Raw genomic sequence first — 60948 nt, forward strand, 5'->3', positions numbered from 1 at the left:
GAAAAACGTTTTTTTGAAAGAAAAAAAAAAGTGTACAACTATTTAATAGTCAAACAGTGAAATCTCAATGATCATTGCATATACGAATACTAGCATTTCGGTGCGCGTAGTGTGTTATGAAATCGTAAACAGTATCTGTAGAGAAAACTGCGCTAAAAACTTGGAAGTGGCGAGCATCTTACCGCCAAGATAATGATTGCTCATCAAGTTTTCTTGATGTAGTAATATGGACCAAAGCAGAATGCACTGAGGTTTGTCAGACGCCTGAGGAACCTATTGCTTCCACGGAACATTAAATCGCATTTGTCTTAGCCAAAAACGAAAACTGAATGACGTAAAGAAATCTTCAACATAAAATCGCAGTTATCGATTGCGGTGGGAGAAGGCATATAAATCCTTAATATGAATTTAATGAATCTTTTGGAAGTTTTCTTATAATTAAAACATCCACTTTGCTTTGGGAAAGCACATTAGTTACGACCAGATGATAGTTCTGCGTTGAGTTTTACAGCAAGAAGATTTTCTTCATATTTTGCTTTCTGCTTCTCTGTAAACCGTTTCTCGTTCATCATTGAAAGTCGTGAAGGAAGCGGGTGAAGAAAGGAACCTCCTTGCTTTCTGAACTCTGCGAAGTCGTACTTTCACATTACTTAAATTAGGGGGATATTAAATCCCGCATAGTTTTAAAACCGAATAAGAAACTCAAAGATCGGAATCAGAGAGTTTCTTGCCAAATATAGTAAACTATAAAGTATCGGCGACACTAGCGTTAGCCAATGCAAGTGATCTTAGTACGTAGTACAATACCGGGCAACTCGTTGCAAAGGGGGAGGAAGTTCAGATCGCTATTCTTAGGTATTTTCCATAATGCAAAAACACATTTCCTAGGAAATGTATGTTGTTATTACATTATGGAGGGAGGTCACTACCCAGACCGGTTTCAGCCTTTTTTGAGGCTTCATCAGTGAGTAGCTAGGCCTAATACCAAAGTGTATAGCGAAAAGAACTTATGTACTCTGCGAACGAGTTTTCCAAACAGGTGCAACCATTAAGTTACTTAAGTATAAAGAGCTAATAAGCTTCATTTCGGCAATGAAAACATTACTTAAATTAAGGGGAATCTAGGCTAATCTAGCTACTCACTGATGAAGCCTCAAAAAAGGCTGAAACCGGTCTGGGTAGTGACCTCCCTCCATAATGTAATAACAACATACATTTCCTAGGAAATGTGTTTTTACATTATGGAAAATACATAAGAATAGCGATCTGAACTTCCTCCCCCTTTGCAACGAGTTGCCCGGTATTGTACTACGTATTAAGATCACTTGCATTGGCTAACGCTAGTGTCGCCGATACTTTATAGTTTACTATATTTGGCAAGAAACTCTCTGATTCCGATCTTTGAGTTTCTTATTCGGTTTTAAAACTATGCGGGATTTAATATCCCCCTAATTTAAGTAATGTTTTCATTGCCGAAATGAAGCTTATTAGCTCTTTATACTTAAGTACTTTCACATGTTCTAAATTTGACTTCTTGGTTGCTGTTTAAGCAATCACTTCAGGTTGAAATTTATATTGACAACTAGAAACAATTTAATAGTTTTGCGTAGTAAGCAGGTGTAAAACACCAATGAGCGTAAATAATATTATAATGCATGCGTAGAAACTTGAATTGATTTTTCCAATCGATTCTGGCTGTGAACATGGAAATATTTAGAACCACACAGCGATTCTATTCCCATTTTATGACACTGTTTGATAGTTCTGGACCCACCAAAACTCAAAGTGAACCATCTTGGACATCCTGATACAGGAAGAAAAAATAAAAATACGCAATAAGACTTAAAACAGCATCATTTAAAATGAACTACTATAAGGAAATTAATAGATTTACAATTATATATTCGAGACAGACTGCTTATGGAATTCTCTACTTTATTTCGAGTGCATATAAAGGGTGACCCAAAATTCACGCAAGATTTAAATTTAGCGCCATTTGTGCGGTAAAGTGTTGCCAACGAGAGAAAAAAAAAGACAGTGTGACAGCTGACAGTTCAGGGTTATTAAAAATGGAGCGCTACACGAAAGAACAACGCATTTTCATTGTTGAGCAATATTTTAAAAATAATGAAGGTTTGGCAGCTACAGTTCGCAATTTTCGTAAAAAATATGGTCGGAATAGTGATTTAACTTCATTAACTGTGAAAAAATTAATTAAAAATTAAAGGAAACTGGATCAATTAGTGATCTTATACACTCTGGCCGTCCTTCAACAAGTCGTTCAACAGAAAACATCGAAGCAGTTCGTGAGTGTGTTTCTGAGAGTCCAGGAACATCAATTCGGCACCGTGGTCTTGAATTGGGCATTTCGAGAAGCTCTCTACAGCGTATTCTCACGAAAGATTTGCTTCTTTATGCTTACAAAGTTCAATTGACTCAAGAACTGAAGCCTATTGACCACACACACACAGCCAAGAGAGCTCGTTGAATGGATTATGGAACAACAACAAGTGGATGCTTATTTTTCGAACAAAATCATCTTCAGTGATGAGGCTCATTTTCATCTTGATGGCTTCGTGAATCGACAAAATTGTCGCATTTGGGGTTCGGAAAATCCACGAGTGATTGTTGAGAAACAAATGCATCCACAATGTGTCACTGTTTGGTGCGGATTTTAGGCTGGAGGCATTATCGGTCCATTCTTCGAAAATGCGGCTGGTAAGGCAATAACAGTTAATGGTGCTCGCTATCGCGACATGATAATCCAGTTTTTTGTACATAAATTGCAAGATATGGATGTGGACGACATGTGGTTTCAACAAGACGGTGCCACATGCAATACAGCCCGAGAAACAATTCAATTACTGCATGAGTCATATCCTGGTCGTGTAATTTCCCGTTTTGGTGATCAGAATTGGCCGCCCAGATCATGTGACTTAACGCCGTTGGACTTTTTTCTTTGGGGATTTTTGAAGTCTAAAGTTTTTATCCCAACAAGCCCACGACCACCCATGCCTTGAAGGAGGAAATTGAGCGCTGCATCAACGAAATTCAGCCACATTTATGCAAAACGGTCATGGAAAATTTCGACAAAAGAGTGCGTATGTGCCAGCAAAGCCGTGGAGGCCATTTACCCAATATGCTATTCCATGCATAACCCTATACTGTATACTTTATGAATCAATAAGAAATTATAATTTTTAATTAAAAACCTGTGTTTTCTATCAAAATTACTTCTTGCGTGAATTTTGGGACACCCTGTAGTTACGCTAAGAAAGTTCAGGTAATAGCAACAACGTTTACATCGATTTTGTGGTTCTTTTAACGAGAATATAGAGTTACAGACTCGGAAAAAAAGGAAGAAAAGACGGACAATTTAATCTATACTTTCTCTCAATCATTACTTCCCGTACAGGATTACACAACCAGAAAGTAATGTAGAAGAAAGCAAGCTTAAATTGTTTAACAAGAACCCACTGTGAACGTGAAATGGATCAAGAAATATTCGCGACCTTGATTCCATTTTATGGTTCGATTTTTGTAAACTTTTGCAAGTATTTTCCTTTTGAATAGTCACTTCTGGAGAAGTAACGATTAATGATCAAACTAATTGTTTTTATAAACATTGAGCATGATAGTGAGTAGATACTATTAGTTATCTATTAGCATCGATGCTTATTAAGCAGTGTTGATTTCTAGATATTTTTAAGAAAGTTTTATTTTTGAGAAACACTTAAATTCTTAATTCTCAACTCACACGTTACTAATAAAAAAATGAAATAAACAACTTGTATACAATAAATCCTCGAATAAAGAAAGTGTTGAGACAAGTAAAAGGACTGGTAAAAATTCAGCAAGCAGTATCAAGAACAAAATTCTCAGGTCGGAGTTCTCTCTGAGAAAACTATTCAAATGATCCCAGAAATGTCCAGAAAACCATCTGAAAATTCAGCTAGTTACTGCAGTCATCAGTTACATACGAGTATTTACCGTTTAAATATAAAATATGAATTTCTGAGACTATGGCTGAATTAATTGAGACTATGTGCACTGATATTTAAAAATAAAAATGTTAGTCCACGCTCATTCGCTGACTGCTGGTATTGCACAACGAAAACTTCAATGCTGATAATATTAAGAAGTCGGCTTTTTAACTTAAAGTATTCGTGAAAGGCTTCATTGAAAGCCTTTCATAATATGATTACGTTTACATGAGAAAATGATTGATGCTAATATAGACAAGTGTGATATAAACAAACATAGCCTGTCTATACAGTATTCTTTACGAGCGATATTTAGACTTCGCATTAATGGGAACGGGGTGCAAAGTCCAACTCTACCTCCCCGTGGTGCACCCTGGGGTGTTGGAAATCCTAACCACTATCAGACCTGGACCCAACATCACTAAAAGAGCTTTGGCAACCATTTCAGAACCCTGGTCAGGAGAAGTCTATATGCGACCACAGCAAAGATATCACTACAACAACAGAAACGGCCCCGAGTCCTGCGCGGCCCACACTCACCTTTCTACAGCGGCGGTAAGGCACCGAGTGTGGCCAGGGATGCTAAGAATTTCGCAGATGAAAACAGGCCGCCTCTTAAATCTATGAAAATGGCAATCGGTACCCTCAATACTCGAACTTTGGCAAGAGACTACAGAATAAATTTATTAATCAAAGAACTAATCAATATCAACTTGGATATCCTGCTAGTGAATGAAACAAAAAGATTGAAAGAACTGAAAAGATTGAAAAGATGGTACAATGGGTCACAGATACTCTCGGAGCGTCCTCAATCAATTGCAAACAAGGCGGAGTGGGCTTCATTGTTAAATCTAAGCTCACCAAGTCGATCCTTTCTTGTGACATCATATCTGAAAGAATAGGTGTACTCGTAATTGGAATAGAGAACAATATAACAATAAAATTAATATCCTGCTATGCTCCAACATCTGTAGCTGATAATCAAGAAATAGAAAATTTTTACATGAATCTTGAACAGGTATTAAATTACAAGTCAACATACACATTCGTTGGTGGTGACTTTAATGCCAAAATAGGATGTGGAAAAGAAAATGAAAAGTGTATAAACCACATGGCCTGGAAGAAAGAAATAAAAGAGGAGAGAGAGATTAGCTGAATTTGCTGCATGTGAACTACTATTTATCATGAACACTTTTTTCAACAAACGCCTAGGAAGAAGATGGACTTGGAAATCACCGAATGGAGAGAGAAAAAATGAAATTGACTACATTTTTAACAGACTGTAAAAGACTGGTACAAAATGTTGGTACAATAGGCGAAACATACTTCAACATAGATTCTGACCACAGACTCCTCAGAGCCATTATAAGAATAGACCACAAAAAAGAACAACATATCACGGCAACATCAAACCATAAAAGACAACCCAAACAAATAGACTACCACAAGTTCAGGAAGTACATAGAAGAGGCCGAATGGACTATTAAAAACTGTTACATAAATGATGACTACATTGACTTTATTAATAAATTCAACGAGTGCAAGAACAAATCAGAAATTCCTTTGAAACAAAAGAAAAGAGAACGACTCTCACCTTAAACTATAGAACTACTAAAAAAGAGGAAAGAACTGAAGAAATCTGAAGAAAATTTTCTAGAATACAAAATTATCTGTAAATTACTAAGGAAAAGAATTCCAGAAGACTACAAAGCTTTCAGGATACAAAAATTGAGAGAAGCAGTGCAGGCAAAAAGACTTAAATTTTAAACAGTCAATTCCATATGCTTTACAGGATCAAAATGGAGAAAAACATACTAATAGAAAAAGGATAGAAGAAATTGTACAGAATTTTTATAATGATCTCTATGCAACTAAGTGCCAAGTTTCAGAACCTATCATTCCAAAACTCTCTCAGATATATAAGATCATGAACAGAGTAATACTGAACAGAATCCAAAACACTCTAGAAGACAACTCCAGCAGAAAACAGGCAGGATTCAGAAGAGGCTTCTCCACAATAGATCATATCCAGATCATTTCACAACTAACAGAAAAATGCAGAGAATACCGAATCCCTCTATGTTTCCTCTTTTATTGATTTTAAAAAAGCATTTGATACCATAGAACACAATGCAGTCATCAGTGCCTTACTGGAAATAAATGTGGACCCTACTTATATCCACATGATAAAAGAAATTAACAAACTCAGACCACACAAATAACTATTTGATCAACCTATAAATATAGATATAAAGAGAGGGGTCCTCCAAGGCGATGTGATCTCCCCAAATCTATTTACCAGCACTTTAGAATACATTCTGAAAAAAATAGACCTAAACGGAGGAATAAGCATAGATGGTGAAAAGCTACAAATTCTTATGTTTACCGATATGATCTAGTACTGATATCTCACAACCCAAAAGACCTAGAAGAAATGGGTAAAAAGTATACACAAACAGCAGTAAGATAGGCTTAGAAATGAATCTAGAAAAAAACAAAATGGATCAAAAACATCTACACAAGTGACAGTCACCTATGTAACATCCCTACAGAACAAGTTGACTTATACAAGTGCTTAGGACAAACAATAAAAATCAATAACGATTTATCTGAAGAACTAGCAAAAAGAAAGAAAGCTGTATGGCTATCATTCAACAGACTAAAGGAAACACTTACTGATCCAAATCTTGACATCTCTCCGAAGGCAAAACTATTTAATAGTGATATTCTACCATCACTTCCATATGGATCAGAAACATGGAACACGACAAGAAAAGAAGAGATTCTTAGAATAACTCAGCGTGCAATAGAACGCAGGAGGATTTGTAACATCAGCAGAATGGAACATGTTAGAAACACGGAACTAAGAAAGAGATCAGGCATAAAAGATGTGGTAATAACTGCAGTATATGAAAGCAAGATGAGATGGGCAGGTCACATAGCCAGACTCAGGGATAACAGTTGGACATATAGAATACTCAACTGGCAACCAAGAATGAAGAGAAAACTAGGAAGACCACCTACAAGATGGGAAGATCCACTAGTGAAATCTATAACATGGAAGAGAGAGGATCGAGAATCGTTGGAGGCATCTTTGTGACCTGCATTCATGGAGAAATCCTGAGTGAAACACGGGTCCATCAAGGTAATCAATGGGAACTCCTATAATCCGGTTGGTAAATGCAGTACTCTTTGATTGGAGAGACTATGGTTGAAATCTTCGTCTAAGACACGAGGAATCTTAATAAAGACCAACTGTAAACTAGTTTAACGGTGTTATAAGGAAGATGATGTAACTGAGAAACCATTCGGAGAACACGACTAAGACAACGCACGCGGCTCATGGCCTTAACTACCTTATCATGATATCCAGTAATCAACATTTGACATTTTATACCGAATAATAATAGATGACCATACGTACTAGTACAAGAGATGGTTCGATAGTGTGGAGGATGCACTCACAAACTGAACAACCACTTTTGCCATACAGTTAGTATGGCAAAAGACGAAATGCTAGCACTGATTTAAAAGATAATCATCCTATCAGATATTTTCAGATTATGTTGGCTAATTTCATACTTATAGCAAACAACTGTCGGTGATTTTAGGATCATCGTGAAACAAATTTTCCGGGACTGTCATATTGCTCAGATCCGAAGCCGATTTTAGGTCAATTTCTAACGCTATGACTTTCGAGAAAATCGGTGACAGAACTTACGGATCCAGCATACCATTGGACATCCCTAAGTTATTACAGCAGCATTCAGAAATTCAGTTATTAAGAATTCATTCATACGTAATCGCGTGGTAGTTCTCAAGCCGGTTTACATAATTTGCAAGTGAATCCTGCTTTCTCCCTCATCTCAGACGGAGCTTGTTTCCAAATACTCCATACTAGTCATTTAAAGTAAAAACAATCGCTCCCATAATTCAATAATTTTCTTTATCTAAAGATGAGCTGGTCAGTCTGATATAAGGGTAAGACTTTTCTCTCGAAAAGCGATTTTTCATCTTTTTCATGTAGATTAATCCTACATCCATACTATAAGTAAGTAATCTCCCTCTACAGCGTATTATAAGCCATTATCCACATATTATACACCTCCTCTATTATCATATCTAGCAAATTACACAGGGTATTATATACAGTAACAAAGTTGACGTTTCAATTGTCTATTTTATAATCAGAAAATGCTGCACAAAGAAAACCTAAATATACCTCATTTTTCTATATTATTTATTCTAATTATGATATTAATATGATTAGATTTCTCAATGAGAAAACTGACGTTTTATAATCTGTAATTGGACGTGGTGTAAGGAGGAAGTTCCTTTCAATTTCTAGACATTGAAACTCAGCCCTAAAACCGACAGTCGTTCAACACAAAATTATAATGGTTGCCTGTTCTTTGATAAGCAAAATATTTTCTCTAATAAAGAGCATGCATTTATGTAGATGTACAATTGTTGATATATTCCGTTGTCCTCAGAAACTGAAAGTGCAACGAGAAAAGGTTAATATTAATTCCTTCTCGATTTTAAACAACAAAAATTATATACATTTATAATTTTAAATTTCTAATTATAAAGTATATAACGATACAAAATGTCTTGTCACAAACCATCGCCATTAATTTACTGCGCATGCAAATGAACACGAACTAAGCCACCGTTTTGTATTCCTTATTTACATCAGAAATTAATGGTAAGGCAGTAAGTAGATGAAGTTTCTCCCAGTCATTAACTATACATATCATATTAAAGGAAACTTATTAACAGACAGCACACATCCCAAGAAAATAATTTATTTTAAAACAAATGGGGAAATATTACTTTTGTTAATACAGTGATGATTATGTGGTGATTATTCATAAGCGTAGAGAACGCGTGCACATGTTTAGCAGAATCTATCTAAAATTATATCAGATAAACATACGTTTCGAAAAACACACTTTTAATTCATACGCCAATTAAACAGCATCGTTACAATTAAAACATAAACTATTAAAATGTTAAAAGCTGGGTTAGCATGTCCATTTATATATTATATATTTAGTATCATGGGCGTCCGCAGAACATTTTCTAGGGGGGGGGGGGCAAAGCAAACTTTTCCGGGGTGGGGCAAAGCTTGGAGACAAATTTTTCACAAGTAGATCAGATCCCGGGGGAACACTGCCCCGTTTGCTCCCCCTCTGCGGACGCACATGTTTAGTATTGCCATCCAGCAATCAGAACTGCTTTGAAGTACCATCAAGAGGAAAATGTTCCATCCTTTCACAACGTTAATCTCAATCCCAGGAGTGTATGCAAGAAAATATCAATGAAATAAAATACAAAACAGTGTATGAAAATTTGAAGAGACTTCAAACTATTTCTCAACATTATCTCCCTTCGAATCGAATGGCCAGCATGCTACCAGTACACTTTCAAATCAATTTTTCTCACTTTTGCTTTGTTTGATCATTTTCAAAACGGATAACCTGAAGTCTGATGGAGCCAAGTCGATGTCTTTCACTTAAACAGCTATCGAATTATTTGTGGACCATCCTCCTTACAGCCAGAAAGTGGTGAATTGAGAGTGAGAAGTATTTTTTACGTGGAGGTTGGTGGATGAGAGGAATGCTTGACCTGAGTAGGTTGTGAATGCTAAGAATATGAAGGACTGTGCTCCGGTGTGATGTTGCAGGCAGGAGAGATTTTCCTTGAGTCTGTGGACTTGTAATACACTACAGGTCAAAATCTAAGGAACGAACACTGTTTCTGATTATTAAAATCACAAATTCAGACGAACCGGCTTGTAGCAATTTGTATACTTGGCAATTTCGAGTAGAAATCGAGGCCCAAAGTGTTCACGTGGCAGCACTACATGAAAAAGGACAAAAGGCTGGAATAAGCGAATTGTGTTTGAAGGAAGCCTTTCCGTGAAGGAGTGAAGTTGCAAACTTGGATATCTTGTAATGTCTCGGACATCTAGATGGTTTCAAGCGGAGAATAATTATTAGAAAGCTTGAAGGCCGCCGCAGAATTACTGATATTGCCAGAAAGTGTGAAATCTCACATAGCGTTGTATCCAGGCTCTGGGCAGCGTTTCACACCAATGGAATGTGTTCCAGACGTTTTCTAAGAGGTCGCCCTCGTTCTACCAGGCAGCATGAAGACAGCTTTTTGGTTATAATAGCAAAATGTAATCGACACACCACGGCTGGTCAGCATGCAAGTAGGCTCCATTCAAGTACAGGTACGCGGATACCTCGACAAACTGTGATTCTAGACGACACTTAATCTGACGTGAAAGTGATACTACTTACCATTGCAAAAATACTCTTGAAAGGGATTGATACGGAGGTACTGGGGCCATGGGGTGAGGAGGTATTATGCTTAACGGACTCGCCGAGCTACAACTGCGGAAAAGGGGACTACGATTGGTTAACGATATTATAACGAAATTCTTCAGGGTCATGTTCGTTTGTTCCGTGGCGCCGTAGGCGAAGAATTTATTTTTATGTATGATAGTACCACACCACATCGTACACGAGAAGTAGAGATACTTCTAGAGACGAGGATATTAATTAATCAAATCGTGTGGCCAGTACGCTCCCCAGATGTCAATCCCTTAGAACACATTTGGGACGAAATAGAAGAACGCACCGCTTGAAATTCCCCTCCAGAAAACAACCAAGGTCCTTGCTCTGAAAGGGAGAAGAAGTGGACCAGTTAGCCTCAAGAACTCCTGAATCACTTGGTACTAAGCATGGTACGACGTTGTGAGAGCTGTATCACAGTTCAGGGTGGACATATTCCATACTGAAATGTCCCTCTGCATACTTTTCTGTAAGAACTGTACATTAATTCCTCAACTATGTCCTAAGGAAATCTGTGACTTTTGCGAAAAACGTATTGAAATTTGTATGAAATTTATAACACAATTTTTGTGTAATATAATTTATTAGCATGTTGTCAATAAATGTATGCCCACATTTAGCTGTAGTCCTGAAACGTTTTTCATACAGTGGTAGAAATGTAGTTCCTTCCTAACTTTTGGACACTAGTGTATATGCATACTTATTTCACATTGAAATGTAATATAATGCGTAGTTTTTATGTAATGTAACTGTTAAAAGGTTTAAACCTCTCACTTACTCTCTCTGACTCCAGGAGAGTTGGTGTAATATTTTTTTCAATCTTGCTTGTACAAGCCATGCGATTTTTGATTTAAAAAAATCTTGAAGTGTAAAGCATGCTCTAGAAAAGGGATATTCGTGATTAGTTCTCGAAATGGCTTTGTTCGGTTTTAAAAGCCCAATATATATTCCTTAAGGTTTTTAATTTTTTTTAATTTTATTTGTGAAGAAGCACATTAAGCATTTTAAATATTCAAGAAGGGTTAAATGAGCTTTTGAAAAAACCCATTTACCCCTTCACTAGCCCAGATATCGAACAGGAACTTTCGATATCTTGGGCTAATGAAATTTGTACTTAGGCTAGTGAAACCTAGCCCAAGTACAAATTTGAAAGCGAATACATGGGCTTCTGGACACACTCCGCGTCTTAGGTATTGCAAGCTAAAGCAACGCCTTTGCGAAAAACTTATATTCTCATAAAGCTGGACAGAAATAAAGTCTATTTTGGCGCAAATTTTGTGTAATTTTAACTACAGTCGTTTTGGTATATTTGCTGTTCGTATCTCTTTCATCTTGCTCGCTCTCTCTCACAAAAGCAAAAATCTTGAAGTTCCGTCTTACGATGATGATCGGTCTTGAGTGGCTCCCGGAAGAGGATCGCTTTAATTTTGGATCCAGGATTAATCTGCTTCGAAAACTACTACAGTAAAAGTTGGTTTAAAAAAAAACCTTCGTGTTTATCTACTATTATTAACAAGATTTCTTTTATCATAACCTCGCACATGAAAAGTCAAGATTTATACCACAACAGCGCCATATGCGAGTAAATTATTAAAAGGAGAAAGAAATAATCTATTGGCGTTTCTTAAAGAGTTGGAGGAAAAACAGCATAGGGGAGATTGTTCCAAAGAACAGAAGTGGATAGAATTAACGAAGATGAGAAGTTTGTTCGGTATGTTTACAGATGGACAATAGGAGTCTTGTTCAGTGGCTGCTGTGGTTCTTATGTGATCAGAAGTGGAGAAATGGTAGTGGTCAGTTCAGGGAAGCAGTGCCCATGAGGGGTACCTATAGAAAGGGCATAATGCAGAAAATGACAGTAGCACATGTGAAAGAAGAGTTCTCTATTAAACAGATGGCCCTCTTCTGTGTATCAACAAGAATTCTAATGGAGGTTTTGGGCGCACCACCCGAAATGTGGGTATAATATTTCAAGGTTTATCGGATCTGAGACTTTTAAAGTGTTAGAAGTTGAACAAGAGAGAAGTAATGTTATGAGTTAAAAGAACAAGATTTTTAGAGAATGAAGAGGCTGTTGATGTAATATTTGTGCCGGGATAAAGCGGATGTAATATGATCTTTGAAGCAGGATTCTTTACTTTTCTGAAGTAGCATCTTTCAGGCTGTAATAAGATAAGTCTGCGTTTCAAAAACGTTATTTTGATTCAAATGGAATTTCAATATAAATTCACTCAATTGGCTTCACCCCATTTGTGAATTACGGGATAGGTATTTAAGCCATTGGTTATAGCAGATATTGAGGCTTCAATTACTTGAGTATTGCAGAATGTCCATAAAGAAGATATCAATAGTAAAATCAGAACCACAAAGAGATGTAACACCTGCAACACAATGTAGCAGCATGCTTAACTCTTTTATCAATTATAAAAAAACAACGAATGCTGCTTATAATCATAACATATAAACAACATGACGGAGCGTAACTCAAGTACGCCAGTCTGATCTCCATACTTTAAAACAGATAGTTTGAATGCTTTGAACGTGCAAATTAACTAACTTGAATATCGTGTCTGTAAAATAATATAACTTATTTTAGTCCAGAATTGAGAAATTCTTCGCAAATTCTTAGAGTACAGTACTACTATGTAGTGTATAAGGCCTATTAATTTGCAAATATGTAGAATGGTTGACAATTGGTAAATGAGTTCTTTCGTAATAATTTTTTTAAAAAATTCAACTTTACTTTTAGTGTAGACAATAATCGAAGTAACTGATTTTTGTTAATTATACGATTGAGTGGTCTCGGGCTTTTCAATTATCGATGATTTTTTTAATCAATCAATCCATTACTGATGTGTTATGAAGACATGAAAAAATTGCTATAAATTTTCATTTATAGCAATGTTTTATTAAATTAGCTTTTATCAGTATGTTTACGTGATAAACCATCTCCCCAATAACTTTCTGCAATAAAAATGGACTGTGAAATGGCGATGGATCTTAATTTCAAACGTATGACGAGATAAACACTCAAGCCAAAGGCATAGCCGCATGAAAAACTCGTAGCATATAAGTAGATCTGTAAATAAAAATAAGTAATTAGTTAAGATAAAATAAACGGCAGGGTTGTTAAAACTATTAACTTTCAGAAAACTGCGATTTATTCAAGATAAGGAAGTATCATCATCTATACTTCCATTAGTTAAAGCTTTAAGTTGTCACTAGAAATTAGGACAAAATTAATTACTTTAGATGGCTAGAAAAATATATCTGCAGGTTGATAGTTCTTTCGTTTCGCAGATATATTCAGTTGTTAATGCAAACTTCTCTACAGATATTTTCAATTTCAATTATTCAGTCAAACAAACGCTTCCTCTTCCGAAAGTGGAGGCGTTTCAATCCTCTCAACCACTGCAAGAGTCGTTGAAAATTAGAGCTTTAAAAAAGGGGAAAAAAGTAGGGTGGTGTCAATCTTTTATATATTTCTTGTTCTGTCAGAACTTCTTCACAAAGAAGTTTGTGAAGATCCATGGGTTTGAGACTCCCCTTAAAAGTATACGTTTTACAAATATCGCCACACCAAAATGACGGTGCACTGATTTATCACCTGTTTTCAAGCAGTTCAGTGACCAATGAAAACAATATTAATCGTTTTAAATGTACAGTTTAAATAAAAATGACAGCTGAAAATCTGCACCCACGTACAATATTAATCGTTTTAAATGTACAGTACGTTTCATTTCATTGGGAAAATTTCATTGTGAAAAAGGGTGGGTCATTTACACTGAAATAACCAGAGCCAAATGGTCTGCGAAAATAAAATAAATTCTGACACAGTACCATACGAAGTGAGAAAGCATCATTTGCAGGAAAGATTACAGCTAAGAGTGACAATCATAAGAGAAGTTTATTTATGTGAGCACACGCGCAATATCAATGCAACAAACTGGAAACGTGTACTTCCGTTTTTTATCCCGCAAGACAAACCAGCTTTAGAATACATGCAGTTGATAGCCAACACATTATGCTGATAGGATTAACCACCTACAACAGCAGCAGCATTAATTAATCGACAGACCATTGAGGTGAATACGTAATAAGGGAAGATATCTTAATCGGAGCACTGAATCCTTGAAAAAAGTGTGTACTACTGATGCAACATAGCAGGTTGAGATACATGCTGACAATTGTTGCTATCAAAACAAAAATGTACTCGCTGACAATGAAAACTTATGATAAACACCCCAAAGAACTAACACTTAACGGGCACATCTAGTTCCAAACCCTATTATCTTTAAAATGTCATTCAATTCAATTGTCGTCTTTTGTTCGTGTCAATGACATTCATACTTGAATACACGAAAACGTATACAAGTTCTGTTTTAGTAGCAAAAGAAACTCGTCTATACATCATTGAAACATGAAGTCCATCTCTTTCCTGATAAGTGGGGTGAGATAAGGAAATTATCTTATTAAACAGATTACTTCCTGGATTTAATTAAAGATTTGAGTATCTAAATTTCTCAATCTTTGTAGGCTCAGCAGTGGATGGATATACAGTAGCTGTTTATATATAAATGGCATGCAATTTTGCAAAAACGGAGTAATATTTACGCCTAGTACTGAGTGAGTATCCGCTATTTCGGAAGAAATGAATTTCAATTTACTACGTTAGTAACAATCTGTCTGGTGTTCAAAACTTTCGCCAAAATCTGAGTTAAATTAAAATCTATTTTTTTTTTCTAGTTAATGTTCACTGCGGGTATTGCTTATGCAATAAATACAGTGAACATTAATTTAAAAAAAAAGTAACTTAAATGTATTGCTTATTGCATAAGCAATTAACAGGATACTCTAGTAAGCTATGGAAAGGGCAGTGCACTCATTTAAAAAAAAAAATCGCTTACATTTGGAAAATAAAATGCACGTTATCTTCACGTCAGATCTATTGATCTATTATTAAAATTACCAAGTAGGTACGTAACTATCAGATTGGCAATAAAACTCAAAATTTAATTCGTTCACATATTCACAAAATATGTGAAAAAAACGGAATTGCAATGATGGTGAGAAAATAGATAGTGCACTCCGCCTTTGCGAAGGATAGCACATTAATTTCAAATAGACAGCATGCAGCGCTCTGTATAATAAGCATGGAAATCATCCAAAAGAATCGGAAACATCACCTCGTGGTCTTAATTACTCTTTCGGTGATTGGAATTATCCTAACTTAATCCTTATTTGTAAATATGTCGTATCCCTAACATTCGTATTTCGTCTGCATGCCTGCCAGAAAGAGCGAGTCTTTTTTTAATGGAGAGGTCACAGCTTTATTACCAAGCCAGCAAAAAAAAAAAGTCCTACTGGATATTTTATGAATGCTAATGCACTGTTTATGACAACGTAACGGTAACCACATATTCACCAATTTATAACATGGTTACGATTTTTCCGAAATATTACTGCACTGCTATCAATCGAATTGATGAATCTGGACATTAGTTTAATCATAGAGCATTGTTATCGCCATATTCATAACAGTAGTTGAATCCGGAATCATTTACATAATCTGCATCATTACGTATTAAATCGCTCTCCAGTAAAGTAGAGAATGTTAAAGTGAATAGAATGCTAATACCACTATAGCTCAACGTAGGCAGGTGTAAAAAGTTAAAAAAAAAAAAAATTTATAATGAATGTGAAATAACTTCAACTTGGTGTTGCCATGACAATAGATCTGACTGAGCTATCAGGTGATGACAAGTCATTAAAGGCGAAACAGACGAACTGTGTGCGAAGTCTGACTTACGATACAAATATATCGAAGACGAAATTGGCAACATTCTATTTTTAAAAAAAAATTGCCTACTGCAAAGTAATACACGTATTTGTTCTTAAATCGCTCGTTTTCTGTTCCCCTGCTTCTATTCGCTCATCTTAACATTTGTCTTAATTCATCATTTAATTATTTCTTTAATCTATTTCATTTCACAGTTTAAGCAGTGACAGTCATTCCAAGCTGTTCTAGCCTTATCGCTTTTCACTTTAAAAATAGATCGAATTTTCCTTCGGCGAGAATTAAACTAATTCCAGGCATTACAACTTGTAATACAATAATGACAGAAACGCCCAACGTGTCGCTTTCTAGGTTAATTTTCTCTATTTCGTCGAGTATAATTTTCATAGGCGTGTGTAAGTAGCATATCTGAGTTCACATTAGAAAAATAACCTCAACTTGCGATTTCCTGGCTCATTTCTCTTAGTAAGGTTGCTAACAAGCTAAGACACCCAAGTAACTTAATAGTAAACATGTACTTAACAGCGGTGATAATCATTATCCTGCAAAAGAATGACCGAGTTAACACTGCCAACTGAATATTCTAATTCGAAACATTATCACAAATTATGTTGAAAACAGCAACATTTAGATTTTCTGAAATTATTAGCTTCTATACAGACCGAAGTGTAAGGAGAGAGAGAGAAAAGCATGGGTGATATTGTAAAAGGAGTTAACATGAACAGGTGCACCACAAACTACTTTGACTATAAGAGTTCAATGGATAGCCTATTATTGGCTTAAATTTGGCATTAAATATATGAAAATAGAAAATCTTATAAATCTGTTTTATTGTAGGCAAATAAATTGAAACTTAGTTTCAAAATTTTCCAGAAACCTTTTGAGAATACAAGTTTCAAATTAGTTTTCACTCCTGAAAAGACAAGCCTTAAGGCAAGAAGGCTGGGTTCAATTTGACTAACGAAAAGGATATTTATAATTTCCACATTTCTGCTACTTGCACTGTTTGTTCTGTATTATCAGTTATGTGTTTACAAATGGAAAAACCGATCTTTTTGTTAATAACCGTAGTGCAGTTGGCTATCAATGCATAAGGAATTTGCATATTTCAATATTACATATTCATATTTTGTTTGTTCGTTAAGAAATTTGAGTGAACTCGAGCTTCCGATATTATTAAAATTCCATATTCACAATTTCCCCATAAATTCGTACTACCACAGAATTAACAAATTAGGCGACTAGCGACAATTTATAAATAGCTATTTGACATTTTAGTTAAATTTTAGAGAGCACCATAAAAAAATAAATAATAAAAATAGTGGGAAAAAAATCCATCTAAATTGCTGTACGTTTTTCTCAGTGATCGGCATGTTTTACATTTAACACGCGATTAATTTTCTCATTACAAATGGCATACTTTGTAAGCTGACTTCAAAAGCTAAGTGGAGTTGCTGTATTTGGAAGGCAATACAAAAGTTCCCTTTTTTACTTGAAAATAAACAGAATTTTCCTCACAAGCACCCGAGAGGAAATTACGTACATACTAGAGAATAATACATTATGCAAATTCTCTTTATGTACTGCAATATTCAACTTTTTCTGCAACCACCCTTTGCAAACGTCACTTTATTCAAGTCCATGTAAGCTGAGTTTATTATTAACGCCGAAACTCTTCCCACCCCCCACCCCCGAAAAATATCCATTGACCCAGAAGTCAATGGATATTTTTCGAAATTATTTTTGTGAGTATGAAATCTCAAATTCAAAACATCTGCTAGTAAAATACCTAACATGAACAGCGTCCTATTTGTTACAAAAATTTGACAATTATTGGTTAAATCAAATTATCAATGACTCTGGAAAAAATGCAATAATTATTTGGTACTTTGTTTAAACCTCTTCGTTAGAAAATTATAAGGAAATGACTCGCTTTTTTTTCCAAAATGTCAAATAAAATTTGAAATATTTCCAGTTTCAACAAATTAAACCAGAAAAGCAACTTCTATAATAATACTCAACACAGAAAAGTCATATGTCCAAATTAAATTTCGTAAATTAATATTTTAATTACAAAAATACGTAAGCTTTTAAATTTTATCTAGCGTCTATACACACCAAAGGGCAAATTTTAACAACAGATGGAATAAGCAATTTACCTAACAATGCAGACATATCCACCATGACTCCTCAACATCTATCAGTCGCGCACTCTGGATTTAATCTTGGGGGGGGGGGGGGGGGGGGGGTGCCCGAGCACTCAAGATTTAAGTAATCTTGGGGGGGGGGGGGGGGGTAGACGAATTGAGAATAGACACTACGCATTGCATACGACCTTTGACTGAACATCTGCAATGATCGCCAATACATGAAACCCGTGATCTCATCTGACTACATCGTTCGCCTCGCGTTCACATCTGCCTTGATTCCCGAGAGCTAGAGGGTATTCCCACCTTATGTGACCGCTAATTCATAAGTAGTATAGAAATAGAAGACACGATACAACATAAATAAAAATAATAATAATTAGGAAAAGATTTTTGGAAAATTTTCTATTATTTCTTTTTCTTTTTGGGGGTAAGCCCGGGTTCCCTGCCCCCCCCCTGGATGTGCCACTGACATCTATGTTAATTTAGTAGGCGTAATGAAAATTTTCGCTTATTCATCTGTTAAGGCATAGTCCAAAAACACTTCGACACTTAAAGAAAGACCTAATTTCGTAACCACTCAGCGAACAAAGTTAAAGAATTCAAACTTACACCTCCGCTATAATCTAAATCAGCAAACGTGATCTTTTCACTAGCAAGACACAACTAATTCTCTCAAGATCCCAGAAAACATCTCTGTCGGTAGAGGGAGCACTTTTTCACTTGCTCAAATACATATAGTGGTCGGTAGAGATTAACCGATAAACAATGTATTACAAAAGCCGTTTACTATCAATGTTTCCGCGGCATAATCAAAATAACTCTTACCAGTGAATTTTTGTTCAATATTAAAACCAAACTACTTAATTTCCCCCATTCAGCACTCACTAAGGTTATGTTTAAATAATGTCTGAAATGTTTTAAATAAGCTACATAAAATACACTTACCAATTATTCATATGGGCTCCATTAAGCGAATAATTCGTATTTGAAACATTTAAATCACTTATCTTCATTTCATAAAACACTATAAAAAATTTAATTCATTACAAACAATAACTAGATGATTAAAAGTGAATTAACACACAGAAGTAGCCACAGTCATATGCTGTTGCTGCTTCAGTTTATATAGTAGAATTTTCTTCACTTTCCCAAGATTTACAATAGCCATAACAAATGACGTGATATCTTCTTCTAATAATACAGGTTCCTCCATTGCTGCAAAATATCCCCCTCACGGCATATGAGTGAAACACAAAACCACTGCTTAGAATATATGCTACTCAGCAGGACAAACACCGGAATCGTGCAAGGTAATTTTGAAATATTAAAAGAGTATAACTATTTGGTATAACTGGCAAGTAAATTATTCTTTTTTTATAATTTTTAAGTGTAATATTTTCAAAACTAATGTGAAAATGCTGTAAACTTTTAATAATTACAACGTGCATTTCTTATCTGCGAAAAATCACCAAACATTGTGTTTTTTGCAGAAAATATTTCTATAAACTAAATCACGTAAGGCAGGGATTCTCAACCACTGGTACACGTACCACTGGTGGTACGTGAGCCACTGCCTTACTGGTACATCTAATATCTTGAATTAAATATAGTGGTACGCCATTGGAAAAGGTTGAGAACCCCTGATGTAAGGAATGCAATGCAGAGTCCAAAATACAATCAAATACAATTTATAAAAATAAATTTCTGTATATATATATATATATATATATATATATATATATATATCCCTCCAATGAAAGCTTTTTTTAAATAGTTACAGAAATGCAGTTTTTTTTCTAGTGTAATCCACTTCAAACTTCGGTTGTTCAAATACCAGTTAATAATCCAACTTACCTCAGAAAATCCTACTTAGTAGACAGCGTGTCACTGACTGTCTACTCTCATTTTATCTTAGTATATGTGGTATATATTTAGTATTAAGTGCAAAATTAATTACAGTTAATCATAGTGTAAGGAAGATGATACATTTGACATGAAAAGATTTTTTCGAAAAAGTCATTCCTTTTCCAGTAAATCGATTGAAGTAAACAAGATTGATTTGGATCTACTAGATTAGCAACATACTAAGCCTGTCTTTCAGCTATTTACCTGAACATTTGATTGTTCCGAGAAATAAGCAAAGGATGGAAAGTGGAATGTGAATCCCATCATATAAGATTGTAAACCAATATCAGATTAATCCTAATCCTGTGACCTCCTCTCTTTTGAGAGGGCTGCACTGATTACTAGGGAGGTTATGAAGCAAGGTGTTTTCCCAGGTAGCCCTGGGGAAATGGAATTTGCATCCATAACGCTAGACCTGCAGAAGAAAGCTTGTTCTGAGTCCGATTCTGGTGGCACACTAGAGGAAGGTTTTTCTAAGCTTTTCCTCGACTAGTTCCCGAGTTAGTTGATCTCTTCAATGCGAATCCGATTTTTTTCTTTCATAAACTCAGATTTGATTTTTCCTTCCACAAACTCAAAAAAAAAAAAAATCGACTGTAGAACCCACACTATTTACACATAATATTATATTGCGTTAAGGTTGGGGTAGAAATGGCGACATTGTCTGCCTTACTCTCTTTTCCAGTTGCTTGTTTTTTTATACTTTTTTTTTAAATAAAGAAATGCTGCAGTGCGGTGTCGAATCTTCCCAGTTTATGTTCATGCAGTTCTTAACAACAGGAGCGTAGTTGGAAGATCTATCTTGAATCGCGGATTTTTTTAAGTGTATTCACCAGCGAATAGCCATGTTATCCTCCATATGTCTATCCATTGGTTTGCATTAATTATTAATATAAATAATTGTTATATTAAATTATAATCTCCACATAGCCCAACCAACGTGCTAAATGCTAATGTAAGTACTAAACAACCTTTCTTGGGTGGGATTAACATTGTGAAAACTGTCGAGCAATTTTTCGTTAAAATTAAGACCAAAATGCATTTTTCTCTTCTATGCACTGCAGTTACCCTTTAGTTATTTTAATCTCTCATTCTTGAGATAATTACTACCAGCGAAAGTGGTTTACCTTATATCTTCTTCCCTTTTGTTTATTAACAGTTGGTAAGCAACAGAGATTTTACCTTATTACTAATAAATGAATACAGTTAAACATTAATTTTTAATCCCTCACATGAAAGGTCGATTAGTATGGTGGGTGGATAGGCTTAGATGTTACGTATTCTGGAAAGTCAGCATTGTAGATATAACACGGAACTTTTTCTTAGCCACCAGATCACCAAATTAATTAAATGAAGTTTTTTTTTTAATTTTATTAGAGCAATGCAACATAGAAATCTGAATAATCTTTTTTCTGTACGCTTGAATACAAATACTTTATTTTGCTATTCTTCGCATACATCTAATAATCTTTTTAAGCAACAACTACTCGTACGTTTCTCTTGTAGCCTTTACCTCCTTTATACTAGCATGTACTTTATGTGGGGGGGAAAAAGTTTTTTCCCCACTTGCCAAACGATGTCCAACTTCAGGTTTTTATTGCTTCACCAGACATAAATTTTGGTCATTAACTGTGCTTTGAATGTAGTATTTGATCTATTGAATAACCGCTATTTTGTCATTCAATGCTAATATATTTTATCGTTCTTAATTTTTTAATAATTTCTATTAATCCTTTAATATACATCTCTATGTTTGAATCTCTCAATAGAAAATAATGAAGGAAATGAAAAGGATTGTAGTAACTGCGTGAAAGAAACACGTAGATAAAAGGATCAAATATTTGTAATGGAAATGATGAGTATGAGCCATTTGTAGGTTTCCCAAAAGAGTCAACTAGGAAAAAAAAAGGGGGAAAAGTACAACGAAGATTATCTAAACGTTGTGTTTTCATAGACTTACGTGGAAGAGTCTATTCCTATTGTGTCATTAGTTACGAAACTCTCACAAAGAGTTTCGTAACTCTTTGTGAGAATGGAAGCAACAAATATGGAACCATCGAACCTAAAGTGCCATTTCAAGACAAAACATAAACAGCCAGGAAAGTAGAAAAATTGGCTACGCTTTAGAATTTTTCAAAAATAGACGTAAAGATTTAAAATATTCCCAAAAACCGTGCTACGCTTTTCTTAGTAAAATCTGAAGCAAATTAAATGATTGGCGAAACATTAGTAAAACTGCAGCCAAAATAGCGGCGCAAGTGAGGTAGGGGGATAAGGCAAGTAAAGTTAAAGATCGCATTCATCTCTCAAATTACTGTTCATCGCAGAATCACAGAAATGGCCCAAACTTAAAGCAAATATTATTGTCGCGTATCTAACAAGGACGCTATTACGCAATGCAAGTTATTTGAATCCACTGATATTCTGAAAATCTTTCGGTGTTTGTCAGATACAAGATACATAAACAGTAACAAGATGATCTTCTTGTTACCAACATATATGCCAAGACATACAACTGCAGAAGCTAGTTTTAAAGTTATAGACCAGTTTATTCAAGAAAATAAATTTCAGTCGATGCTTTGGAATAATCAAAGATGGGAGAGCAAAATACATAATTGATTCCAAAAAAATAAAAGAGAGACTTGTTGCATGTATTCAAGCTGTTGCACCAGATGAAAAAATCAACGTACGTATTAAATAGAAAATACCACTTGTGGTGGTGAGCGTTAGATGGCGTTGTGTATCGATGGTAGTAGTGTCTTTGTAGTCAGAATATCAAGATGGGGAGACAGTGAGTTGAGCTCACAGAGAATTCTCTGTATACCCCCCTTTTTATTTCAATGCAAATTTCATCACCTTACATTACCGTAAGTTGATAAGAAATCTCTACACAGAAACCATTTTCCCTAAAAACCACAATGGTAACCTCATACCGTGCGATGAAAGCCATTCACAAACTTTCCTATGCTCACAGCGGAATTAGAACTAACAACTTGTTAGTCGGAGAAAGAGAGGCGCCATTGCCCACCTTGCCAACCAGGCTGGCTGGACAGGATACAAAGGTCCTTGTACCCTGTACAGCCTCTTCTTTCAGATATTATTTACAAAGCACTTAATACCTGAAAGACACTTCTCATCTCTGAAACAAACCATCAACAAATACAGTTTTCTCTGGTTTACAAAGCTTGTAATCCCAAACAATCGTCTAAGCCTCCATGTAATTTATTAAAAGAGGTTAGAATCTCGTCTAGGACGCAAAGAACCTCTATGTGCTAGCAAGGTTCCCTCCTCCTCCCCTCCCCCGCAAAACAAAATCCAGTTTTTCGTCCTGCAAACCGGCTATGAATGTCTATTATGACTCTCTTTGTAAAATACTAAAGTACCAAGCGAATTCTACTTAGTTCTTTAGAATTTATAGGGCATATAATGAAATTACATAGTTTCGGATCCACAGGATCGAACTGACCATGTTTGGTCTCTACAGTAAGGTTCCGTTATACGAAGAAACATCCAAAACGTTCCTAGACAAAATTAACGTCGAAAATGTTCTTTTCTTCCAAGTAAAACTTTGCAAATTTATAAATAATCCTGTTTTTTATGGCATTCTATACTGCCCGCCATTCGGTCTCTTGATTTCTGAAACTTCCTAATATCTCCTTTCTTTTTATTTAACTGTAGTTTGATCTTAGCGAACAGAAAGTTACAGGGAACCAATGTCCCTATGATGGGCGCAGGACTGCCCTCAAGTCAGTAAAGGATGCTTTTTCACATGACCTTATGAGAAAAACTGCATGGATAGTACAATTTGTGCTGAGCAGTATCAGAAATGCACTGGCATGTTGAGCAAGATAGGTATCACATGCTGGTGACTTCATAAATACATCTCCTATTCATAGATCAATCCTGCTTTTTCGATAATCTGTCCAACTTTGGACGATCAAAAATCCTCTACCATTTGTCCAAGAAAAAACCCACTTGAAATTCTGTATCTTTTCATTGCTGCCTCTGACATTTCAAAAAGGAATCTGACGCAGTTTTTCGAAGTTTAAAACAAAGCTTGATGTGCACACTCTTTGCTCGTCCACAAGACTCATCGAAAATCAAAAACACAGGAAAAGACTGGGCAATAAATTCGCATTTCTCTCATAAACGCTGAAATCTCTAATAGACACACTCAGACAAAGTTATAATATAGCTGTACAACGATACCTAGCGTTGGCACAAAGTTATACTGTAAACCATACGCATCGGTTACAGTCAGCCTTGAAACTTTCGGATAAATATCTATGGATAAATATTATTGCTATTATTATTATTTAAACCTTCATGGAGTCAAAACACTCATCATGGGAGGTCTTTCCTAAGAAACACAAAGTCTACCAAGACTCATCGAGGGAGGTACCTTCTAGGAAACACAAAATCTCTCATTCCACTCCTTAAGCTCATTGACTGTTCTCGCTCTCACCGCTCTATCAGACAATGAATTCCATGGTTCAACTACCTTCCATGCAAAGAATCCACATAGTATACTTCCACATACTCTATATGTGGAAGTATACTACAGGAAATTGAGGAAGCAGGGGATCTTGAGGTTATGGTGGATCGAAATTTTAAATTGATGGAATGTTGCAAAGATAATAACGACAACTTGGAGGATTGCTACAATATTAAAACAAACATTAATCAGCAGGAATTAAATGAAATCGATTCCATTGTATAATACCCTGATCAGGACACATCTGGATTACGGTGTTCAAATGAAATCACCAGGGTTTGGGAGGATGATGATACTTGAGAGGGTGCAGAGACGGTTGATAAAAATAGTTTCAGGACTGTGGAATGTTAGCTGTAAGGATAGATTGAAGTCATATACGTCATTTGCAGAGTTTGGCTGACAGAAGGGATGATATGATCTAGATGCTCAAGTTCTTAAGAGGTATAAATATAAAAATGTGTGTGTGTGTGTGTGTGTGTATACACACTTATTTTACATTGTAATGTAATATGATGTATAATCTTATACACGTACAGGCCACTGAAGTAGAAACTTTTCTTTTTTGCATAGGACACCAATGCCGATCCTCTTCAATTCTCTACGCATAGTTCGATGAGATATGGTTCGGGAACATCCTTTGGGATATCTCTTCTTTTGAGAAACCAGTCAGCTCTGCTATTTCAAAAGCGTGGCTCCAGCCAGACGGACACCCAAAATGTACCCTTTATCGAAATCAGAAAGATCCTTTTTTGTTTTTTCCCATTGTGATCGACACTATTGACGATTATGACCAACAGCATTCTTAAATACAGTAGTTGCCTAAAACACGTGGTGACGCACGTGACCAAGTATTTTGCATATACGCTGCGTAAGTGATGCTTACGTATATCTGCATAAAGGTTTACAATGAGACTGATGAGACTTTGAAGCCAGGAGAATTAATATAATAATAAATAAATAAATAAAAAGCTGGAGATATATTGTTGAAAATATACGAATCCATTTGGTCATATCTTTTAGTTTAGCTGTAAACCCAGTAAAAAAACGACAATTTTTTTTTTCACTCAATCTTAAGTCGAATTTAATAGAAGCAGTTTAAAAAAAAAAGAGAAATACTGCATACTGTTTTTCATGCAAAGAATGGGGGGGAAAATTATAATAACAGGGCATGCACAGATTTCGAATTCTGAAACTGTATTTTAAGTGGATAAGCAACGCGCCCTGAGGATTAATTTTGTCAAAATTAAGCCAAAATTATGAGTAATCGGAAAAACTTTATTCTCTCTTCTTTTGAATTAGGCCTATTTGCCTACTACTGCTATCACCATGTTACTAGGTGCAGACTAGGAACTATATTATAACATAATCAGATTTATGATTTATATAGATAGCTGATTTTATTTAATTATAATTCTTTGTTTTTGTATTAATTTTGGTGATGAGGATTTAGTAATAAAACTGCCTGTTCTAGACAATACAAAATACAATACAAAAAAAGGAGATCCTGCTTTGTGTGTAACATATTTTATAGTCCCTTTTTTGTTAATTTAATCCTAAAGAAGAGTGAAGCATCTCAAAAACAACTCAATTGAATAAACTTTCTGTATTCAAAAAATAGCTTCAAATATATTGATTATTCTTGAAGTATGATAAAAAAAAAAAAGGTCAAGTTAATGCTCATGCTTACCCAAATTCTAGACTAGCTTTGCAAATAAGAACTGTGAATGAATTCTTGCAACTTCTGTAAACCAATAATATATTATAACTTAATACAGAAGTTCCCAAAGTGGTGATGGTCTGTTGGAACCATTCCGTTAATATGAAACACACTTTTTAACATAAAGCAAACATTTTTAAAATCCTCTGCTTGGTTGAGGTAGTTTACCTGTCATACAGCAGTTAGAATTGAAACTCAGAGCCTCGGCGATTTTAGAAAGTAAATGACAATGCTTATAATATACATTTCAAACGTATTTTTAAAACTTAAATTCGCCAACGATATAACATACAAAAAGGTGATTCTCTGCAGCAATATTATATTTTTATTAATAAGGTCTAGCACCTTTGGCTACTTTTATATGACATATATATATATATATATATATATATAACTTCTGCATTGCTTCAACGTTGGTATCTCTTCTGAATCCCACTGATGAGACCCCCAATAAAGGTTGAAACCGGCCTGGGTGGTGGCCCTTCCCAATATGCATAGCATTTCACACATCCAAAAGGATGTGTGCTTTGCATTATGGGATACATAGTAAGGCAAGTGATGTGAAATCGTTAGCCTATGCATACAAGTAGCTCGGATAATCTCTTGGCATCTTCAATGTATAGTAGAACCAAGGTAAAAAAAAAACAAAAAAACTTTCAACTTTATATATATAGTTAATTTTCATGTCAAATCTATTTATTTCCACTTGTTCTGGGGGGGGCGGGGACTTAAAACATTTTAAGAGAGTGCACAAAGTATAAAAAATTTGGAAAACCTCTGACTTAATTTTGGATCCCTATAAGGAATTGAAAAACGATGCTGTTAAAATCTAGTCTTGATCAGGGAATGATAACACCCATGTTGTTAAATGCAAGCCCTTAACTCCAGTACTGTATTTACACTAGGCAACAGTATGCAAAAATAAATTATGAAAAATGCCTATTATTTAAGTGAAGGTAAGTTAGCTGATCCCATATGTAGAAATGGTGTTTCGTCTAGAAACTCAGGTTTTTTCATCCCACAAGTAGGCAAATCAACGAACAGAACACGTGCAATTTACAAACACAAAAAAGTATTACTAGTGGACGGTAGATGGCGTTGTGTGTAGATAGTGCCAGATGGAGAATTCAGTATAGTGATGGTGGGTTGAATAGAGTGGAATACCCTTCCAAGATAAGTCCTTAGATGTGTCGCGTAATAATATTAAAACTGGCTTTAAACAGTTTAACTTATATTAATTATAAATATTATAAACACTTGACTAATATACGGAACTGAATAAGGTATTATATTTTCAAACACAAAAGCGTGCACTAAAAATAGTGCCTACGAGGAAGAAAAATATAAATCTGGATCTGCTTAATACTATAATTAAATATCAAAATAATCAAACAAAGTTTTATTTTATTCTTTAGATTTGACAAACAACTTAAGTATTCTAAATAAGGGTCACCCTGAAATGACGTTAACATTTTTCAAGACATTTTAATCCCTCTCATCTTCAGCTTCAGAAATTACCTTCCCTATCCTTTTTTTTTTTAAGTAAAATAAATGTTTATCTAAATATTAGAATTTATTTTTAAAAAATGATAATTTCCACAAGAAAAGACTTTTACTATAAGTGACAAGCTCTAGACATTCTCTTCGTTAGCCACAAAGCATCGCAATTTTCAATCATTCTAAAAAAAAATAACATCATTTCAGGATGACCTCCCCTCTCAAAGGAAGTCGTGGTTGAAAGGGATCATTTACTTCACAAAAACAATTCGATTAACAGCTGCAATCTTTATGATTTCTTGTTTTCAAGATTTTCAAGCGTTTTTATAAACGAACGGATATCATCTGCTAGCAAAGCCGGTTCCTCCATTGCTGCAAAATGTCCTCCTCGAGGCATGTTTGTAAATTGCACAAGATTCCTGAATACTTGCGGTACGAGAGATTTGGGCACCACCACCATTTCATTTGGAAACATTGCAAATGCAGTTGGAACTTTCACTGGAAGTCTGTAAAAAAAGTTTAAAAGCTCAGAACAGGTACATGAGTATTTACTATGATTCTAATTAAAGCATTTCTATATTTCATTTCAGCAAAATGTGGGTGTTTTAAAAATGTGTTTTACAATGCTATTTATTTATTTGCTGCTTCGCATGTTCTAAATTACGTGCACGTTTGTGGTGCTAAATGAGAGAACACCTTTTGTCAAATCCCGGTCTTATACGGTGGGCCACTCTCGAACACTCCAGTTGTTCAATCTGAAAAACATCCAAAGACTGTGAACAGACTCACCTGATATACATAACATACTGCTCTCATAGGTTTTTGAGCACTATCGAGAACAGTATCGGACCAAATGTAACTCTTGCTTTAAGTGCCATTTAGTAACGTGTTTTGTACAGGGTTAAGTTATCAGAGATCGATGAAAATATTAAAGATAAATGCCAAAGGGTTAATACATAGCATTAAACAATGAACAACTTGGTTTTGATTACAGAAGATTCCAGCATTGCAAAATACCGTATTTATTTGAATATAACTCGCCTGGCATATATCTCGCACCCCTGATTTTACTTTACGAAAAAAGAAATTAAAAGGTTTTTCATATTTCGCACACGAAAAAAGTTTAAAACTTTAAGAAATAGATAGTGAATGCTTATGGAAGTTTTAGATATTTTGGAATTTGGTTGAAGAGAATCAGCATTTAAATTCATCAATCGCCGGCTTGTCATTGTTATTGAGTCGCGCGATCTTTTGTTAATACCGCACCAATCATAGTAATTAAATTATCTCAAACAAACAAAATATTTTAAAAATGTTTTTATCATGTGTGTTAAAAGTATTTCATACGAACACACTCGTGTTCCCAATGGGTACAGGCCTCACTTTTTAGGAACTATTGGTCTAAACGCATGGAACTTTTCCTTATTTTTGGCAAATGCAATGATGACGTTCTTACTGCTACCTTTGCTGTTGACAATTAGATGAAGTGAGCTAAGGCCACGAGGCAAGTGTATGGTTTATTCATTTTTGATGGGACCAAGATAAAATCAGAATTATCAGGAGGAAGCACTCTTCTAATGATGTATCACTGACTTCGCTTCATTTCTAAGGTCATTATCAAGGTTTTTCACGTCCTAGACAGGATACGAACCCACACACAAAGTATCGATGTAACGACTTAGTAGAAAAGCATTCGCAAACATAAGGGAAATAAAAAATGAAAAACAGCCAGGTAGGGAAAACGAATTTTGTTTACATTAATAGTACTTTAAAGTGTTCATTTTGGCAATTAAATAAGTCGAATATTTCATTCGACTTATTCGAATTGTTCAGAAATAGGTAGTTTGACATAAAAATGGTTTCTTTACTGTATGATTAAACTGTATATAAATCTTCATATAAATGAAGATGTATATGAAGAAATATTACTTAATATTTTAAATAACTAACCTGTGAAGATTGTATTCATAAATCTGTGGACCAAAATTTTCCTTATAAAACCTCATGCTTGATGTAATACTGTTTGTCACCCAATACATCATGACATTCGTTAGCAGTTCATCCATAGTAAACTTTTTCTTAAGATCGCCATCAGGAGCCTTCACTGCAGATGGATCTGTCCAAGTTGAAAATTTTTCAAGGATGTAAGCTGCCAGTCCTGCTGGGGAATCACCGAGAGCAGTACCTGTAAGACAACATTTCTTATTTTCCTTCGTGATAACTTTTTTAAACAAAAACCAAGGGGGAAAAAATCACAAATTTCCAAAATAGAAATAAATAAATAAATAAAAATAGTAATAAATAAAATAATGATGTTGATAATAATAAAGAAAATAAATAAATAATAACAACAAATAAAATAAATAATAATAAATTAATTAATAAAATCAGTTGATAGACATAAAGAAACTTTATATCTACCATATATATATATATATATACACACAGGGTGTTCGGGATAAATTTGACATATTTATAATTAATTATATTTTTCCATAAGCTACATGTATTAACACACACTTCTCTTCATTTAAAAGTTTGGACCCTTCTTCATTCATATACAAGATGTCAGAAAGGATGGATAGCTGGAACCCACCTGAATCATGGAAGAGAATAACTTGTATCATGATGATTCGTGCCCGCCATCAAAATAAGGATATTACGACTGCTGCCCAATGCTCCCTGAATACAGTAAAAACAATCAGGCATGAACTAGAGACTTGCAATGGTGACTACGAGGATGTAGCAAGAAGAAAGATCCCTAGCAGACGATCTGATTGCGTTCGTACAGCAGAATTCCTCGCAAATCTGCAGGAACAGGTGTTGAAGAACCCTGGCATTGGAATTCGGGCTTTGTTCGTGGAGTTGCTAACTGTAGTCAAGCCCTGGATAACAAGGGTAGCCAATGGTAGGCCGTATGTATGGCAGCAGGATTCGGCCCCATGCCACACCTCTGGGAAAAGTCAAAAATGGTTGTCTGAAAATTTCTACGACTTCACCAGTCCAAATGTTTGGCCTCCAAACTCCCCAGACCTTAACCCCATGGATTATTTTGTATGGGGCGCAGTTGAAAAAGACACCAATCGCACTTCCAGTAATACAAAAGCCCAGTTAATGGATAAAATTAAAACAGTTTTTGCGGCCCTTCCCAGGGAGACTGTAGCATCAGCTTGTTCGAGGTTCCGAAGCAGAATTGAAGCTGTGATCGATGCTAATGGTGGTTATTTTGAGTAAATCTTGTTGATAGTATTGTAATTAACTCTGCCTGTAATGTTTTTTTGTCAATTCATTAAATTTAATAGATACAAAGAAGATTTTCTTTTTCCTTACGAAACTGTCAAATTTATCCCGAACACCCTGTATATATATATGATATGATAAGCCTTTTTATGTCACGTTTTTTGAAACGCTTTGAAACTCAGGGGCTACCCTGAGTGTCGAGTCTTCAAAATTCGAGTCATCAGAATTCAAGAAGAATTCTGATGACTCTTCAAAAAATTTGAAGACTCGAATTTCCGGCCTACCAGGGGGACGGAACTCCCCTTTCGAGTCTTCAAAATTCAAGTCATCAGAATTCATGGAGAACCGGCCTACCAGTCCGGAACTCGGGAGTTGGGAGCCGTAGGCGCCAGGGGGTGCATATCCCCCCCCCCCCCCCTAGTTCAGAAAAATAATTTCGAATAAGATTAAATTTAAAAAAATAAATAAAATTACAAACTAAATAAAATTAAAAAAAAGTTTTATTTTTCATTCTTATATACTATACATACTGGTATCTGGTAAGCTAATAATTGCTTATGTTTTTGTTTTCCCCATTCCATAACTGTTTTGTTAAATTACTACACACTGATATCAGTTACACCGGTACTGATTATACGGATTTTACTATTATGTGACACCTTCAAGGAGTCCAAAGACTCATCGAGGGAAGGTGTCTACTCTACAACTCTCCGTCTCCACCACTCAATCCACCAACTACAACGAACCGCAACTACACCAACACCATCTACCGCTACCACTAGTATTTTCACAGATAATCATAAACATCCATTCCCAAGGCGGGATTCAAACCCGTAACCTTTTGGCTGGAGAGAGGATACGCTATTTTTATTCATTTTCCTATAATGCTATTTCGAGGTTTTTTTTTTTTTTTTTTTTACGCTGCTTCAGGAGTCCAATAACAAAAATACGAGAACTAAATGCTGAAGCTTTCGTTTGCATGTGCTCCTTCCAACGCGCATGTGCTAATTGTACATAGTACACTCTAGCGGTGAAAAATGATACAGTGTTTTGCTCAATTCTATTACAGTAATCCAGTATAAAAGAAGAAAAAAAAAAAAAAAAAGATCTGATTTCTAATATTAATAAAATATCCTATGATGATGCACTGCATGTTTAGCGCATGCCTAGTTCATGTGATCCTAGAGAGTAATATACTATTGCTTATCTAAATTTTGCTGTAATTGATAACAGCGATCATTTAACTCCGATTAACACAAACATTGAGATAAAACGACGCACAGAACTTTGCAAATTTTCAACAAAATTATAACTCACTACCACAAATTAAACAATATTAATTTTCTTTAAAAAGGGTTCAAAAGCATACTTTTAACAAATAAAACATTTTAAAGATAACCCTAAAATAAAGATAAGCCTATTTCCGCCGGCAGACTACGTTGGATTAAGTGAAATGTATAAACATATTATAATACGTTCCTGAAACTTACCAACAGTATCAGGCTTAGTGGATTGAATGTGCATATAGCCAGTTTCTCGAAGTATATACTTTAGGAAACCTGTCAGAGGATACAGATTTGAAGGAGTTTTTTCGTCCATTATTAAGGAGGGAAAAACACTTCCAAGAATTATTTTCCCACTTTCCAGTAATCCAGGCTGGACACTAACCATGTTGATGTGAAGTCCTTTTATCCTGAAAGAAATATTAGCAATTTTTAATGCTCCTTATGAAGAAAACAAGAGAAAAAAAATGAAAGAAACGAAGTCTGTAAATGACTTAAATGGTAAAGATCAAGAAACGCACTCTTATAGCATAGGTTTTGAGGCCTCTGTAGGATTGATTAAAAAAATCATTACCGTTCGAGTATTTTGATCTGTAACAGGCGTATATAAAGAGAAAGAACTGTATATACTTCAAAAATTATATTAAAATTTTGTAACAATTTGATTTAATAATTCGAATTCGATTCCCCGTTTATCTTTTGGGAAACTTTCCGCATTTAGTTTGCTACTTATTTTTCACAAATAACTCTTTAATATACGATCACGAAGTTGTCTCCCAATTGAAATATGAAGTTCATAGCATAATTTGTAGTCTTGAACCTTTTCTTTCCCTGATAACAATATCAACACTACCAGGGGCGAATGCTGGTCATGAAATTCACGCTTGCTTTTGTTATCATTCAGGGAGTGAAAGGTGTGATTGAAGTATGATTAGCGGAATAATGAATTACTGACCATTTAAAACTATATATTTACAACTTTATGTACATTTAAGCATACAAATACAACATTTATTTCACAAATGATATTCTTTTTCAATTTAGCTACTTGAATACAAATTCTACCCTACGGTTCTTTATGAACTGGTCAATAACATTGTCATAAAAAGTTGATTGTAACTTAATTTTCCCAAGCAACACGCACACTTGTAAAGGCTGGCTGAAGCTCACTGGCTAGAGCTACTTTGACTGCGTATGGCCTGTGTTTAAGTCGACGTGAAGAGAGCAGAAATGGCTATGCGCGCGTATGAAATCACAGCGCTGCAGCGAGGACCGGGAAGCTCCTACAAACCGAGCAAGCCAAGGTAGCTTGGCTTGCTCGGTTTGTAGGAGCTACAAGGACTAGACCAGCAAGCATCGGCCTTCGATACATAACGCAAAGCTCAATTATTGTTGCGCAAGCTTAAGACGTCTTCTGTCTACAAAAATAAAGCCTAAACGGAATGCTTATAAATGCATGCATTTATTAACAAATAAATAGTACTTCTTTCTCAAGTAATGAGCTTGCGCATCAGGCATGGGGAATTCGCCCTGCACACTATCCTATTATTTAATGAGAATCCACCTCTGAAAGGCTTACAACACATTCATATTTGTACTGTGAGTGGACTAAGATGTAGATAATCCAGAAACTCTCCTCTAGAGACCAAATATGAAAACTTTTTCAATCCTTTAGCCCACCAATAAAACAGGACGGTAGTCTCCTATCTTGCGTCGAAAATAGTCTACTATCTGAAGGCATTCACAGAACATCTAGGCCCATGATGAGATTCGAATCCACGGCCTTATTCGTTGCGTTAAGATGCTATGTTTCTAATCATGAAAGTTTTTTTTTTTTTTTTAATGTTTTGAACATAATTCTTCGATTCTAAAGATGTCTGAATGTTATTTTACCAAGTTTCTTAGTATAAAGAATCCATTCTTCTCGCAAACTACAAGGATGAAGTTAATCATTTCCCATTAAAAATCTTTTTTTCTCTCGCTACAAACTAAACAAAAAGAGAGTTTAGATTGCATTGTTTATGACTTCGGAATGAATTTAAACATCAGAAAAAAGAAAAAAAAAGAGTTTCTAAATTGAGCAGTCTCTGGAAAAAAACTAATTTAAAGAGAATTTGGCTTCCAAAGAACGTTCATCTCTGGCTAACACTAACCTGGATGTCTTTGAGCTGACTTCTGAACAACTAAAAAAAAAACTCCAAATAAAAACTATCACGCTGCACTATTTGAGATTCTAATACTTCTCGGATGGGGACTTGTTGTATCATAGTCTGTTAGATCAATTTTTAGTTGCGTGCACTGATGTATCTGACAAGGTAATCTTTGGATTTGTAACTGTTTTCGGATTCTGATAGGGGCTGGGTGTCCATTTTCGTACAGTATCCTTTCTCTGAAAAATCATTCGACCGAAGAAAAAAAAAAAATTAAATTCCATCAAATTCTCCTGACAAATGTTTTTTAAACAATGCCCAATGAGTCAGTATACCCCTAACTACTATTAGTATCAAGGGACTTTCAGAGACTGCAATTTTCTTTAATCTTTGATGCAAATAGGTGTATATTTCTGTACGAAATCCCATAAATTCAAGTAACAAGGGAAAAAATGCAACTTGCACTCGCATACAGACTAAACTGTATGATAAGAAATGGAACAATATACAGTGCAACGTGTAGCGAATAAGAAAAAATCATCCACAGAATATCACCAAATTAGCAGTATTCAAAGCCTGGATGAAATTGAAGATTATGCAGAGAATTATATGAAAAATGAAAATATTAGAAAGTAAATAAATATTCAAGATTGCGTAAAGTGAACTAATCAAAAAGAATAAGTAGGAGGAAGGATTAACAAAATAGAGATGTGAAGAAATAAGTAATCTTCTAATAAATCATGGTATGATTTATTAGATGCATCCCAATAGCGAATATCAATGCATTTAGTCCCAGAAGCTAATCAGATTGATAACGTATGAACATGCAAGTGAGTAAAATATAGCAACACTGAATCGAACGTTCCTATTGAGATTTTCATTCATGAATTGTATGCAATAGTAAATTGATTTTTATTAGTGTGTTGGCGAAGGCTTTTAATCGAGCGGTATTTAATGAATTCATCCTAAAGTGGTAAAGAAATATCTAGAATTGAGAATGAATATCTACAATTTTACGAAACTTGGAAAAAAATCTTACAAAAATTACTGAAATGCTAAAACATGTTTTAAAAGAATGAAACACTCTTTTTAAAGCAGAGAAAATCTATTTTTTCATTTGTTCCAACATGCGATGAAAATGTAACATTTCTTTATTGCAGTCTGTGTCAGAACTTTTCTAGAAGACAAACTAAAGATATGAGAAACAGTGGAATAGTGTGGAAGAAACGAATTCAGACATTAAGTAAGGAATTGCAAATTGTCTTATAATATCCCGCCGTGGACACGTGATTGTCTGTGGAAATACTAGTAGTGATGATGGGCGGTAGATGGCGTTGGTGTCGTTACGGTTAGTTGTAGTTGGTGGAGACACAGAAATGTAGTTTAGTTGCCCTCCCTCGATGAGTCTTTGGACACCGTGGAGGTGTCACGGAATAATAATAATAATAATAATGATAATAATAAATATTCGCCATCCTTTTACCGACCCTTTTCGGTGCATTCTGGAAAATGAAAGCGATGAAATCAAGAGAATCAAATATTACCTTTCGGCGTAAAACTGAGACATTGAGGTGGCGATAGCACTTCCCCAGTCTCCTCCTTGAACATAAAACTTCTTGTGACCAAGACGTTCCATGAGCTTGACAAAAATACGTGATGCGTCCACGACAGAGAATCCTTAATGAAGAAATTTAAAAAACAAATACAATCACTTCTCTACATATAAAAGAATAATCAGTTAAATTGATGACAAAAACAAAGTTTAGTCTTAATTACTAAAAGGTACTTTATATTAATTCATTTAAATAGTTTGTACAAAACAAAACCAGTATTTTAACTCTGACAAATGCTGTTAACTACAGTCTAGATGAAAAAATTAAATAGATTCAATAAGAATTGCAACGTCTTTAAGTTTGTCTTTTAGTGTGCTGTTCAACCTTCATCACAGAAAAATTCCAAGGATGTAACTCAGAACAACGAGGCTGACAATGAATTGGTCTTTCTCTGCCCAGGGAAGAATATGTGTGATTGGCACCCACGTGTTGTTGTACGTTTCCAAAATGCCTGAATGCAAATTTCCATCCTAGTTGGAAAAATGAAATCTGCTTATTGTTTTATCGGAGAAGAAAAAAAAAATTGAATCTATTATTTATGTTTTAGTAAGGGGACACATGCACATTTACTTTAGGGAATCTCTTTCGGTGGTCTATATACTGGGGGGGGGAGGGGGGGGGGGACTAGACACCAAACTTTACAACTGTGATACACTACACTGCTGACGAAATTGTTCTCCTTCTTCCCATGCATATGAGAATTTTCTGTAATAAATGTAAGCAACGATGTTCTTCGGATAGAAACACTTGAGTTTGAATGCTATCTGGAACGTGAACAATCTTAATAAAGGGATTTTTTTGTTGCCTAAAAACTCGAGTTTTGCCTCCGTCAAATAGGTACACTAACCATAGAACCCATCAATTAGCTGATAATATATATTTGGGAGATATTTATATTGTATAACGTTAGTCTCAGCTCAAGAATAATACCACAGGAATGTATGACAGTTCCATTGTACAAAGGTGGTGGAAAAACTGATGTGTCTAACTACCGACCTGTCTATCTCTGGTGTGGTAGTGAAGATTTTAGAGAAGTTGGTAAAAACTCGTATACAGAAAAGGGTAGACAAACATGCTCTACTCTGCAAGGAACAGCATGGGTTTACTAAAGGAAGGTCATGTTTTAGCAATTTGCTCATATTTTATAACAATGTTACGGCCGATTGGATAAAGGGAATGGATACACTATAATAATGTTGGATTTTTCTAAGGTATTTGATAGGATACCACATGAGAGGCTGTCGCATAAACTGGAGGATATGGGATTGGAATATAATCTCTTGACTTGGATGGTCGACAGACAGATATCAAAAGGTGGTATACAGTGGGTGTGAATCTGCCAGATTTAAGATAACCAGTGGTAACTCAGGGTTCAGTCCTTGAGCAATTATTGTTCAATCTACACATTAACGACATCAGGCAGGGTCTATCATCAGATTTGCAATTGTTTGCTGATGAGAAGATAGGCAGGGCAATCAGGGATGCTACTGATATTCAGCAATTACAAAATGGTTTGTAATTTGGACAAACTGAAATTTGTCCAAATTACAAATTGAAATTTGGACAAACTAAAATGGCTATCAGTTTAATGTTAGTAAGTGTAAAGTTATACACTTTGGCGTGATTAGAGTTCCAGCAGCATATTATGTTTTGCGGGGTTATGGGATCTTGGTGTATTGGCAAGGATCTTGGTTTATTGGTGGATAAGAATTTAAAGTTCAAAGGTCACATAGCAAAAGTTGCAAATACAACTCAGAGGATAATTGCGATGTTGAAATGAACCTTGACATGTAAAGATAAGGAAGTCATTTTGCCTCTTTAAAAGGCTTTGATGAGACCACACCTGGATTATTGTGTGCAGATTTGGTCTCCCGGTTCCAAGGGGATAAAGAAGCTGTGGAAAGGATGCAAAGAAGAGTTACAAAATGATATCTGGATTATGGGATTGTGAGTATGTGGATTGCAGACTCTGATTAACAGGAGAAAGAGGGGGGTGATGTGATAGAGGTCTATAAACTTTTTAATGGGTGTTATAAGATTTCAACTGATGAAATATTTTGTTATATGGAAAGTGAGGAGAGAACACGAGGGCATCCATGGAAGTTAAGTTTGTTCGTAGTCAAGAAAGGGGTGAGAGCTAGGTTTTTCTCCCAGAGAGCAGTGAGTGAGTGGAATAATTTGCCCTTAGGGTTACTGAGTGTATCTAATGTGAATGAATTTAAGGGAAGGTATGATAGCTGGTTAGAGTGATTTATAGCCTCCCTCGATGAGACTCCTTGAAGGTCTCAGATAATATTTTATTATCTGGTGGAGTGGCTTGCAGCAATAAGTCCTCTGTGTAGGCGCAAATAATAATAATAATGGAGAATTCGAAAGATTTGCCCATCAGTTTCAATGATTTGCTGAATGATGTACAATCCATAGGAAGTATTGCAGTAAATTTAAGAATGACTAACTTCCAACCAGCAGGAGTGGTTGACTTCGCCGAATTTCGTAAGAATGACTCATGAACGTACTCAATAGATACTTTAAAAATTCGGGCATCCTATCCACTTGTGTTTCTCAATATTAGGAAACCTTTACGGTGATTATTCATACGTAAATTAGTCTACTGACTAGGCCTAAATTCTCGTTGTGCCTCAAAATTTGCATACTATAAAAGACCGGATATTTTGTTGAACTGTCGTCTTGATACTCTACTGATTAGGATGAGCGCGCACGCACGCACAATGGTTTCAAAAGTAGCGGTATTCAAAATATTCGCATGCTTTTGTGGAACTCCTGTATATCTCCATTACTATTATGTCTTGTGTTGCGTGTATAAATATGCGATTTCTACTAACAAAGCAGGCATCATTTTCGTCATGTACAAATTTACTTAATAATAATATCCCATTTCCATTGTAGAATTACGTGGATTATCGGAATTAAAATGGCATCTGTTACGCAATTGACTAATAAGCAGATTCTTATCTACAAAAAGAGAGTGATCAATTTTTGTCATCTCTATCGAAATTTCGAAAATTTAACATTATTCTTTTTGTAAGCAGGAATGTTTTACACTTTTCCTCAATTTTACGTTTAGTCTCTTTTTATATTCAACACCCGAAAGTATTTTCCTTGTATTTCCTTTTAGACAGATGTCACGATAGCTATCTAAAATAGAATGAACGAAACAAGCTGAAAAAAACCATCACGCTATTCTAAGCCTATAATTTCACTTACTATGTTGTTGATTGTTAAAAATCGAAAGTGTATTTTTATTCATTTTTCTAAACATGAATAAAAATAAGGACTTTTTACCAAGAGATGAACGACGTAACCAAATGTAAATTTCCACCGATATTGTATAAACGAATAACTTCCTCTTTTTAATCGGTTGCCCAGGAAATAGCATTATTACTGTTTTTATTTGAAATTTCATTGCACACTAAAACAAACTATAACCCTACAAAATTTTTATTTTTAATTTTAAAAGGAATTGCAGAAATGTTTACATTTATACTGTTGAGTTAGAAAATTCCGAAATAATTACGAAGGATCTCATTAGACAAAATAAATAAATAAATAAATAAATCAGATGATAGCGCGTGTAAATTCGTTAAAGAAATTCCCAAAATACTACGCGAGGAGAAGAAGAAGAAAAAAAAGAAAAAAAAAAACATTCAGCGATAGAAGCCAATTTTTACATTTCTGTTTAGCAGCCATCAAATTCATCTTCTTACAGTACAATGCTATTGTCACTGCCATTTCACGTACATTAAGTTCTGGTTTTGTTCACATTCTACAAGTAATTTTCATTCTTGTTGCGTTTTTTTACGTCTCATTAACTTGTCACCAGAGAAAAGTTTCCCATATTTCTTCTCCCCCCCCCTCCCCCACATCCGTCTCAGCTGCTAGAGTCAAAGAACTACATAAGCTGATCTATTGGTGTTCAAGACAACGATTCCATTATACACAGTTGCCTCTCTATTTTTTGCTTTTTTCTGAAAACACAGATTTCGCGCCTGTATGTTGAAAAATTTAATTCAACAATTCAACAGCAATTTGGATAGTATTTTAGTTCAAAGGCTTTAAAAAAAAAAAGTATCTTTTTGCATAAAGAAAAGCAAACGAAAATGGTCAACCATGAATTTAATGCTCTGCTGGTAAGAACAGATACTACATTTCGATACAGCCATTACAAAAGAAGTTGGAAAGTGATTAGTCTGGATGGTGAAATATTAATATAAGTACACAGTAGTTTGTTTACCTGGCATGTGAAAATAGGTAATATTATTTTTTAAGTTATTTATAGGTGAGAAATCTTCCTGCTCTGCAATTGGGCTACCTTCCGAAGCACATCAATGTCGTTCTAAACTTGGTTAAAACTACATACATCTGAAGCAGTGATGAAAAATTATAACCACAAAGGTTATAATTTCCTTGAAGTCACTCCGCGACAAAATTGCCAAATTTCATCGCAGACAATATCTTACCTTTTGTATGCCTTAACGCAACATTAGAAAACTTCCGCAATGTTGGAAAATGCTTACTTTTTGAATAAATTGATATTTTGGTAGGAACTCTTTCCTGTCCAACGGTCGTTCATCTCACATGCAAGTGTATGGGTGACCGCAGCGGACGCACCGAAGCGTGAACAGGCACCTCGTCTCGCTTTTGTTTACAAAAAAGAAAAGGGCTACTCGACTTGGTGAAATAGCAAATATTTTAAAGAGGGCTCGGGGTATTTAACGACAGAATTACTACTCTGAATCTATGAAACAATAAATAAATTAATTTTTCTGTAGGTGTAAGCGGCAGTTTCATTTTCCACAAGGCTAATTGTCAAGTGGCGCCATCTATAGTTAATTTTCTAATAGTTCTGCTGTTTATTTTAAGACATCATTACTAGGGAGCTTTTTCAAATATTTCTTTATAATTATTAGCCCTCCTTTGAGTCAAAATATATAATAATTAGTATATAATTACAATAGCTATGTTGGTATTTATTATCTGTACTTATAATAATAATTTTGAAAAATTATACTATGTGTGTTATAATTATGTCGAAATTTTCAATTAGAATCTAATGGTAAAATATCGGGAATAAAAAGGCGTTAGCTGATTTTTTTTTTTTTGGTAAAATATCTAACAAAATAATAATATCGATTTCTAGTATAGCAATTATTCTAACTGTTCAGTGCGATTAATATTCTAGCTTACCTGGCTGGTGGGGAGCTTCGGAGAATGAATATCCTGGAATTGAAGGGCAGATGATCTCAAATACAAAATTCTGATTTTCATATGTCTTTGTAAGCAGAGGAATTATCTTATAAAATTCCAGTACAGATCCTGGCCATCCATGGATGAGCATCAGAGGAAGAGTAAGAACCTGAATGAATAAGAAAATGTGCTGATTTTAACATTATATGAAAACTTGCTGCAAAAAGACGTCGTTTGGTTTAATTATCAGGTGGCCTTTCTACTGAGGAATTAAAATATGTGTTTAAGAATTTTTTTTATTACTGAAAAATATAATTAATTAAAACTATTAAGTTGCTTATTAAAAGTCATAATATCGAACCTTTTTCGCATTTTTCACATCTGGTTTTAAGTGTAAATAATGAACCTTGATTCCTTCAATCTGTGTAGTATATTGGGGAATAGAATTCAACTTTTTCTCTTCCTTTTTCCAGTCATATTTTGTTTTCCAATACTCGATCACTTGTTTCAGATATTTAGAATTAAATCCATATTCAAAATTTACATTTTCAAGTGGTTCTGCCAGTCTTACGTTTGTTAAGCGAGTTTGGAGATCGTCCAATACTTCTTTTGCTACCTGAACTGTAAATGGAACAAGGGATTCGTCATCTTTTGGTTTAGCGCCACCTATAAGAGAAAAAAACAGACTTATACCAAACAATAATATCATCAAGTAAGAATTTTTTTGACAGATTTCGAAGTTCGACATTTTTTTTTTTTTGTTTTTAATTAATGTCATTATCATGATGGGAAGTTTTGGAGAAATAAAGGATTTAAAACACGATTTCGTGTGTTTTAAAGCCTTCAGATAAGAAGAATCAGATTCATTACGTTAATACATACTGTTTACTAAGAGAGTTAACAAGTCAGAAAAAATTTCCGTACGACCTATTGAATAAACACTAGAACTGCCTCAAAACTATAGCCAATAGTTTTATTTGATGGAGATTTTATAGTCTTTCACAAAATATAAAAATGCCTCCGTGAACTTCATACCGGGAACGTACCATTTATGAACAATTATTATTATTATTATTACGTGACACCTCCAGGGAGTCCAAAGACTCATCGAGGAAAGACACTTAATCTACATCTCTCCTTCTCCACCACTCAAATCCACCAACTACAAGTAACCGCAACTACACCTACGCCATCTACCACCCGCCGCCTCCACTAGCATTTCCACAGACAATCACAAACATCCATGCCCTAGGCGGGATTCGAACCCGCAGCCATTTGGCTGGAGAATAGATACGCTAACCGCTGGCCTGGTTGGCCGAGCGTATATTTCGTAAAATATTACGAAAGAATAGAAAATCATTCCATTGAAGGGATGAAATCGTACATTTAGTTCGGCAGTCAGGATGAACAAACGTAAAGAGTAAAACGGAAAATAAAGACTGTAATCATATTATATGTGATTTGTATGCTGTAGCACATTATTTCATATTAACTTTAATTAATGTTATAATTACGATTTGCGAAAAAATGATCACTCCATTTGGCAGATGTATTATTTACGAAAATACAGAGAACGACTGAAGATGCTCGTTATAATAAAACAGCTCTCGTATTTCAACCGAAAAAAAGTTCTTATATTTAACATTATTATATTGCCAATAGAGCCTACATAGCTCAGTCGGTATAGACGAAGCCCTTTAGTCAGAAAGCATTCGGCTCGATTCCGGTCCAAGATGTGAGGAACCTTTATCTGCTCTCTTTCGACTAAAAGTGAGTTATCCAGTCTCGTACGGAGGTAGGGGGGTTTTCACCCGGAAATTCGGGTGTTTTTCGTTCCCTCGAACAGGCAAACCGCCTCGTGAACACACGCATCTGCAGACACGGGACACACCGGTAGGCATAGGGCCAACCACCTTATCCTCGAAGCGGTGACGATTTCAAATCGTAATAGGCCATGCCTAATACGAACGGCATGAGCCAGTAGGCCTAAATACGGGACAAGTCAAGTCATAGTGACAATGCCACAAAAACAAAAAATATGGATCACATTATGAAGGAATGTGGTATTAAACCTGATATCAAAATTGGAGATGTTGATCTCAGCTCTTTACTTTAAGCAGATGGTGTTATACTTTTTAATAAATCCAGTACATGTCTGCAAGATTCCCTGACTAAATTGAATAACTGTTGTGATAGATTTGGTATGAAAATCAGCAATAACAAGAAAAAGACAATGAAAATAGGCAGAAACATTGAAAATATCAACTGCATTGTGAATGGAGAACCTATAATAGAACAAGTAACGCATTTCATCTACTTAGGCACGATTTTTAGTGAAGATGGAAAGTTAAATATGGAAATAGACAACAGAATCAGCAAAGCTGGTACGGTAGGAAGTCAACTGAATAAATTTATATGGAATAAGAGAAATTAGTCAAAACACTAAATTAGCTATATACAAGACAATGTTTAAACCAATTTTAACTTATGGATCTGAGAGCTGGGTCAGAAGTAAAACACTTGACCAAAGACTTGAGAATGCAGATATGAGAGTCCTGAGAAAGATTAGGGGCGTGAACAGATGGCATCAATGGCAATATCATATTAAGAATGAGATACTGGGAAAGAACTTGGCATTGTTAGCATCCAGGAATGCGTTAGCAGAGCTAATCTCAGGAGTATGGTCACTTGAACGGAATGGGAAAGGAAAGATTAGCAAAACAAGTGTTCTCTCCCAGGTTGACAGGGAAAAGACCTAGAGGAAGACCAAGATATAGGTGGATTAATACAGTAATAAAGTCCTTATAAGACAGAAATGAGATCTAACAGATTGATTTGGAGGAAAATTGTTGATAGGACGTTAGTACCACATGAAAAAACATACATCATTACTATCATAATATCCGGCATACCTCTTGAAGGTACATGTCAGGAATTTGATGATGATGACGACAAAAACACTCCTAGAAACGTACCTCTGTTTAGACAATAGTACTTGATGTGGTCTTCTACTGCATTAACAAGAGCTAAGATTGTTATAGACACTGCACGCATAAACACCATTACAATGAGAAAGAATATGTCTTTCAGCTTGAAATATCTGGGTTTGAATTCATTCTTCTATGATGAAAGAAACATTTATAAGAGCTTTTCGCCTGAAGATGAGTTACCTTTGTGATACTTAGGTAACAGGGTTTCCTTCACTACCCCCTCTCCCAAACAGGCTGAAAAATAAACAAAGTGAACAGGGTGTGGCCTCACAGCATAGGTACTTTTGTGTGATCTGAACCCCCCCCCCCCACACACACACGAAAAGTATTATATTGATCTACAAACAGGTTGATCATCTTATTTGGTGTTATAAAAATAAAAAGGGCATATAAGTATTAAAATTTATTTCAGCCAGATTTTTTATATTATTATTCATATCATATATTGCTTTTATTATTATTTATTTTTTTGGATGTTACGAAAACTTTACTGAATTAAATTTGGAGTCCATTTTCGTGAAATACTAAATTCTTTCTTGTGGTATAATAATAAAATCATGTAAAGGAAATCGTGTAAAGATTTATTCTGACAAAAAAAAGAAAAAAAAAAAACGTATGAAATATAAAAACGGATAAATATTCATTGATGAACAGTTGTTTACGTTCATTTGTTAGACAGCAGACTGGATATATCTCAACAGCCAGTACATCACTACATATTGAAAAAGCAATTGACTATCAACTCGGTATAAAAATAATAATAATAATAATAATAATAATAAAGGGAGGGGGGGATAGAAATTTCAATCAACATCAAAAGAAAATCCAGTACAAAGTCCATTTCTTTTTTAACACGAATTATCAATACATTTAACAACGACAAAATATATTAGCATTTAATAACAAAATGACTGTTATTCAACAGATCAAATATGACTTTCAGAAGCACTGTTATTGGCCAACATTAATACTGAGCGAAACAATTGAAGTTGGATATCGTTTGGCAAGGCCGAAATGGGTTTGCTTTTTTCCGCATGAAGGCGCAATTTCCTTTTATTAAACGATAAATCAGCATAAATAAATATTGCAATAAGGATGTTGTCAGAGTAATGTAAAAGGATATACCTGGTACAAGGGAAAGAGAAACCGGTTTGTAGCTCTTTGTAAGAAACTAAAAGGAAAAAGGTGGCTACAGTTTTAGATCTTTCACAATATGTATAATACAAGGGGTTATCAAAATAATGGAAACACCTGCAAACCTTTTGGAGATTTTTTTTTTAAAAAAGATCTAAGCTTACATTGGGCTGCTAGAACACTATGAATTCGACATGGAATAGACTGATACAAATCATGTACATAAAGACAATGGAATTTGGGATCATTCTTCCTGCAAAATAAGTCCCAACTGCTCCAGTGAAACTGCAGGTGGAAAATGTGATTGAACCTTGGAGAACTGATTGGAGACAATGCCTTGTTCGTTTTCATACCTTGTCACAATCTTCGATACTGTGGTTCGTGATACACCTACGATTTCTGCCTTTTTTGGAGGTCATTGAGATCTGACATTTTGCATACTAACTGCACCGCAGCTAATTCAACATCGACTGGCACTGCTATGCGATAGCCGATATCATTAAAAAAAAAAAAGTTGAACTCCAATGATCATTCCTTACTGGAGTGCGGCTTGCAGGAGCTGCCATAACTAAAACCGCGGAAATCGCGAGTATATCACGAGTCACAGTATCGAAGATTTTGACAAGTATGGAAACGGAGAAGGCGTTGTCTCCAATGATTCAAAACTTCACTGGCACAGTTGGGACATATTTTGCAGGAAGAATGGTCCCAAATTCTCTTATACATGACTTCTATCAGTCTATCCCACGTCGAATGCATGATGTTCTAACAGCCCGAGGTGGGCCTACAGCTAATTAATAAAAAATTCTCCAAAAAATGTGTAGGTGTTTCCATTATTTTGATAATACCCCCTGTAGTTTTTCTGTCTTCGAATCGAGACGCAGTTAGAATTTTAATTTAAAAAAATTAAACAGATTTATTTAGGTAAACATTTTTTTTTTTTTTTTTTATTCATGGAATTTATGGGCGGAGTGCCGTGCGTATCTTCGGTATAATTGACTTAAAAGATGGGAAACACACGCACAAAGGTTGAATATTATGATTTCCCACAATTCGCAACAAATAGCCGCAGATCTTTCAACGTAACCAAAGTTAGATTAACCAAGGAAGAATGTAAAAAAAAAAAAAAAAAAAATCGAAATACATGACGCATTAACTAAATTTAATGTATGCTAGGAAGAAATTTCTAAGAATCGGTCTGTTTATCCTCATTTTCTGTTTACATGGTAAACTTCTTAAGGACACGTCTGTACGTAAAGAAGGTAAACGCCATAAGGGAAATATTTATAGTTGGTAGGTGTGTGAAAAGAATAGCAAAATAAAGTATTTGTATGCAGAAAGGAGGATATTTAGATATCATAGTAACCATATTATTCATTTAATAAATTTGAAGGTCTGAGACAGCTAGAAATTTATTTTTTTTACTTTTATTTTTTGGTAATTATAGCAGATTATCCAGATTAACTAAACAGTCGAAACTTATCATACTAATAAGTATACGACCTTTTATGTGTGAGATTTACATAAAATTAAAATTTCATTAAAGTTTAATCATCTTAATTAAGCAAAATTTGTGTTAATAAAGTTATTTAGTAATCAAAAGATTAATATACGGGGGGGGGGGGGGGAATCAAAATTTACCGGGACCGGATAACTCCAGTATGCGCCTCGCTAATATAGTTACAATACATTCTGGTTTTCATTTTCACAGAAAAAAAAAAAAAAAAAAAAAAATCGATGGCTTTCACAATTTTAAACCCATCCGAGAAAGTCAGCCTATAGTACATTAGTTTAATAAAGTGGCTGCGCTAAGGATTGGATATATTATAATTTAATACGTAAATTATTTATGTTAATTATTAATATAATCTTAAATCTACGATCTAAAACAGATCTTACAAATACGTTCTTTTGTTAATAAATGCAGAAACATGGAGGGGGGGGGGGGGAGTCGAGGGTTGAGTGGAAGATGTAGCGTTTCCTTTATGCACTATTATATGGCTGCGTTGTTCTATCAAAAAAAACTGTCACCATCCTAAAGAAATTGTACACTTTTGTGCAGTATAAATATTCTGTAGTCATTTTATAAATTTCGTAACCTATAATGCATTTTGGACGACACGCATGTTTTTAGTTAGAAAATCCAGGAACTCTCTTGCCGACATCGAATATTATTTATTATTATTATATGATAACCTCCAGGGAGTCCAAAGACTCGTCGAGAGAGAGTGTGGCAACAACATCGAACGATTGTACCCCCTTCTAGCTACTAACCGCGCTCAAATTTGCTTAACTTTTTGCGTGAGACTGAGCCATTAGTAGCAAAGGCTCTACCAATCGACCAACCTTTGCCAGCAAAGGTTAGTCGATTATGGAACTCTTTCAAGACATTTCAGGCTTACAGCAAGCAAAGCAGTTGTCACACTAGGCAAAAACATCATCACCATTGAAAATACAGATGACTGGTTGAAGAGAGCAGAGATGGCTATCAACTCGGCCAAACTAGAGTTTAACTTTTATTCCTAATAAAAATTTAAACGAGTAAAGCAATGGCACACTTGACAGTGAAAAGGTGAAAAAAATAATATCAGCTCACTATTACTAGTTGTTACAAATTGAATCCAGATGATGATTTTCCACCGAGCACTAAATTTCATTTCGGTTAGTGTTGTAGTACGTCCTCGCTATTCTAATCCCATAACACAGTGTAACCTCATTATGTTAGTCATCTGCTGGAATTACACTAGGATTTGTCAACAAGGTTTTCCTTCACCTTTTGGTCTTTCTGACTTCTGTGCATCAGACGATCTTCTTTCACTCACTATAAATAAACTAGTTCTTAACTTTGATGATGATCATCCTTAGATATCTTAAATCGATTTCAGAAAACTGAAACTGGCTGATGGGTCATCAGTTCTGAATCCAAAGAACGTTGACTTAATCTCTAAGCTTACTCTTTTCGCATTTTGCAGTCACAAGGATTTAAGAAGAAATAATTTAGATTCAAATGACTGCGATTTATCTATGATTGGAATCAAATGCATTACATGTTGTTGCAATAATTGAAACATCGGTATGACCACTAAATAAAAAGTCAAATGAAATTGTCATGTTGAGTTCTTGGAATTTCAGAGGCGAATTTTAATATCTCAATTCATACAATAATATCAGTCGAATAGCTTTCTAAATTGCATCTAACTTCTTTTCTTTAGTATTAGCTACTTTTTTTTTTTTTACTAAAACGGTTTTGTGTTTTTGTTTTTTTTAAGTCTCATCATTCGTTAAATGAGATTTGTTTCAGGTGGTATCCTGTTGAGTATTTTCTCAATCAAATAAAAATGATGGATGGATGATATTGAACTTCCAACTTGAATGACAGAGGATCGAATGTTAATCCTTATACCTTCGCTTAATTTTTATGAGAAAGAAACAAAAAAATATTCTGTATTTACCTTTAAGAGAAGAATCTTTCCCCCAATATCCGTCTTTTAGAACTTGTGGTTCTGGATCATGAAAACAAGGACAGTAAATGGGAATTAAAACCGCACAAATCAGGCCAAGAAAAAGGAAAGTCAACAAAATTTTCTTTAAGCCCATCTAAAAATAAATAAAAACAATTATTAATACAGTTTAACAAATTGAGAATCGGCTCAAATCATATTTATAACAGTAACAGATCAAAAATTGACAATACCATGCAAGTTTGCACTGGTAGCAATTTATTACCAAAATTACATTAAAACCTATAATAATATTAACTTTTTAGAAAGTGAAAATGCGGTAAATTAAACAAACATTTTTGTTATAACATCTCTCAGATGAGGGACAGGATTTTCCCTCCAGAGGCCACAAATAAACCCCTTTACTAAAAAAAAATAAAAAATAAAAAATAAAAAAAACAGATTAATAATCGTTGGTTCCAAACTATCAAACAAAAAAGAAAAAAAGTAAAATAAGCCTGATGAAATAGTAATTTATTTAGTCTTACTCTGTCGGGGGGGAGGCTTTTGTTCAAAAACAATCGGATGATATTTACCAAATACTTCTATATCTCTGATTTACTGTAATGCTTTGGCCTAAAGGTTATCAGAAAAACACCTGTAGTAAGTCAAGATGACTGCAGCCCAATGTGCTTATTATCAGTACATGATTTAAAGTTTACATCATTCGCATTCAATTTTTTTTTTAAAGGGTATTCAGTTTTTCCTCCCCCACCCCCCCAGAAGAAAATCGGATTACTTACAAAGCAAAAACTCAACCAATGTTTTGTAATTTTATTATTTCAATTGCTATTCCAAGAAACGAATAATATTTCTTGTTCAATATTTAGCCACGTGGAACTGATTACTTCTAGATTAAGAATGCTTGACTTCGACTAAAGTGCACCACTAATCTCAGTTGACCTCTACTTAATGGCAGAAGATAAAGTTATAACATAACTGAATAGTGAAATTGCATCAAAAATAAACACTACACTGGAATTATTTGCCCGTTGACTTTTCTTGTTACAAACGGCTCCAACAGAAAACAGCTATACGGAAACAAAATTATCGCTGCATACCACAGAACGGCATACAGATTACACCTATCATCCGTTCGTGGTGTAGACATCCGCTCTTCCTTTACACATATATCTGTTAGGCCACAATGCATGACTAACAGTCAGAAAAAAAGGTTCTGTGGTCTGTTTTCAGCAGAGTTGTAAAAATGGGATTTGATGTATTAGATGTGAAACACGTTTTTCAATAAATATCAGCCCCCCCCCCCCCCCCCCCCAACAAACAAACAAAAAAAAAAACCCTTCATTTTTAATTCATTTTAATGTTACAGTCCTTAAAAATATCTTACATATGGGAAAAACAAACACCGAGATAATTTTATATTTCCAAATATTATTTATGTAAATGCTACATGGCTGGTAAACACATTAAAATTTCTTTGCTAGAAGAAGAAACTCAGGTGTATGAAGAGGAGATATTAGAACTGTTGCACAAACTGAATAAGAATTCAGCAATACGGGCTGATGAGATATCACCACGGGTGATAAAAGAGTGTTCAGCTGAACCGGCCATTCCTTTGACCAGGCTGTTTAATTTGAGTCTCAGAACAGGGAAGATAACACAGTAGCGAAAAGAATATATGGTAATTCCATTGCACAAGGGTGCTGCAAAGACCTGATGTAGCCAACTCTCGACCAATTAGCATCTCAGGAGAGGTGGTGAAGATTTTGGAAAAACTTTATGGCTCGCATTCAGAAATAGGTTGACAGTGAATCTGTACTTTGCAATGAACAGCATGGGTTTACTAAGGGAAAGTCATGTTTTAGCAACTTGCTCACATTCTATAACAATGTTACCATTGAACTAGACAAGGGGAATGGATACACATTCCCCTTGATACTTTGGGATTTTACTAATGCTTTTGACATAATACAGCATGGAAAACTGTTGCATAAATTGATGAATATGGGTTTGGATTATAAAACATTAGCATGGATAAGAGGATGGCTGACTGACAGATATCAAAAAGTGGTTACAGAGGATGTGAGTCTGCAAGATTTAAGTTAACCAGTGATGTGCCACGAGGATCAGTCCATGGTCCACTGTTATTCAATCTTACATTAATCACATTGGGAAGGATTTGACATAGACATACAGCTTTTTGCTGATGATGATGATGCAAAGATAGGTAGGGTAATCAGGAATGCTGCTGATATGTTAGAATGATTTGAATAGGGAGGAATTGTGGGCATGGGAAAATGGATATCAATCAACATCAGTAAATGTAAAGTCATGCACTTTGGCGTGATTAGATATCCAATGTCTTATTATATTGGTAGGATTATGCTAGAAGAAATTGGTCAGGCTAGGGGGTCTTAGAGTGTTAGCAGATAGGAAGTTGAAGTTCAGGAGCCATGTAGCAAAGATTGCAAATACAACTCTAAAGATAATGGCAATGCTGAAACGAACTTTCACGTGTAAAGATAAGGATGTCATTTTGCCTCTTTACAAAGCCTTTACAAGACCTTATTTGAACTATTGTACGCAGGTGTGGTCTCCGTTGTGATTCTAATACAGTGGAGAGAGAGAGTGTGTGTGTTAAAAATGATATCAGGATTGTAAAATACTGATTATAAAAACAGATTGAAAATTTGTAGACTGCAGACATTAGCAAACAGGAAAAAGAGGGGTGATATGATTGAGACTTACAAACTTCTGAAAGGATCATACAGGATTGCGGTTAATGGAATTTTTTATTTTATGGAGAGTGGGGAAAAGATAAGAGGGCATCCTTGGAAACTGAGAATGAATGCCGCTAAGAAGCGGGGTGAGGGCTAGATTTTTCTCTTATAGGGTGGTGCGTGATTGGAATGGATTGCTATTGGATGTTGCGCGTGCAAGCAGTGTGAAATGAATTCGAGAATAAGTATGATAGCTGGTGTGTGTGTGTGTGTGTGTAGTATGTGACCTCCCTCGATGAGTCCCTGACTCCCTGGAGTCTCATAATAATAATAAATGACATGGTGTTTTATCGTACCACCGTGTTGTTCTTCAAAGTGAATATAAAAGCTAAAAACTTAATATAAATCAATATAAATATTCGATGTACATCGCTGCAATATTACAAAAATTTTAAATACGATTTAAAACAAGTTGGCGAAAAAAGGTTAACATTTGATATAAGCTTCGATAACTTTTGTATAAGCACTGGCTAAGAGTCATATTTTAGTGGAAATTTTTTTTTCGTCATCGCAGAAGAGCATCACTATAATGAAACACCTCTGGCCCAAATAAATGCTATGACTGCTATCTATACCTTATGACTTAGTTATAATCTAAAGATTGTGTTAAATTATAAAAATTGTTCTATTTTTACTTAAATTTTAGGGCATTACTGATGTTTTCATATAGACAGATATATGAAGAATACACAGGAGGAATAATTCGGACATACAGATGAATGTATATCACCATATGCCGGGATGCCGCTGAATAAGAAGACAGCCAGCTACATCCTACAAAAGGTATGCCCGAATTATTCCTCCTATGTATTCTTCAAAATTGTTCGATTTCCTAATTAAAATAAAGCGTATAATGGGGTATAAAAAAGAAACCAACAAATAACTTTTATTTTATCATTAGAAACATTGTTCTATTAGAAGTAGAAAAACGATGAATCTCACACGATGAACTGCACCTATATTACATGGTGTTACTCCCTTCCATAGTACTACAACACTATGAAGGGAGTAATTTTTTTTAAATACAGATTAAAACAGTATCTGCAGTATTGATGTACCTCACATGAAATGCTAAATAGATACCTTAGCAACATGTAATTGAAGCAAGCGTCACAAGTGTGGGATTGAATATCGTCTCATATAGTAATATTAGTGAGCGTGACCATGATGCACCAACTGGGAAAGATGATCGTGTAGTTTTGATACAAGTATTGGTGGTGGGAGAGGAACAAAACTTCACTGAACAAAAGAGAGATACGAAATTACACTGCAACTAGTAAACTGATGTGGAACGATCAACTGTAACGGAGAGAAATCATTAGAGGTGGTTCGAGTATGTTACTCATAGCAATGTCAGATTGCATTCTTAAGTTTAGGAGGTTAAATAAAGGAGGAAGAAACGAATTAATAATGGAATTAAGCAGGAGTTCTAAGAAAATGTTATTGAACAAGTATAAAGAATATACTCCTCAGCAGCAGAAGTGTAAGGCATAGGCTAGGAAAATGGCGAGTGTATAGAAGTTGAAATTGAAATATTAAAGGAGAATAGCTGGAGCCGCAAAGCAAAGTTTAGCAGTTATATGTCTAGTAGAAGGGGTGAATATGAAAAATTTCACTCCTGGGAATGGTACAGTCACATCTACAGAAGATATAATGGAAATGTTCGAGTATTTTGTCAGTATATTTCATATTGAGAAGTTGGAAGTAGTGTCGAATAATAGTAGGAATGAGGACAGAAGACTGATTGTTCAGGAATGTGAAATGTTTAGAACTTGCAGGTAAGGTTGTGGGGGATGGGCGAAATATCACCAGGTATATTAGGAGAATATGCAAAAGAAAGAGCTGGCTTGGTCGTTTAACAAGACTCTGGCAACAGGAACCATTCTAGGGAGAATCCCAGTTAGTTACAGGCTAGTGTGTATACATTATGTGCTGCAGTGAAAGTGTTAGAGAGGCGGTTTAATGATAGAACATAAATCTGTAGAAAGAGAGAGACAAGCATGGATTTATTCCAGCGGGTGGAAGACGTGAAGTATTTAAAGATTTTGATGGATCGGGAGCTGAACTTCAAGGGATGCATTGCACAAATTGTAATGGTTACCCAGAAAATTGTTACTATATTGCGAAGGACGCTGACAAGTAAGAATAAAGAGGAAACAGTTACACTGTATAAAGCACTAACCCCACAAAATTTAGATTTCTGCGTACAGATCCAGCTTACCTGGATATCCAGGTGATAAGAAAACATTATAGAGAGAGAGAGAGTACAGATGCGAGGATAGATTTAAAGAAATGTGACCTGCAAAGCTTGGTAGATGGGAAAAGAAGAGGTGATTGATGGGAATTGCTGCATAGGTAATAGAAGAAGAAGAATGAGAACTGGAAATTTTGTCAAGATCATGTGAATTTTTTTTGCATGATAGGTGGTGAATGAACAGAATGCATTACCACAGGAGGTGCATTTTCCAAAACCGGACGTTTCCAGGCAAGGTACAATAGATATTGTTGGCCTTCATTAAGTAATAGAATGTAATCTAGAAATTTTCCAATCACCAGCTTTCTAGTTGTCTAAGAATAACTAAGGAAAGCTCTGCAGCTAAATTCTTCTTCAGTAAACAATCTGTGAAATCCAATCACTTAGCGAGTAAATGGACACAATAAGCAATTACAGTGAATATCCTTTATGCTAATCCCACAGGGTGTTGTGAACCAATAGCACGTTGGTGCTTTGGGAAAACTATGTTACGTAATTCGGGAAGCCTGCTATGATCCTAATAGAGAACGTTTCAAACCGTTTCTAGCCTAGGTATGCAGTTTCACATCAGGCGATGAAAATTACTGCTACCTAAGAAGACATTCAAATATTCGTGTCAACAGTAGGATTTGAAATCCACACAGCAAGTGGTTAGATAGCAAACACTCTGTCTGAACGTTTACTGTGCTTATTATAAACTATGACAATGCTTATTATAAACATGTTGCAAAAAGAATGACCCGATTTCAAATTATTATATTTAATACAGTTACAAAATAAATTACCAATTATGAAGTAAGGCCTAAAGTTTCACTCACCACAATTACAAATGTACATTTGTACAAACGTACAAAAATATACAATTTTCAAATCGGGTCATTCTGTGTGTGTGTGTGTGTGTGTGTGTGTGTGTGTGTGTGTTGTTAGTTACTAATCAGGCTGACTAATAACGTTTTAGTGTTTTGAGAATTTTGAAAAATTTCACTAAGACAGATAATATAAAAAATTAGCATCAGAAAGAAAAGTATTTTGATTTTTTATTCCAATGGTCTGAATGTGAAAAAGAATTATATCAACCACCTATGTAGAAGCTTTTTTTTTAATTCCTTGAAGAGGAAGGCAAAGCTGTTATTAGAATGCCACAGTGAAACTTTAACTATCCTACTCCCATACAACAACAAAAAACAAATTATATAGAAAAGAAAGAAAGAAAATGAAATGCAGAAAAAGAAACAAAATAAGAAATAATGAAGATAAAATTATGGACAAAAATTATCCGAAAAACGATTCTATTGGGGGGGGGGGGGAATATGAAGAATTTTCGTTTGAAATCTATTGAATAAATGCAGATTTTAGTTGTGGAAGTTTCTTAGATGCGTTTGAGACGAATCAGCTCTTTTGAGAAGAATTTAATGAAGAATTAACTGCATTGGAATTTAGTTCAGAAAGCTGTCTAATATGGTAGACAGACAGTTAACTCAGAAAATGTGTATGCAATTCTCGAATATTAATTTTACAAAACAGGGAAGGATATAGTGAATAATACTAATGCTCCATATTTAATCCATACACGAAATTATATTTAAATAGATGATTACAGGAGCACATACTCTTGTGAAGCAGCAGGGATGGGGATAAAGCAGGAAGTACACGGGAAAATGAGAGATAATTAAAAATTAACACAAAGGAGTGCATGAGGGTTGAATACTATACCAGCAACGTAAAGTGTAAAATTCAATATTTATGCTGGAGAAGTAAATCTTATTTGAATGTTTAGGAATATATATCCACGAATTCACTGGAGTCGAAGAAGAAAAAGAAGAATATAGCACAACGTACATTAAAAGATTAAAATATCGTCTAATTAAGTCAATTCTAAATTGCAAACTAAATATACATAGATTGGACTAAATAGAATTGACCACGCGTGTATTTGGTCATTGATTCTAAATTATCCTGGAGCTTAATGGAAAGAAGCAGATATCTAATACTGTCTCATTATAACTAATTTAAATATCTTCCAATATTTCGTATTTGCCGTATAGGTATTATCAAAGCGCATAATATACACTCAGGCACTATACAAGTTAGGAATAGTAAGTTCAAGATATTATATGTTCCTTAACGATTATTACTTAATAAATCAAAAGCAAGAATATTAGTTCAAGATTACAACGTTTATTGGATGCAAATGATTACCGGCTAGAATGCAATGGAATGATTCGTATGGGTAATAAAAAGTACGACTTTTTTTTTGAAAATGGAGAAAGATCTCAGATAAGTGTTCTGGGCTGTTTCCAATGCAAGTTTCAATAGTCCTGAGAATCATTTAGTGTTGAAACCAATTTGTTGAGCCGGTAAACATCCGCGGATAATAATTATAGGTTGCTTCCAGCAGAGCCTGTGCTGTTAGAGATGTTAAATTGTCACTTAGAACTCAAGGCTAATTTGATAACCATATTTGATTAATGAGATTAAGGTCTCTAGTTCGTATGTATTTGATTAATGTTTATTTCTGTTAATACCTAAGCAATTAATTAAGAATGGAACAAATAGAATTATGATATTGTAATTAAATAAAATAACTAAAAAAAATATCTAATGTCTTTTTATTCCCCAAAAGGAGTAACTGGAATTCTTTTTAGTCCTATGAAAATCGGCTGACGGATGGTCTCCATCCATAGCCATCAACGACAGCGGAGAGCTCAAGATTAATTTTAAATTGTCGGATCGTATTATAATTCGGTTTATCACGTTGAATCCTATTATATCCTTTGTTGCAAGACCAGATGGGCAAACATGGTGATCCTCAATTACATAAACTTTATAGACCACAGATGATTTAAGAACAGGATAGGATCTTTAATAGAATAATAATAATAATTATTATTATATATGGGTATCTCCATGGAGTCAGAAGACTCATCGCGGGAGACCCAAGCTATCAAAACAATATCTATCATACTTCTTGAACTCATTTACAGACGAAGCACTCACAACTGAGTCAGGCAATAAATGGTGGTGCGCTAGATTTTTTGCTTGGAGAGTGGTGAATGAATGGAATGCAATGCATTCCATTCATTCACCACTCTCCAAGCAAAAATTCTAGTTCTCACACCCTTGTTCCACACTTTTCCTTGATTTCCAGGGATGACCTCTTGTTCTTCCATCACTATTACACAGTTGAAATATTTCCCCCTGCATCAAACTTATAAAAACCTTTTAGTAATTTAAATGTTTCTATCATATCTCCTTCTCCGCCTATCAACCAACCTCTGTAATCCACAAGCTCTCAGTCTATCAATGTAGGGAGCATTTTTTACACCACTCACCAACTTAGTTACTCTCCTCTGAGCCCTCTCCACCAATTCTTCATCTCCAAGGAATCCAGGCGACCAGACTTGAGCATAGTAATCCAAATGTGGAAGTATCAACGCCTTATAAAGAGGAATAATAACCTCTTTATCTCTGGATGTTAGTGTGTTCTTCAATAACCAAGTAATCCTATGTGCAATCTTGGACACCTTAGCAATGTGTCCTCTGAAATTCAATTCCCTATCCACTAATACCCCCAAGTCCCTAGCCTCATCAATCTCTTGGAGTACCGTTCCATCAATGTGGTACACAGCTGGAAATCTTTTTACCCCAAAATGCATAACTTTACTCTTTTCCAGATTGAACTGACATCCATTATTCTTTGTCCAATTTGCCAGCTTATTTAAATCATCCTGCAAACTCTCATCATAACTGACTGATAAAAGAATTTTATTATTTAGTAAATATAAATCTCTGCAAAAAGTACAAATTACGTAGTAGATTAACAGAGGACTGTACAAGAAATGTATCGGACATGGCCATTATACCCACTCTGATCTTGTAGATCATGCCTTGGATTTTCTGTTATATACCCCCCCCCGCCTTTTTTTTTTAATGTAAATTCCATCAAAAAAAAGGTTATAAACCTACATAATAGTTCATTACCGTAGGTCAGGTAAGAAAATCCGCTCTAGAGAACTCAATACAGAACATTTTGTCTGTTGTTTACTTTTTCGTATTTTAATTTTATTTCCGATATGTATCGAATTATCATAAAATGATCTATATAGAGAGGTCGGGTTCAAAACATGAAGTGAACCTAAAGAAATCCTTAAAACGGCTTGTCATGTTGCTGAAGTACTTATGTATTTTCAACCTTGTTTGAATGAAACTAACAAAGTATACACGTGTGTGAATGAAAGTATCAAAATGATTCTGTTCGACCCCTCCCCCTTTCATACGCCTTAATCTGATAAACCTTCGAGACGTGATACCTTTATCAGAGATAAATAAATATCAGTTAATCATTACAGCAATAGAACTCTTTGACAGATAATGTTCAACCACGCCATCATTTCAAGGATCAAAAAGCATAATGTGAAAAAATGAAACAACCAAATCTACAACAAATCGACATCAAAAACGTTACATTTTTGTCGGATTTTTTAAATTTTTTTATTACATATGTTAAACATGTAGAGGAAATACTTCTAGCATAAAGGAACACTCTCCCTCGATGAGTCTTTGGACTCCTTGGAGGTGTCACATAATAATTATAATAATAAATTTATTTATAATTTTATCAAAAAATAAAATTAAATTAAAAAAAATAAAATAAATAAAAAATAAATAAAAATGAAATACTGTATACATATTTATTTTTTTCAGAAAGATGTCGCTTTAATCTGATAAAGTCAAACTGTAAATTACGGATAAATCAGAAAGACTTCATTCTGTCTTCGTTTAACGTATTAGGCCTAATTGTCTATTACTGCCAAGTAAACTATTTTATAACAGGATTGGTTTATGAATTATGTAGATAGTTGATTTATTTAATTGTGATTATTATTTATTTTGGCATTAGCTTTGGCGATGAAAGTTTTATTATTAAACTGTTCTTGACACTATATACTTCCGAATATTGGTTGGATCGTTGTTAGAATATATGCCGTCCCTTAATTCAAGAGAATACGTAAAAAATAAAATAAATAAAAACAGTGTTTTTATAGTTGAGTTGAGATAAAATTTTGCCGGTTTTTACTTTCCTCCAAACTTACCGCTACAAGGCGTTGCCTTAGTGGGTTACGACGGGCCTCAATATTAGCACATAACGACTACGGTCAGGTGGTTGCCAAGTGTACACTAATAACTGAGACAAAATTACGGCAGTTTTTTTTTTTTTTTTTTCAATTAGTCGAATACAGCTTAATTTAAAAAAATAAAATATAACCCATCCCGATGATTTTAAACTACTGAATTTGTGTTCGACAACAGAGATTAATATTAAACTGTATTTCTTGGTCCTCGTAAACCTCAACTCCTTCAAATAAATATGAGCATCAGAGAAATTTTAACAAATATCTCAGTGAATCTAAGCAATGATAAATAACAGAAATATAAATCTTACCTTTCAAATTTGAAGAATTAATAAAAGCTCTCGAAATCTTCCCTTTTCCTGGCCCTGCACATTCGAGAATGAAGTGTACTAAAGTGCTTTACTAGAGGACAGACCACTAACTTATCTAAAAGCCTCAAGGTCATTCCCAGTTGCGCTGGTAGACTATGTAACGAAGAGGTAGCTCAAGGCCAAAGCAATCTAATGATTTCACATAGTCAATAGATTTTCCTGTAGTGTTTTATATCTTGTTGACTGCAAGCTACCTGACCGACATGATATATTCTTTGAAGTTCCGAAAATAAAATAATTATAACAGTAAAAAATTGATACATAAATTGGTTAGCAAACTGTTCGTTTAAAAGTGTATTTTATGTATAATATTTACTTATGCAAACTGCGTGCCATTTACCATGTTATAATTCAATGACTAATAAAGTCCCAAACTGAGTTGAGAAGGGGTGGGGGGAACTAATTAAGCAGAACTTATTTTCGCATGAAACTCATAATAAATTCAAGGTGGAAACTAAACGCGTACAAGGAAAATAAAACATAAAATTAAAAACACTAAATCAGCTGCACTTCTGTGATGCATACCTGAGGTTTAAGAAATGAGATGGAGGGCTGCTTGGAAAACTCCCCCTTTCTGAATTCCTTGCTTTCAGCAATTTTCATGTAGGACTCAAGGAACTTCGTGGAGGGGGTTTTTCAAATGAAGATGAGTTAGTATGTTTTGTTTTGTTTTTTTCTTAAATAAACTGGGGTTTTTCGTTTCACAAAAACTGGCAGGCATTCAGTTAATAGAGTTTCTCTATTAATTGATTTTGAATTTTTATTTTATTTACTTTAATTTGGGGGGGGGGATCGCGGCGATAGAGATATTGGGGTGATAATAATTTTTTTCTGTTTGTTTCACTGAGATAAACTGCTTTACATTTTCACAATTTGAATTTCAAAATTCATAATATGTAATTTCCTGAAGGGAGGATGATCTAATCTATCAGTCGTTTGCTAGATTTGCTACTGGTTACGACACTAAAAAAACACACATGTTTATTTCTATGCATTGTATTTGATTTGTTTTACAGTTCATGTTTAATTTAAATGCATAATATTATCATCCTTCAGGCCGTTCCTGTTAAAATTCATTATTGGCAGCTAAAGTCCCAGCACAACAAAATGGAGGTACACAACCATTACAGTGCTAAAATTCCGGTATATTTCATTAGTGTACAAACTATACTAATAAAATATAATCATATTAATATTTTATTAGTATTGTGATTTAGTTTAATATTTTCGTATTATTATTATAATATTATTAACATTTTTAGTTTAATATTTGATATTGTTATATATTTTATCAGTAGCCCACTCACGATTTAATCCTGGGGGGGGGGGGGAGTTGAGTAGACGAATTGAGAATACATACTACGCATCACATACGACCTATGACTGAGCATATTTGCAATGATCGCTAATTCATAAGTAGTATAGC

At 34.8% G+C, this 60948-nt stretch overlaps 1 protein-coding gene across 1 annotated transcript; it reads right to left on the bottom strand.

Annotated features, from left to right (window-relative positions):
* Positions 1 to 27796: 27796 nt before the first annotated feature.
* Positions 27797 to 59620, bottom strand: LOC150094743 (epoxide hydrolase 1-like). Its single transcript, XM_090410884.1, has 8 exons — positions 59463 to 59620; positions 48977 to 49121; positions 41762 to 42066; positions 41401 to 41569; positions 36127 to 36259; positions 32640 to 32842; positions 29860 to 30094; positions 27797 to 28415 (listed from the first exon to the last, which is right to left on the bottom strand). Exons 2-8 carry the CDS (start codon positions 49119 to 49121, stop codon positions 28199 to 28201), a joined length of 1407 nt encoding a protein of 468 aa, XP_090267010.1. The 5' UTR covers positions 59463 to 59620; the 3' UTR covers positions 27797 to 28198.
* Positions 59621 to 60948: the final 1328 nt, after the last annotated feature.

This window comes from Typopeltis vanoorti, chromosome 21 (assembly GCF_054136105.1).
Source record: "Typopeltis vanoorti isolate ZY-2024b chromosome 21, IOZ_Tvanoo_1.0, whole genome shotgun sequence".
Classification (NCBI taxonomy): domain Eukaryota; kingdom Metazoa; phylum Arthropoda; class Arachnida; order Uropygi; family Thelyphonidae; genus Typopeltis; species Typopeltis vanoorti.

Coding starts and splice junctions, on each gene's coding strand:
- LOC150094743 (XM_090410884.1), bottom strand. CDS start 49,121: ATGGGCTTAAAGAAAATTTTGTTGACTTTCCTTTTTCTTGGCCTGATT. Junction 36,260..41,400: donor CGAAGCTCCCCACCAGCCAG/GTAAGCTAGAAT, acceptor TTCTTCATTAAG/GATTCTCTGTCGTGGACGCA. Junction 28,416..29,859: donor TATGAATACAATCTTCACAG/GTTAGTTATTTA, acceptor CTTTTTTTACAG/ACTTCCAGTGAAAGTTCCAA.